Source organism: Protomyctophum parallelum (genome assembly GCF_964188405.1).
Source record: "Protomyctophum parallelum genome assembly, chromosome: 4".
In the NCBI taxonomy this organism is placed as follows: Eukaryota; Metazoa; Chordata; class Actinopteri; order Myctophiformes; family Myctophidae; genus Protomyctophum; species Protomyctophum parallelum.
In genome coordinates, this window is record NC_139700.1 from 42,929,909 (window position 1) to 43,001,997 (window position 72,089).

At 42.5% G+C, this 72,089-nt stretch overlaps 1 protein-coding gene across 1 annotated transcript; it reads right to left on the reverse strand.

Annotated features, from left to right (window-relative positions):
* Window positions 1–18,278: 18,278 nt before the first annotated feature.
* On the reverse strand, window positions 18,279–50,119 carry LOC310857202 (uncharacterized protein). Its single transcript, XM_083762811.1, has 16 exons — window positions 49,767–50,119; window positions 49,298–49,391; window positions 48,562–48,726; window positions 47,724–48,131; window positions 45,582–45,671; window positions 43,391–43,912; window positions 43,173–43,201; window positions 34,138–35,080; window positions 33,134–33,223; window positions 29,620–29,946; window positions 24,576–24,638; window positions 21,790–22,237; window positions 20,267–20,811; window positions 19,714–19,803; window positions 18,969–19,148; window positions 18,279–18,528 (listed from the first exon to the last, which is right to left on the reverse strand). Exons 1-16 carry the CDS (start codon window positions 50,057–50,059, stop codon window positions 18,283–18,285), a joined length of 4,533 nt encoding a protein of 1,510 aa, XP_083618937.1. The 5' UTR covers window positions 50,060–50,119; the 3' UTR covers window positions 18,279–18,282.
* Between the last annotated feature and the right edge of the window lie 21,970 nt (window positions 50,120–72,089).

Here is a 72,089-nt window from a genome sequence, read left to right on the forward strand (position 1 = left end):
CAGTACAGTACAGTACAGTACAGTACAGTACAGTACAGTACAGTACAGTACAGTACAGTACAGTACAGTACAGTACAGTACAGTACAGTACAGTACAGTACAGTACAGTACCACTCACTTCAGAGTGGTCTGATTTTTATCTTTCAATATATATATTTATAATAGCAACAATATATATAATAACAAATATAAGCCAACATTGTGTTGCAATGTGTTGTGAGCTCGCAGATACCTAGTATCACTAATTAAAATACTGATATACTGTAGGGTTTAAGAAAATACCACCCTCCCTCCCTGTTTTATTTTATTTACACAAATCCATGACCGTACATCATAGCCTACATCTATAGGCTCTTGCCGCTCTTCTTATCCAGATCAACTGACTGACACTGACTGAGGAGACATTACGATGAGATGCAAGGCTCCTAATGGTATATGGTTGGGAACAATGTCAAATATCAAATATATTATTAGCACTAACTAAAGGTCCTATAGTGGTTGAATTCCGGGTGACCCAAGGTGCACAGGTTCAATCTTCCAACAACGGCCATTCAGGGAGTGTTACAGTATACAGTATATTGTTAAAACGTCCTTTGAGCTCTCGCTCACTAGCTGTAGTGTATAGGTTCTGGGAAAGGTCTCGGCGTTGGATTAAAAACAGACGAAAAAATGCCATCATCATCATCAACTGCCAGCGCTGTCAGAATAGCATCCCCTCTGGGCACTATGGGCGCTCGTCCTCATGCTGGCACACAGTGAGGGGCACAAACAGACCCTCGCTCTGGGCCCCCCGGTTGTATAATCTGATCTGTCCGATGGAGCGGCGCTTTCGCTCGTCCGCAAAGGATATAAGAGCTTTATTGTGTCTTTACAAACCTTTTGTTGGCGATTGTTACAACATTTCTAGGTCACCGCCTGTGCTTGAACGCTTCAATGAACCAAATGAACGTTTGCACGTTGGGGAGAATCCCCCCCACCCCCCTTTCCTGCGTGAGCATGCTAAGCTAAGGGAGTGAGCGAATCTGTGGCATTAGGGAACACAATTAGACCCCCGCCCCGCCTTCCCCTTTCCCCTTTTCATTCACACACCCCCATCATAACTGGAATGAGGGAACAACAATAGCCTCGTTATAAATATTTGCCTCTTCTCGGAGCAAAACCCTGTTGTTAATGTGTCGTTGTTTGCCAGAGAAGCGCTCATTCAGGGCCATAATAATTGGGCCGGGAGGCTCCTCTGATCTCCAGAAGTCTCTCAGCCCCCATTTCTCTTCTGCCTCATTCACTCGTCCTCACACGATTATGTTTAAAACCTTTATTTGGCCCCGATCGCTCATGGGAGGGAGGGGTTGGGGCGAGTCACACATGTTCAATTGTGACCATTCAATGACTTCTTAAACCACTTAAACCTATATAGTTAAGCTGACCAGGGCCGGGTCTCCATATTTCCATATACATGACCCCCCCCCCCCCCCCCCCTCCTTTTTTCTAGCCTTGTGTGGCCAGACAAGGGCTTAAAAATAATTCCAGGTTCCTGTTTGTCTCCTACGCAAAGGGCCCTATCTTGCAAGGGTCTAATGCCTAAACTTCTTTAGTGTTTTTCGCTATTAAAAAACAGTAAAAAACATTTTTAAATAGCTCAAATAGCCTATCTACAAGCTCACAACATGAGCATGAGTATGACTATTTTCACCTTTTTAAATGTTTTTCAAAACAGTAAAGAATGCCGAAAAAGTTGAGCCAAGATAAGGCCCCAAATCTCTGCCGAAAATAGCCGATCTACACGATCATATAGTGTGAATCATTGTGAGCTTGTAGATCTGCTATTTTTGCCTAATGTCTGCCTATTTTCACCACATGTTTGCCTGAAATGCCCAGATTAGAGACGATTAGAGGGTTGATCTCTAATGGTCTGTGTCATCCCCTGGTGAGCCTCTGGGTTGATAGACAGAGCCATTGTGATGTAAAGAATTCCATAAGAGGGCCCCCAATAGGGGCTGTAAAAGTCGATACCTGTGTGTTTATTGTAACAACCTGCTGGAAATCTAAAGGATTCAGTCACAAATCAGCCGCGGCATGCATGGTCACTGCACTTTGAATCCATTATCCGCGCCAATTACACCTCCATTACATCAGTGATTATTAAAGTGATAGATGACGCAGCCAAGCATGAAGGAAGGGCAAAGATGTACTTTTCTAATCCCTTTCTGTGCCTTAAAGGAGCACTTCAGCCATTTCATTAGTGGGCACTGAACTCAACTGTCCTCAGCCCACCTCTGAGAGAGCAAACATAGACCGATCTGATAATGAGAGTGAATGAGAACCAATTATATGAAGACAGTGATGGAAATGGGTTTCAAAAGTGGTCCTTTAAGACGATGTCTACAATAAAGGTTCTACATAGGTTACATAATTAATACACAACCTTTTAGCTGAGCAAAACGACTAATACACATAACTCGAGAACCGTTTGACCCACCGACTTCATATTCGACACACACATTCCACACCCCTGCAGGGAGTGCAGTGCCCGGACTCGAGTCGGTCGGACCCACGGTTCTCCAGAACCACCACAAAAGGCTCTGGTCAGGCTCTGCCAGTATAGGCCTAATCAGCCTAAATCCCCTCACCTGTGCAATTTCCAGTCTCTGCCTCAGCCAATTGATTGCCATGGCAACCCCACACAAATTGATTAGCCTACTTAACCACAGTCACAGTCAGTCAGTTTGCCTCATATCTCCCTGTGGGACACAGGCAGACAGTTAAAACGGGTGCTATGACAGGTATTTTATTCGCTACTCCTCCCACAGTTTTGACTGTACGCACGAGAAATGTTGAATAGCTTAATTGATAGTAATTTATCTGTGCATTAAATGAATTGACATGAATGGGAAAATGCGAGAATTCACATTCAAGTATTTTTTCCTCTATAGCGCTATAGTTGCAAAACTTGGAGGGTATAGGTTCATAATAATTACTAAAATGAATTAACTTATAATGTTATCGGTCTGCCTCATGGTGGCGCTATAACAGCCCACTCTACGTTTAGGCTTATAACTCTTGAACCATAGGGCCAGATTTGGCGACTTTTTGAATGGCAATCGAAAAATGTGAGATATGACCACAATGTCACGAAATGTCTAATTTTAAAGCCCCAGGTCTATAGTTTACACCGAAAAAAGAATTATGATTCTAGCTTGTTCCATCGTTTACTTATAAGCATTTTAGTACACCTTGGTTTGACTTATCACTGAAACCAAGGTCTACTAAAAAGCTTATAAGTAAACGATGGAACAAGCTATAATCATAATTATTTTTTCATTGTAAACTAGTGACTTGGAGCTTTAAAATGAGACATTTCGTGACATTGTGGTCATATCTCACATTCTTCGATTGCCATTCAAAAAGTCGCCAAATCTGGCCAATGCTGGCCAATGCCCCATTTCTTAATTCGTAATTTTAATGCAAATCGCAGATCAGCGATCTAAATAAAATACATCACGTTTTACTTTCACTTTCAAAGTAATACCCAGAATTGCCACCAGATGGCGGGAACGTACCATTATTCAGATTTTGGCTAAAGTGTCAAATCTGGCTAAATCACTTCCTGTCAAACGGAGGTAAACAACCGAGGCTAGTTTGACCCCAAGCAGATAGCTTGGCTGTCCGGATTGCTAAGCTAACATTAGCTTAGTCAAATTAAGCTTAAAAACGGCCAGGAACATCCCAAAATATCAAATTTTTTCCGCGAATCACATAGAGACGGCGCGCGTCAGGGCAGTACGTCTATTACGTCAATTACGCCATTGGCCACGAGGGATTTGTTGATTTAATACTAGGGCTGACCTTCGATTACGTTTTTGATGATCGACGCTTCGATATAAATTTGTTTCGATCTTCGACGCTTCGAAACCCAACAGGGGGGGGGGGGGGTGCGATACGAGGTGCGAGGTGCGCGATGCGAGGCGCGCACCTTAAACAATAGCGGAGCGAAAGGCATGCTTGGATTGGTCTCATTTATTTAAAACGATAAGCATTGAAACAACTGTTGCAGCCTTCATGAAAGCAGTGGCGCACAAATAATTAGGCTTAATAAAACATTCGACCGTAACAAGTCAACTGCCTGACGCAGGCATTACCTCTCAAAAAAAATAATATATAGCCTATAATCAAAGCTTCTCTTCCGATTGAAACTCAGATGTGAAAACACCAAAAAAAACACCAGTCCTGGAGCTCCAGGCGCGCTAATTTGCGCCATGGTCTACGCCGCTCTCAGACCCTTCCGACGAGGCTCTTTCTTGGGGTAGAAAAGTGTGGATGACCGCGGCTCAAATTAGCGCGCCTGGTATAGGGCTTTTTCCCCTGTCCCATGCGTGAAATCTCGCCGATTTTTCTCCCCATTTGCGCCATCCCGTATGTGATACGCCAATTTCTTGTCACAATGTTGACACTGTACACCACTTGTTCTTTGTTCTCCTTGCATATTCTAAAATGCAACCACACTTTAGATTTATTTTGTGGCGGCATGAGTGCAGGGCAGGCTGCTGTGTGTGTTGACTTCCTTGTTGTTACCACGAGAAGTGAGGGGGAGAGGGGAGGAGGCGTTGCGGTGCTGCGAGGCGCGATCATGGCTCGCGGACCAAATGGGGCCGTCTCGCGGACCAAAAGCGGCCGCTTTTTTTAATGACTATTCGATTCAAAATTAAAAAATCGATTCCCGTGCGTATCGATTGAACATCGATTAATCGATTTTTTTGGGTCAGCCCTATTTAATACGCAGATAACGTCATTGGCCACTAGGGGGTTAAATGCCATTGACAATGAATGGACAATTTTTTATGTTCGTGTGAACACAAACATTGCGTAACACAAACATTGAAAACAAAGGTGAGGGGTGAGGACGCAAATTCTGATTGGCCGGAATGAGATGATGTACGATGATAAGATCGCCCCTCATTTCACACGGGTGTGATTTTTACCAGCAGCTTGTAAAGCGGCTGGTTAATGGCTAGGTGTAAAACTTGCGCCCGAGAGACTGACACCGCAAGTCTTGCTGCTGAGTGGGATGCCAAGTCCGCATATTTCAAAAGCCCACAAAAAATACCTTTCAACACACTACTTACACACACTCCAACTCGCTTACAATTCGCGGACCTGGCAACACTGCATCCCGTCTCTCCATTGGCTCCGTCGCCACCTCACACACACACACACACACGCCTGGAAGCCCACTCCACAAAGTGTGATCTCGACTACTAGCTCTACTCCGGAGAAACCGTGGACTGGAGGAGGGGGAATTGTCGCATCACGATTTAGCTTATTCCTTCTAAATCTCTATATATAAAATATAGCTAACTCATCGAATCTCTTAGTTACATCAATATTGTTCTTCGCCAATAGTTAGTTTGTGCCTAAGTATTATAAAGTTCGCATTGGGCATTTTGACTGCCAGGCACATTCCCAGCCATATCCCATGGTCGCGGTGGTTTGACCCAGAGCCATCTAATAGAAGAGTTACGATATATATGGGGCAGAAACCGAGCACTGTTCATGCAGCCCGGCCTGAACTGAGCCAAGCTAGCTGGAGTTGGAAATACATTGTTTTCAACAAGGGCGGCGCAGACAAGAGCTATTTTAAGCATGTGTGCAACATGACAAGTGTTTTAAAGTATTGTATTGCAGGCAGCCTATGACGTTGGTGTCAAGGTGATGTATGTTTGCTCAGCAGTTGCTGATGTCTGCTCAGAAGGTTTGAGTGTTTACTCAGACCGAAAACAAATTAAAGGGAACATTGCCGCGGACCACCGTGGGGACCCCCCTTATATTAAACACACATAGATACGGAAGCTGCTGGTTATTATTCATAATTTATGAATTCTTGTTTTATTAATCTTCCTCCGCCAGTAGGCTTGCAGCAGTGTTGTTTTTGGCAGCAAATTTCTATTTTAGTCATAGTCTCTTGAATAGTTTTCATTTAGTTTTAGTCACATTTTAGTCACCTGGAATGCTTTAGTGTTAGTCTAGTTGTAGTAAAATGTATTTTGACGGGCCTTGATGCATGCCGTCGCAATGATTGACTTTACACTTGCTGAAAATAGCCGATCTACAAGTTCACAACGTGTCCTGCTGCAACGCGTTGTGAGCTTGTAGATCGTCTATTTCCAGCATGCAACCAAGTGTAAAATGACATATACTGGAACCCTTGTGCACCTAACATTTTAGTCTAGTTTTTATTTGTTTATAAAATTGTCAATATATTTAGTTTTAGTCATCATAGCTTAGTTTTCATTTAGTTTTCGTCTTAGTTTTAGTCGACGAGATCAACACTGGCTTGCAGCATCGACTTATTTTTTCACCTACAAATTGCATGATCTTGCTGATTCAGAATAGCTGACCGCTGCTCAAGCAACATATTTGGCTCTAACTCTCCAGTGTTCTTTATACAAGGCACATTTCTGACATAAGCAGTCATACAGTGATATACTGTGATATGACGTATATGACAACCTGCATAGACATGATATGGCTGGACATGAATCACTTCTGCAATGCAAGCAGCAACCCTGCAGCTCTGCATTCGGCAAACCATGAATCACTTGGATTGACACCGCTCAGCCAGCAAAATACACCAAGGAGCTTTAGAGTCGGCAGCAGGCAGGCGGCATGTGAATAGAACATGACATCCTGTACACTGCTATTCTTTAGAGGACTGCATGGCCCTTAACGGAGATGCAATGTGAAAAGACTGGGAGAAAAGGATGTGTAGCAGACCTTTGGGATAATATATAATCAACAGAGGGCTCTTTCTGACATCATCTTGGCTTCTATTGTTAAAACCAAGCGCCCAGGATATGAGAAGACCGTAAAGACAGTGCGTGATGTGATTCATGGTCAGAAATACCACAGACATGTGACACGACCTTGAAAGGTCTATCTGGACAGTCGTAATAAATAAATAAATCTTTGTCGGAAATGGTGGGAAGCGCTTTAAAGGAATTAATGAACATGGCGTCATGACTAAAATATCTACAAAACCATATTACACACATAGAAAGCCCAGGGAAGTGTTTCTTGTGTCTCAAACATCATTAAAATATGCTCTGGTTGCAAAAGGGGTGAAGTGGCCCTTTCAGTAATTGCCCGACTTTACTTATGGGCCGACTTTACTTATGGGCTAGGGTCCAAAAAGGTTGCCATTTATTATTCCGCCCCGTGTGACGTCATGTGGGTCAATACATCATCATGTACTTAGCGAGCATACTCAAGCCCACCCTGTTTCTTCAGGAAAACAGTGCAACCACACTTGCAATTTCCCAGAATAGTTTTGAGACGTTGTATTGTATTTATCGTTTTCCTTTTATCTCTAGTATATCTCTGTGTTGCAACGTCTTTTTTTTTGTGTTGCTAGTTAGTTACAGTACGTTTCTTTCAGCTGTGCAGGATTTGCCGTCCGTCCCCAAAGAGCTTGGAGGCATGAGATCATAAACAGATGGGTTTGTCTACACCCCAGCCAAAGCTAATGGGGATTCCTGCTTCCTGACAGTTCAACAGAAACAAAGTGTGTGTGTGTGTGTGTGTGTGTGTGTGTGTGTGTGTGTGTGTGTGTGTGTGTGTGTGTGTGTGTGTGTGTGTGTGTGTGTGTGTGTGTGTGTGTGTGTGTGTGTGTGTGTGTGTGTGTGTGTGTGTGTGTGTGTGTGTGTGTGTGTGTGTGTGTGTGTGTGTGTGTGTGTGTGCGTGTCTAACTTACAGTATTTTTTTAGGTCATTTATAAATTGCCATACTATTTTGTGTGCGTGCGTGTGGGACATCTGGGAATACTGCAAACCGCATCTGCAACTCTTTCTCACAGCCCATATAGTGACTGTTTTCTATTAGAGAGTTGCTTCACATATTCCCTGTTCCTGGGTTTCACACCGCTGTGTGGCTCAGGCTGCCTGCACGAGGCTTTGGTTTCACGGGAAACCACTAATTCAGTCACAGAGGGGAGCAATAAGCTCTCATATGGAAGATACCAGGTAATCTAATATTCCCACAGTTAGATGCCCTAAATGCTGCATGCCTTCTGCTTCTACACTCTGTCGCTTATTGCAATGTCTATAGCAAAAGCGAGGCAAGTGTATTTGGAGTTGCACATTTCATTCACAGGGACAATTTCAGTGCTTTACATGAGGCATATAATGCATGTAAAGGCATACTGAGGCATTTTTAAATAAATAAATAATAAAATAAATACAATGCATAGATTAATAATAAGAGGTGTAGCAAAGCTATGCAAGTGATAAACTTGCATAAGATATTATATATTAGTGTGTTTACATGAACACTTTGGGTGTGAGAGAGAGAGACTATTTTCACGCAGACCCCTGAACAGTTTTGCCAAGTTTGGTACGGGTCAAAGCAGAGGCGTGGTCCGCCCCTGTTTTGATCTCTAATCATAATAATAAATCTCTAAATGATATCTGTATGACGGGAATAGATCATTAAATATGACAGGTATTCCAATTCATATCCTTTGATCTACTGAGCGCCCATGCACCGGCCTTGACTTCACACCTTTTGCAACCAGAGCTTATTTTAATGATGTTTAGGACACAAGAAACACTTTCATGTGTTATTTATGTGTGTAATATGTTTTTTATTTTTATATTTTAGTCATGAAAATATGGTCTTCCTGGACTACAAAGTCACACCTCCTCCACACAGCCTCCCGCTCTCGACAAGGAGGGGAAGTGCTGGGCATTGTAGGAATTCAGCAATCCAGTCAAACACACAGACATAATTTTTTTGGCCATAGAGTGCACATTTAAAATTGTGCTACTGTTATCTACTACAAATACTATTAACATTGAGTGACTGACTGCAGTTTCTTCCAGCGGTGAAATGTCCCTTTAAGACCTGCATCAGGCTGATACTACAAATGCCTTCATTTGACTATTTCAGTCAGATAACTCACGGATAGATTTAACCAATATTTATTATAGAATCAGAACATATTATCTTGGCGTTCGGCTCTGCTGCTCAGCACAATTAAACACCATCATTAAACATAAAGAGCAGAGAGATAGATATACAATAACAACCCCCCATGGGGAACAGAAATAACAGAGCCCACCGGTGGTGCTGGGGTGGCGGTGGGAGCAAACAGTGCATAACAACAACCAGGAACCATAATGCAGAGGAAGGCAATAGAATGCATGCAGTGAGCTTAAATACCCCGCCCAATTGGTCAGCTGACTGCCACATCAGCGAATGACGTGTGGGTCTTGCAAACACTGTATACGCCTAGCCTCGGTCCCAGGCTTACTTATCTGTGAAAAGAAAAGCCTGGTCACAACCTAAGGCAGAGAAGCTATCGGCGGTTGTATCCTCCGGAACAGCCGTCAAATGTATTTCCCCCGGATACGATATTTTCCCGACCAATCACAACACTTGTTTCATTCGCGGAGAATGTAAACTGATTTGTAAAGCATCAATGATTTCACTTCCACTAAAATCCCGCAACTTCCGCTGATAGTCTTTTCAGCTTAGGTCTTGCCCAGGGTGGTATACGCCCACGTAGAAATGCAGCATATTAACCCCTTGAATACATTAATGTCCCTTGAGCATAGCATGAACCCGCTCGAGTATATCTGACTGAACTAACTCCGCAAGCTATGTATCATATTATATTGTATAAATTGCATTATTACAGTGGACATAATGTGCACACATGTATATACAAATGAAAATAAACAATAGTTAAAGAGTAAGACGCATACAAAAATCAACACTGCTAAAATGGCACCGATGCTTTTTCCATTTGAAGGGGGAGTTGGGGACTGAGGGCTGTGTCAGATAATATTTAAAGTGTGTCAGATTTCATATCGGTTATTGTTTTCATAACTCACCTATACTGCGGTATAGGTGAGTTATGAGAACAATAAAGCAGATGAAATCTGACGCATGACACTATCACATTCATTAGACTGTGTCTTCCTTTCTACTCCATTCTCTTTCTTTTCCCATTCTAACTGTTCCTATATTCACTACAATTTTATCATGTGACGTGACAAGATTGTTTTGCCGTTTTAAGGAATCTGGGGTGATTGGCAAAAACACATACAGTATATGAACATACAGTATTATTTCATTGCTGTCAGGCAGAAACGCCCTACTTGATCATAAAAGCATCAAAAGGAGATTTAGAAGCTCTCCAAGCCCGGCCTCACACGTTTTGAGCTTGTCGATCTGCCATTTATTTTTTTATTTTCTTAGCCTGAAAGTAACTATTTTGGACGGTTTTCATCCAGCAGACGAAAGGATAAAACGCATAACCATCACTCTCGAATCGAAATCCACGGAAATTCCGGTGCTATCCAGTCCGTTGTTAATGTTACACACACACACACACACACACACACACACACACACACACACACACACACACACACACACACACACACACACACAGTATTCTCTCCTCTAAGCATGTCCCCCTTCCCTTCCCCTCTCTGCTTGAGGCGTTGAGACGTGGAGGGGCCATAATCTCTGGAAGGAAGGAGGACAGTGGTGTGATTCCTTATAAAGGCTACCATAATAACACTGACCACAAGCCATAACAAACTCTGCTTTGTGTCACTCTGAGGAAGCATTTGTCCTGTTTTCAGAGAGAGGGAGAGAGAGAGGAGGGGGTGGTGGTGGGGGGGGGGGGGGTTGTTTAAGCAGAACTGCATTGTGCTAAGATTTGTTGTTTGATTTTAGTTTTTTTTGCCATGTGTGTATTTATTTTAGTGCTCTGATGGATAGCAATAATACTGTCTTAAAAATGTATAGGCCTATAGCTCCTTTTCCTTTTACCACACACAGCAGTATAGCCAACAAAGTAGGCTATAATAGGCCTACTGAATTTTAGTTGGTTTTTAGCAGGACATTGGTGTGGTTGGAGCAGGATATCGATTATCATCTCCCTCTCTCTCATCCCCCCCCCCCTCTCTCTCTCTCTCTCTCTCAGTCGACCCCAGGGTTGACGTCGTTCACATTCAAACGTGCGTGTGCGTGCGTGGGGGGCGGCCGGGCGGGGACCCAAACGTGTTTCATTCAGGCAGGACCGAGGAGTTTTTGCTGAGTTTACGGGGCAGGCTTTCCTGCGTCACTGTGTGAATCGGGGTTGTGACTATAGTCCAGGGAACAATCGCAGGCCTGTGTGCTGCTTTGTGTGGCATGTGGGTGATGGCCAGCGGGTGGGTGGTGTGTGTTGGTCTGTAACCCACAGTGAGGGGCAGCCACGGGATGCTCTTCAATGAGCAGCCATCTGTGAACCGGGGAGGAGGCTGGCTGGGAAATGCCAACGCAGTTCGGAACCAATAGACTAAGATTTACTCTGAGACCAAATACATTTTCGGCTTGAGATGTGGCCTATATACGGAAAATATAGCTTATTGCTATCCGTTATTTTCTTATAGCGTTAGTTCTATACATTACTTTTTTGATAATAATAGAAAAGCACATTTTTTTAAATATTCCTATTTGTATAGATCAGCAGCAAATGTATGCAAATTAGTTATTTTACAGCTATTTTTGAGTGGTGCAACCACTCCTACAACCAGCAATGTCCGTGTACCTGTTTGTGTGAGCACGAGTATGTGACTTATTAATAGCAGTAGGGGGCGCCAGAAACAGAGAGAGGGGTAGTGCACTGCTGTGTCTCTAATGAGAGAGAGAGAGAGAGAGAGGGGGGGGGGGGGGATTGCACCACTCAGTTCACACGTGTGTGATTTTTTGTAAATGAACGCCCAACTTGATCATACTACAGCGTCAAAGGCATCAAAAGTAGCAGCTACTTTAGGTATTTTTTATTCATTTTTTATTATTATTTTATCACCGACAAAGTAAGGACAGGCAGCAATATAATAGAGCAATAACACCTCTGACACCCTGCCTGCTTTTAATTAGCTGGACAAGCAGCACCTGTTATAGGGATGAATTCACACCATCTCAGCCAAATGCACCATGCCCAAACAAGAAATATTACAAAGGATCATTTGCCTGCAGGTTGAGTTGATTGGGAAGGCAAGTATTAACGTTTGTCTTTCTCCCTGCAACAATGTCCTACCCCCACACACATTTCTGTGTGTTGTCACTGCTGTTGCATCCTCATACATACTCCAGTTTTTGGTGATAGGTTATCATCACCGCAACTGACGTAATGTATGAGCCTTAACTCACCTGCCAGTGAGGAGCCCTCACCAGGAGGACATCGTACACCTCCCGCCTAAAGGCCTATTCATAGTCTGGATTTTCGGTGGTGAGGTGACCACCGCTCCGGTGGTGAGCTGATCACCGGAGCTGAAATAACGTTGAGCGGTGGCGAGTAAAAACAGAGAGAAGGCCTGGAGCGGTGGCGGTGGTTTGCTCTTCACCGCGGCCGATCGTGACGTCATGTTGTAGTTCGGTGGTCACCCCACCACCGTAAATCCAGACTATGTATGAGCCTTAACACTCCCTGGTGACGAGTGCCACCCGAGCCCATCTCCTTCCCTCCCTCGAATAGAACATGGGGCAATTGTGTATAGTGTATAGATGCTTGACAAAGCCAGATGCACTACAGTGGATTCAAATCCCACAGACTCTGTGGTGCATGGGCAGCTGTAGCATACTTTACCACAGCGCCACCACGGAGCACCTCATGGGAGCATGTTAACATCTACTCTGGTTTTTGTGTGCACCCCAGTGTGTTGAATTCAGTAGGCCTATATTGATTTCATCATGCATGCAGATTCTGCTAACAGCAGAATTAATAATGATGCATTTTTTTTAACTAAACAAAAATGTCTCTATACTGGATGTAATGAAGTTGGGTCCGTTGACCTATTTCATAAAGTGAAAATGTGATAATTAGGCCATACTCATGACCCATAAATATTTGTCCTGGTATAGCAGACTATATGGTTTGGGAAACGCAATGCTGTAGAAAGGTCATTATTTGTGCCCCTGTAGGCTACTGTAGTTCAAGGGTTCCTAAACTTATCAGGGCATGCGGCTCAAAATAATATAATAAAATAATAGATGAACTGGTCTTCTCCAAGGCCTTAGGGCTATGGATCAGAGCTATAGGACCCACCCACCCTGGCAAGTATTTGGAATTGTAGTTGTAGTTCGCATTACATTTAGTTTGACTCGGTTCCAGAATATTATAAAAAAAAATGTTTGCCTCATTCTTTACATAATATTTGACAGTTTGGCTCAATTTGTTTTAAAACATGTTTTAAAAGGCATTCAATTGTAACTTTAGAAATAAACTTGTATGATGGTTTGTTTATACTGCTGAATGAGAAAACATAATTTGAGGACCCCCAGTTTGTGAACCACTGCAGTGATGCATAAAGTGATAAATGCCTTCATAATGAGCAACAGACATTGTTGCTCTAAGCCTTGGGCCAAGTTATTCACAATATTTAATTAAGTTATAGGCTCAGGAACATGAGGGGGGAAGGCGGGGCTGTCTTGCTGGTGATGTAATCCTAATATAATTTCCCGTCAGGTAAATCTGTTGATGTCATTGTCTACTGCCGGTAATGACAGTAATGACGTGGTCTATAGGGGTACAAAGGTTAATCAAACTAATCAATTTAATGCACTTTTTTCTTTCCTCCATGTTTTCGAGGGTCCTATATACAGCTTTTAGTCACAAATCATGTGATTACACTTTTTGAGCTTGCCTTGCTTGTAGACCTGCTAGTTTCACACCAAAAAAACTAGGCTACTAGAATTATTTTGTATTTGGTGATAGTGTTTTATGATAGAAGGAAACGTGCTTCTTAATTATTGTATTAAAAAAACCAAATTGTTAGAATAATATAGCCCTAATCTAAAGCAGTTTATCTGTGGGTGCATCCAAATAATCTCTCATGCTTTAATAGTCATGAAAAACATAGGGCAGAGGTCAGATTTGACTATTCAGATGTGTCTAAATGTCTCGCCAGCACCATTATTATTATACTCTGACTATATAGAATAACGATATAATAATTAGTGAAATAAATAAATAACACTGTTTATGTCAATACGTATTTGTAGTTACAAATTACTAATGTGTACAAATGTAACACCCGATGCTCAGCCCTGGGTTAATCAGACTCAAAGACATGAAGAATTCAGAATGTCTAAAAACATATTGACAGGAAAGAAGTAGAGGAGAAAATGATGAAGTCAGCTGGGACACCGGGACAGTGTGGCCTCAGGAGAGTCAGAACATATGTTGGAGATAGGCTCTTGATAACAACAAACACATTTGTGCAGTGAGATACTTTAGTTTAGAAAACCCTCTTGGAGCACGCTATCTCTGCGCGTCCTTTAATTGGTGAAGTTAAGAACGGACAAAGGTATTAAGGATTTAACCAAATTGTATAAAGTTAAAAGTATTACAGATTGAATAATAGAATGAATATGAAATGTATTACATGAGATCTCATGGGCGTCAGAATTCTATCCCTTGCTGATTTAAGTACAATCACCAAGTGACAGTTCGTGAAGTCTGCGCACTGGTCAAATGCTTTCCCTGCCCATTTTACACTTCAGCATAAAGCCAAATAGGTGGATTCCAGATGACGATTTCTGTATGTTCCCCTCGATACTTCTGCTTTTTCCTCTGGGTTATGCGATGGTCAGTTTAGTCAGAGAGTTGGCCTGCAGGACAAAGCATAAGACGAACCATACAACATATAGAAAATATGGAACTGCGTGATGCCGAGAGGCCTCTTGACCTCTCCTCTGATACTTCCGTTTTCCTTGCTTAACATCTGAGTGTAATTTTTTTATTTTTATCAACCAGCTCATATCAGAGGAGCGTTTGATTTACGGAAATATGGGCATACAGTGTATTTGTCATCCTTTGGTCATATAGATTAAACATTTTAAATAAAACAATAGAAACAATAGAAAATCAATAGAAAACAAAAATGTTAACTATTAAAAAATGACGTTTTTATGTGCACTCGTGTATTAACTTTGTATTTAGGGTTTCTTCCTGGAGGATGAACCCTTGACAGTCAAACGGGCCAATGAAATAAACAGTAATATAGAGCGTCGAAGTCCCTCCCCCTTTCAGAACGACGAGTGGCCCAGGAAATGAAATGCAATGCATTTCTCCCATAGGATTTTCTTTAAGTATTTATTTAAAGACGGTTACGCCGCGGACGAAGCCAACTCGGATCGTGACAAATCATGACAATGAACACAATGTTTTGGGCCGATCAAATAATTTATAAGAAGAAAAACAAAACAAATAGTGTTGTCTCCTGCCTTTATTTTCTTCTTTCTAATGATTTGATCGGCCCAAAATATTGTGTTCATTGTCATGATTTGTCACAATCCGAGTTGGCTTTGTCCGCGGCGTAACCGTCTTTAAATAAATACTTAAAGAAAATCCTATGGGAGAAATGCATTGCATTTCATTTCCTGGGCCACTCGTCGTTCTGAAAGGGGGAGGGAGTGCGACGCTCTATAGTGACATCACATTATCAGCCCCTCACCTAACCCCTCCCCCTTTATCATACAACTACAGCTGTGGGTGCGGCTTCAGTTCAGGTGTTCAGTTCAGATCACCATCCATCACCACCCACCAGGCAAACCAGGCATACTTAATGAACTGGTGGGCGTGTCCACATAAAAGCATGATTTTAACAAATACTGTACACTTTTTGGAAAAAGTTCTTCCTCCTTATATTAAAATAATACCTGATGATCATGTTTTAGGGTGGGAAAAAATCGTGGCACTCCATCTTTAAGTATAACTGGTTTAAATCTGTTGAATGCTATTAACCAAGTTGCCCACGCGCAAGTAAAAATGCCCAATCCTCATTTCTGTAATCGCCATGGCAACATCACATTTTTAATATTTTATTGAAGCTAATGAAAAAGCACAGAGACATGAAAACATTAATAAAAAATTGGCAGCCTCAAAGTTCCAGACCGACATGAAACTTGAATCTTCTGTGGCTGCCACGTAACGACCCACAATCCTTCATGGGATATGTCTTCATTTAGTGCAACCATCCTTTCATTTGACACCACAAGCTGAGCACACATGAGATAAGAAGCTGTCGTGTTCACACTTTGAGCTCCCAAGATACTTTATTAATATTCCAACTGGAACGCTGTGATTTCAAGTGCTTAAAGCAAGAACTTTTATGTTCAGCATGATACCACCGAGAATAGTATAGGTTTGGCATGCCAGTGAGGTTTAAATAATTGATTAATTCATTGAAGTTGTGCGACGATGGGGCTTAGGCCTACAGTACAGTACAGTACAGGTACCATTATATTATTTTACTAATATTAATGTGTTGTTTGTGTGGCCTGGGAGCAGGGCAGCTCAGTAGATGTGTGATTGTGCTCCATTGGGTCACCTTATTGCATTAAAATGGGACTGCTCTGCCAGAGGTATGGTCACCTTATTGTTGCATAACATAATGGGACTGCTCTGCAAGAGGGAGTATGTCTGTGTGTCGGTCACAGCTTGTTTTGATTTCTCTGCTATGCACAGAGCCTCTGTGCTTCTACCAGGGTGTGTCGCTCTGATTGCTGACATTACCCTGACATTAAAATGACATTTATATGCCTTCTCTCTCAAATGAGGTGTGTGTGTGTGTGTGTGTGTGTGTGTGTGTGTGTGTGTGTGTGTGTGTGTGTGTACTGTAGCCTACATGCACCCAAACAAAGCAGAGATAAGGAGGAGCAGGTTCTGATGGGAGTTTAAGTCATGGTTTATAGATTAAAATGTTAAATGAATTAAACCTACAGATCTGCAGATTCTCTTTAATTATTCCTATACATCTAACTTGAAGACTCAAAGTGACCCCCAGGACTTCTTGAGGGGTCCCCAGCTAAATGAGGAACAAATGAAACACCAGAAATGTTGGAGTCAAAGGCACAATGTTTGTCTTTGAAATGTAGTAAAGGGCAGACTGTACTATAAGTACAGTAAATGTACTTACATACTGTCTCTGCTGTTTATAATAGTCAACATCTATGGTCCTTCCCATACAGATGGTCTTAAAGCCACAAGTAAAAAAACCAAAAGACCACTGATGCCACCTACAGGATAATTTATATATTGCATAAGAAATAAAACAACTGAGTGATGAGATTCAGTTTTCCAAGTCAGTTATTATGACACAGCTTGTACTAGTCATACATTTCCAAAACTGAAACCTAAACTCGAAAAAAATAGTATTTATTCAAAGTAAAAGCTACCTTAAAGCGAAATCCTTGAAGCCTGACGACAACTAGGATATTCCATAATCTTCAAATGCTACAGAGCAGGGGTTTTAAACGTTTTTCAGGGCAAGGCCCCGTTCACTGAGAGAGAAAAAACCTTCCATGATACTTGACTTTCAAAGCTAGCTTCGTCATATTTAGCTGATTGTCAATGTCTGAAGAGATTTGAAACTCGAAGTTGGCTCCAATGACCCATATATACAGTAGAATTGCTAAATTGAGCTCCTTTTATTGAAATGGAAGGATGGCTGATTTAAACCTTGAATGGTTAAATAAAGCAACTACAAAGAGAAAATTAAAATAGCTACTTTTTAAAATATATTGCATTTTTCCACATTTTTCATTAAAGGCCCAATCAATCATACATATGTAAACAAATGGGAAGAAAAACAGTTCAATAAATAAAGGATATAGCCGATGTACAAGCTCACAACGCAATGCATTGTGACGTGTTGTAAGCATGTAGATCTGCTTTATTCACTGTTTTTACACTATTTCGAAAGTATAATATTAAATGTCAGCCATATGTCAGCCTTCAGATATTTGTCATATCTGCCCAGTGCAATCTTTTTGTTTACAAAGCAAACAGACATGTACGTCCAATGTAAAAAGAAACACAATTAAATCATGAATTGCAATTATTTGTATGACAATTAATTGTCAAGACGAGAGTAAAAATGTAACGTTCATGACAGCCCTCAAAACAATGCCCACTTTAATGTCAATACAGCATACTCCATCCATATTATTTGGACCAGGCAGGCAGGCAGATGAAGCAGGGACCCGATGTCCCTGCTTCAAAACATTTAACATGATTCATGTTAAATGTTTTCAGACATTTAACCACTCGACCACCCCTGATACTTTGTAAACTTGACCTTTGTCTCGGTACTTGGTCAGTCTCTACACCAAACCTCTTGACCGATAATAGCTGATCTACAAGCTCAACGTTTGTAGATCGTAAGTCTCTACCCCCCCCCACCCCACCCACCCCCTTCACACAAAGATTTGGCGGTAATCTCAGAGGTTTTAGATGACAAAATACATCCACAATAAAAGGACCAGCAGTTGTGTCTGATGGGGAGTGAAGGTCAACTGTCCCCCCGCAGAGCGGCTCCAGGCGAAGTTGACGTCCTGCTCAGGGATGAGGTTCAGAGTGAGGGCCGAGCGACACGGCGTCTCGCCGTAGCACAGACAGTCGAACCTCCGGTCGAACCAGTCCACGTCCTCCTGGGTCAGGTCGCCCTTCACTGCCAGGAGGCCGCTCCTGTATCTCTTGATGAGGAACAGGTGGTCATCGTTATGGTCAATTACAAAACTATAGAAAATAACGGAAACGTGAAGAAAATGTCCTTTTAGTTTTAGGCCTCAATGTTTCACACAAAAGCGTATTATTGTGAGTCTGCTTTGTCGGTACCACACAACAATCCACTGATTCACTTTTCTTTTTTGGTTTGCATATTTTACTTAAGTTGATCCATTAAAGTGCATTGACACAAACGGCTTCACCATTCTTCATGGCCTTCAAACCGTCTGTTCACCCAGGTGCATGCCCTCCCCCCCCCCCCCCTCACCTGTCCATAAACCCTGGCCTAGAGAGGCGTGCCTTTGGTGCCCAAATAATCCAATAATCTATCAACTAATGCTAAATAATAACTACAATCATCATAATAATAATAATCAGAACATACAGTTACAGTGTCAACTCCACTAACCTCAATGTAGAAGCGTCTGGAGTCTAGGTGGAGGTAGTCGTCACTGTCCCAGTGCTTCCTCACACATCTGCCCTGGGACTGACACAGAGCCCTGCTGCACATCTGGGTGGCTGTGGACACGTTGACTATGTAACGGTTCATCACCCTCTCCAGGTGCAACTTGGCGTCAATGCACGAGTCCTGGTGTGCAGTCAGTAGGGATCAGGGCGTTTTAGTTGTGTATGTTATTGGTGGTGCAACAGTTTAGCAAACTAATTGATTTAATTGATTATTACAACTTAATTGATTAACTTAAACCCCTACGTATGGTGGGAAAAGCTGCGACGTGTTGTGAGCTTAGCGATCAGCTATTTTCAGCGAAAGCTTTCCACACTATCCGAGAGAACGGAAAGGACACTAGTAGAGTGTCCCTGAGGGACTCCGGTCAACAATATTTGTTTTTACCCCAACAATTCTATGAAAATAGCTAGTTTGTACTGTAGGCCGAATATTTTCTACAAGCCCATAGCGTGTGCTACGAGGCGTCACTTCGTGACTTGTAGATCTGCTATTTTTTTTAAATCGTGAAAATGTGTGCAAATCTTTGAATGTATTTTAAAAGTAAACAATCTTTTTGCTTCTGGGGCTCCCTGGAACAAAATATTTTGAGATGGGGGTCAGCGGCCAAATACATATAATTTGGGGGATCCTTGAAATGAAAACATTTGAGCACCACTGATATAGAAACAGGTATTCCGGATCTTACCTCTGTGTCGGTGACTTGCATGTCTCCCCAGGAGACAACACCAGAGGCACCCAGTGCTGCAGCTTCTCCAATGGTGTTCACCAGGTCATACTAGAAAACAACTGTTATTCAGAAAATACTGTAGTGGAATATCAATTTTCATTGCTATCGTGCTACTCATAACCGGTCCATATAGAGTCCATATTGTGAGCTTGTAGATCTGCTATTTTTCACATCCTTTTCCGGTCAATATTTAGCTTGATCCCCCACATTACAACATTAGTTCAAAACTGTACTTAAGCATGCAACTATGAAAACTTGTTTAATATCACCTGTGGAAGAGTGACTCTGATTGATTGATTATTTATTGATTTGCCCCATGTGTTTTCTGTTAAAGTTTAAAATCAAGTGTTGAAAATCATGTCCTTAAAAATCATGTTTTGCTGAATCTAAAAGAAGACAAACAAAGTAGGTCATTAATAAAATAAAAACAACATTTTACTTTCCAACTTTCCATGTCACGATTCTTGTACTCCCCTATAGACAGGATCATAACAACAACCATGAAACGCACCTCTGACATGTAGTCTTCGACGCTGTCTTTGTAGACGGGGCGGATGTAAGCGTAGACGGGCGTGGAGAACTTGCCGTCGGAGGCGAGTGTGGACACCCTCATGGCCTCGCGCATGCGATGGCGGACGTACAGACGGGCCTGCCGGGAGTCCCGGAGCACCTCGTCCAGGTAGATGGACGGGTAGAGGGCGGTTACCTCGTCCCAGAGCCACCGGAGCTCGTCGTTGCGCTCCCGCTCGATCTCGGGACACTCTCCGGAGTAGTGCTCCATGTCCTGGTGGTAGTCGTAGTTGTAGCAGTCGGGGAACAGGTAGTAGCCCCAGAGCCTCGCGGGCCTCAGCCTCCTCCCGATGCGGACGGAGCGGGTGAAGTACCGCCGGGCCGCGCGGTCAAACAGCACCTTGGCCCGGGCCTCCGCTGCGTCGTCCGACAGGCTGGCGTTTCTCTCCTTGACCGCCTCGATGGACAACTGCCGGTAGATGTCTTTGCTGCCCCAGTTTCTAACCCACTGTGGCCTCCAATCTTCAAAGTCGAGGATGGCCAGGCCTAAGAATATATATAGGGGGACCCACAGTTAAGCATTCCCTGCCAAGTGCCAAGGATGAGTATACTCGCCTTTTTTTATTTATTTTATCCCATGATTTTGTAACCCATTTTTCACCCCTGTGTCAATTATCTAATGCGATCCTGGACTCACTCTACACACCCTCCGCCAACCTAGTCCCCATATATGGGGGACAAGGGGAGAGCAACGGACTTGAACTCATGCTTCCTTCATGCCTGAGTGTCCAAGTTGTTCCTTGCTCCTACACCTGACAGGGGGGAGTTTCGCTGGTTGGACGTAGCGCGTGGAAGGAACACGTTATTCCAGCCAGGGGGAGGCAGTTTAGAGACCAGGATTACTGCATGTTTTTGGTGAGGGTACCTACCCTAGGGGACACGGGAGAACATGCAAACTCCACACAGAGGGGCCCTTTCGCCTCGGAAACAAGAAAGTGAGTGTTGATGAAATGGAATCAATTTACTACATTGTCAGTTAAATGACATTGTGTGTTTACATGGCTGATGGCCCGCTGTCATGTTGAGTACAGCATCCAAACAGCGCAGCAAGTGATCCAAGCCTTTGATTAGTCTGTTATAGAGCGGAGCCGTCTGTTAACAAGAAATAACACACGGCTGAATTTGGCGATTGACCAATCTGAATCAAGCATTCAACCAAGCCATGTAATAATTGAAGGTAATTGATTTGATCGATTAAATAAGAAATAATCGATCATGTAGGGCCTAATACTTTTTTTAAATAGGTTTTAAAATGGATAGTCATTTCGTGGATGAATTAAACTTGATACTTTTGCGTGACGCTATTGTATGATCAAGTAGGGCGTTAATTTACAGAAAAACATAAAAGGTTTAAATACGGAGATAAGAGTTTTCTGCCGACTAGTCACTAAATGACCTGAATCGAAAGAGTTAATCGAATAACTGCTAAGAAAAACAAATCGACAGCCAACAGCCTTTCTTTACCTGCTTGGCCTAATTCCGGGATGTAGTTCTCGATGTCGTCCTCGGCCTCCTCGCGGTGATCGTCCAAATCGACTTCCTGCGGGAGGGCGGGGAGGCCCTCCTCGACAGTATCCCCGGTGTCTTCATCCACGTACGGGAAGATGCCGAAGCGGTCGGTGTAGAAGATGGAGATCGTCTGGTTGGTGGCCGTCTTCAGGGTGCTGCTGACGAAGTGGAAGTTGGACAGGTCCAGGCGGACCTCGAAGCGCTCCTGGCACAGCTCCGTGGGAGCGTTCCACATGAAGAGGAAGGGGTGGTCGGGATCCACGGGCGGGTCGGTCCGGACCGTCCGGCAGCCAGCCCGGCTGCTGTGAAGTAACGCGGCCGAGATGAGGAGATGGAGCAAGACGTGGAGCTGGACTTCACAGGGCTGGTGGGCCCATTTCATACTGAAACCGGGTTTATAGTTCTGAAGGAAGACGAGATGGAAAAATACATTATGAAGACATTTTACATAAAACAACTGGACTTGCACTTCATATGCACTTAATGTACTAATTAAAAGTGCTATAAGTGATTAGTTCTGTGTAGTGTAAAATAGCTCTGATAGTAATCAGGGGCCTCACTGACTCTCCAGCTCCTTATAGAAAATAAATTTTCAGATTGGGATACCAATTTGACCCATGATGAGGAGAGAAGTCATGTAGATGCAGGATAAACAAGTGCAATTGGAAGTGATCAAACAAATATGGAACTGGAATACAAGCACTGATAAATGATTGTCTCCACCAGGCCGAAGGCATGGGGAGAGAGTATGTTTTGCACTCCGTCCGTCCGTCCGTGGACAGCTAATCTCTGGCACCGTTTGCTCAATGGCAGCCAAACTCTGCACACACACTCCTTGGATGCCAGAGTAGAACCTCTGCCCCAAAGCGACACCCGGTGGCCGACATAATTATGTAAAACACATTTTCTTAATATTATTTTTCAATTCTGCCTTTTCGAGCGCCACCAGGAGGCCCATTTGTGTGCAACACTTGTTGACTTAATGTATTAGTCCAAGGGGCACTTCTTCTAGTTTGTGATGTTTGGCAACCAACCTGGAAAGGTATTTTGCTTATTAAAGAGTTGGAGAGACAGGGATACCCTTCTTACTGAACTAACTAGTTAGTTACTAACTAACCAACTACTATCTTACTGAAGAAACAATGATTAGGCCTATACTATCAGAATATAAAGATTTTACTTTAAATTCAATATTTTTTGCAAAAGGCCTAGATTTTATCATTACATTTCATTTTAAAAGTCAACATAATTCTGCATTTTATTAAATGACATCTGCTTGGCATGTGGTACAATACTATAGAAGGATGATTTGTGGTTTTTAATTTCCCTGAAGATGGGTATCTGCAAAAGCTATTGTTTTCTCCCTGTGTGATGAAAAGGACCGTAATAGGGTTAATCTCAGCTGCAATCTGCTGCTTGCACAATATGAACCGTGAAATGAAATACTATGTACTGAGAGGCAGACTGAAATTAGTGAAATATATTCACCTTTATTCAATATTGACTTTTCGGGCTTCCATTTTCACAGGAAAGAGTTGACAATCTTGTAAAAGGCAACCATTTGAACCCTAGCATACCTATTCTGAGCATAATAAAAGTCGTATAACTCTGCAAAAATAGGGAAACATTCACCATCAACAGCAGATCTACAAGCTCGTAATGCTTGTAAGGCAAAGCAAGGCAGTTTTATTTGTATAGCACATTTCAACAAGCCAATTCAATGTGCTTTACACAAAGGAAACACAATATACAATGAATGACATTAGGGTGCATAAAGTATAGTTTTACTACTTTAGCAGATACAGTTACAGTGCAGAAGAGAAGGAAAAAAGAAGGTTGACTAAATCAAAGCAGCGACAAACAGAAAGGTCTTTAGTTGTGTTTTAAAAGAAATGAGGGTGGCAATAGTCTGTATTTTTGGGAACAGAGTGGTATTCCAGTCTGACTACATGGCTTCAGCGTGCGGTTATAGGGTTAGGGACAGGGTTAGTAATGCTGCATGAGTGCATCGGAATGTCAGTGCGTCGGGCTTCGGAATGCCGGTGTGTAAGCATCATAGCAAAACGTATACCACTTAAACCCGGCCTATAGTATACTTCATTGGCCAGAGTCCCCCAGGGGTTATCTTGGTCCCCCCCCCTTCTCTCTCTACAATACATCTCTTTGCTGAAAATACCGCTTACACACCGGCATTCCGAAGCCCGCTATGTGGTAGAAGTTATTTAATCCAAGTTTTGCTATGATCACAAAATGTATGTTGAAATTATATTAACCACTTATACCGGTAGTTGATACTCAACAAATTGCCAAAATAGCTGATCTACAAGCTCTATATAAAAAAAGGCAAAACAAATTAAAGAAATTGTGAAATGTTCTCATATTAGGGAATAGGAACGCAGGGGGATAATGTGGTTAACACCTGAGGCAGGGTCTGGGAAGTCACACGTTAACGGTCTATTATCATAAGATCTTTAACATGTTAACATGGTTATTAAGTCACTCTTCTCAATTAATCATCACGACAGTTACAGTTAACCTGTCAACCTTGACCCCTTAACACGCTCTTTGGTTTACAACAGCTTTCCAATGGTGAAGGAAAAGGTGAGGGAAAGACTGGTCAACCTTTGAACCCCATAACAAATACTTCAAAGACATTTAACATATCCAATCAGGCAAAACAATTCTAGAAAAGTGGTAAAAAGAAAGAAGAAAAACTATAAAATATATATCAATGTACAAACCTGTTCCAGAGACTGGTAAAATTCCTGCAGTGTACAGCATACACCTGACAGTGCACGCTCTTTCTTTCGAGATGATTAACTTGTCGCCATAAACGTCACCCTCGTGTGTGGAGGAGGAACTCAAATAGAATGTCTTTAAATAAGTTCTTCTGAGATATGCTTTGAGGCTAGTTTAAGTTACATGGATGGAAGACACTTGTGGAAACTTGTCTTGGAAGCGAGGAACCTGATTCGTCCCCTCTTGCCCCGAGGCAGTATACTTATGCTTGATTTTTGGGATTTTCACGGACATTTTAACAGGCTGAAAAGATTTGTAGAACAGTCTGTATCAGGACAATGTGTTACCCACTAGCTACTACTCATATCCTCAGAATGTGTGGGGGCACGCAAGGAATGTGTTATATCCTTTTTCTGCTCGCTTAGCTCCAGTTGTAAAACTACAGCAGATCGGTTTACTGAGCTTCATGACAAACCTTTTGGTGTGGTTTGCATCATGAGCCATGACCAACAGGAATATTGATCAATCTGAGGATTATCTTGGTTATAGAGGGGTTAACTGTTTTATTCCCTCTCTCTGACATGCTTATCTGATTCACATTCCGGGTAGCAAGCACATTCTCAAGCACATTCTCACACATGTGTACGCACACGCACTAACCTGTCTGTAAAGCACTTTGTAACTTTATGTTTGGAATAAAATGCATTCATTCATTCGGTGCATCTCTCATTTCAAGTTGGGATACCAATTTCAGACAAATTTACTATAAAATTGAAGTTGATAAATGGGTTGTCTCTCCTGATTGCATTCCACTTAAATGTATTTTACGAATGACCGTTGTGTTCATCCAATGCACCCTCGCATTTTAAGTAACAGCTGTAACGGCACTATGCATTTCTTAGCGGCACTATGTAAAACGTTTTTAATGGATAAAATGTATGTTAATACAATATAACTTTACAATTGGGATGGTTGTATTTAGTCTCCCTGCTCTTGAGACATTTAGATCATGTCAAAGGGCATGCCCCACCTTGACTTGACTGAATGATGAAGCTAATTATTGAAGAATTCGTTTTTAGACATGATGACCCCTGTTGCACATGAAAGCCGTGAGGTAAGCCAATCAAACGGTAACTTTAAAGAACAGGAGAAGCATGATTTAAGGTTTTTAGTTGACGGGCAGCATTTTTCTGATGAATAAGTGACTATGATCTGGTCTAGTCCCAGACTGTCTGCCTCTCTTACCTGTGCTTATAAGTGTTGTTTTTTTTCCCTTCATTTTTCATTTAGACTTGCAACAATTTATGATGGATTCATCAGGCTCAGTTTTCACAAAATAAAACAAAAAAACAATTTAGCTTATAGACCGTTTCACACTTTGACAACATTCTAAATGGGTTTTCCTCTTGCAGTGTTTGAAATGAACTCGGCCCCAAGCCGTTACCAAGCAACGCAATTCCACTGCCAAGGTCTTTGGTCAAACTAAAACAAATAGTTATGTTGATAGCAAAGTGGTTAACGTGCACTTACATTAAGTCGTAGCAATATGCTCTGGAAGGAACAGCAATAATGTCATGTTCCACCTGTTAAGCCATGGGTTCCACCTGTTAGCCATTCATCCTGGCACACAACATGTCCTCAGTGTCGATTAAAACACACAGAGAGAATGCCACATAGGCTACATTATGTGATTGGATATGTGAGTCATGATTGATAGGGCCGACAGGATATGAATAAGAATAGATAGAAAACATGATGTTCTAGGAGTTGTGTTTCAGCATAGTGACATCCTGTATCCTTGGGCCTGCAGTGTGGTCATAACTTTAGAAGAGCACGTACGTGGGGACATAAACACATGCTTACATCGCTTTTATAATACGTATGTACACATACTGGATTGTGGGTCAATGTGTATAGGCCTATCACAGCAATGTAATTTATTTTGTTGAGCAAATATAAAACTACAAAGAGTATAAAAGCTTCATTGCCCGGTTTTAGGTTTCCACCACCACCAGTCAGACACTTGATTTTAATCACTATGACAGTATAGCAGACCGTATGGTCCTTAATTTATGACTGGAAAGTCAGTCACATTTGATGGTTGTTCCAAGTCTGAGACACCCTCTCCTTATGACATTAGCTACCATACTATACTATTGTTAAACACTTAAAACCTTGTATAAAAACCAAAAAACTGTAGCACCAGAAATAAAAAATATATATTTTTTAATATATATTTTACTGTTATTAAACTATTAACCTTGCCTACCTATTAGTATTAACCGGTTAACAATATTGGTTAATGGATAGGTAAATGCTAGCCTACATGGCAAAACGATGAATGAGGAATGAGGAAGTCTCCGTTTATAAAACAGAAATATTCATCATACACTGAAATGTAGATTGCAACTCTAGATTTCTGTTATAATGGGATGAATCTATAGAAGCACTCGTCGAAGTCACTGAACTGTTTTTCTGTTTCGAATTTGCACATAAGGAAAAGAGGCAGCATGGCGACCCGTTAATAAAAACGAGTGCTTCCAAACTCCAACACTTAGAGCAAATTTATTTATATCCTATAGGCAGCGCCAAATCACAACAGAATGACCCTATTAAGTCACGCCAACTCGATCGGTGTTCATTGACAATTAAGTTATGTACACTGAATGATAGCAGCACTGCAGAACAAGCAAGAAGAGAGTGACTGAAGAAACTGCAAATTGTCCAAGAGGTAACAAAACTTACAGTGTGAGTGTGAGGGGACTCCGGATCGAGCTGTCATCATTCAAGCTGGTTGAGCCAGAAGCCATCCAGAGTAAGTGAAAACACCTGCGTGAACTTCCTGTTGATGCTTTGTGCCGTCATTGTATGCAATGCAAGATGTATGCTATGTGCTCTGGCGCCTCACACACACACACACACACACACACACACACACACACACACAACTTGCACAATAATAGTAATTGTTAACTTATTTCACCAGCCAAAAACACGAGTGGAAAAACACGAGTGGAATTGTTTTTGTGAGAAAATGGTGACACTTGCAGTCTAATAGAATGATTGTACAATGTGTATAAGTGGAAGCAGATGTGTATATTATATTGGTGATGCAATAGCATGCAGTTAGCAACAAAAACGATTAGGTAGATGCCTCAAGTCAATATAGTTCAACAAACATGGGAAAATTCTTTCTACTCCACTGCCAGCTTTCAGGAGACCAAAAGGGGAGGTATTAAAGGTAAATATTTCCAGACGTAGATAGGCACTACTGTATTTGTCCATTCATTCTCAATGGGAATTTTCTGTAATGTTTGTGTAGGACAAAGTTTGTGCCAGGGGCTAGCAGTAGCACCCCTCAAAAATAGAAGATGCAGATCTGCCATCTTGGAAAAATAGTGAAAACGTGAGCAAAATTAAAATATATATATATATATATGTGTGTGTGTGTGTGTGTGTGCGTGTTGTGTGTGTGTGTAGCATATATATATATATATATATATATATATATATATTATTTGCTTCTGCAGGGGTCCCTGCCTGGAACAAAAATATTTTGAGATGGGGGTCTATGGCCATTCTGGCCAAATACATAGGCCACATCATATTCTGTATAAAAAAAGTCTCCAGAAAACGTAATTGGATTTAGAAGACATTAGTATAATCAGGATTTAATGGGATAAATGCTCTGTATGCACTATGCGGTGTAAAGATTTCACAGAGGCATCCACCATTGCCTGAGGTTGGTTATTTTGCCTGAGGTTTGCTTATGAAGTCCACAAAGACGATGAGAAAATAACAATTGAAATTATCATCATTACCCAGCTAAATACCCAGGTGACCTTGGTCCTTCGGCCGCCAAACCCCATGCCGAGGAGGGTGTAAAATAAAGAGGGTGAGTTGTCTTAACTTGCTTACTTTATTTGCACAAAAGTTTAAATAGGCTACAAAACCAAACTTGTGCAGGCAGCACAGCTAACAGACACGGTTGGCACGCATTTAAGCCTCCAAAACAAACAATAATTAGTTTTATTGACTACTGTACAACAGGGGTTCTCAACGTTTTTGGCTGGGGACCCCCGGAAATGCTTTGGCCATGTCTCGTGACCCCCTCCCCACCACCAATACAAACTGACTGTAAAAAACAAAGGCATACTGAAACCAGATATAATCATTAAGGAAAGTTTATGCATGCACCACGTACTATGTAAACTCTTAATTTCCATTTTCCAGCCATTCAGTTGCAAAAATAATAATAAAATAAATAATTTGGGGACCCCCCAAAATAATTTGGCGACCCCCGGGTTAAGAACCCCTACACTACAACACTTCTCAAAGTGGGGTCCAGGGACCCCCAGGAGTCCTTGAGGGTGTTCCGGTGATTCCAGGAAAATGAGGAAACAGTTTAAACGCTTTCAAAATAGATGATTGATCTACAAAGCTCACAGGTACACATGTGACACACAGGCCGTTAGCACAGGCTATTGTAGCTTAAGGGTTCCTGGCACACAATCTTTCAAAAGGGTGCCATGACTATATCAATCTGATCAGTATTGCCATATTCACTTAAAAGCTAATTGTTTTTCTGTAAAGTCGCTTATATTGATAGTTGCAGGTAACTTATTTCTCAAGTGTTTATTTGTGCATTTTATGTCAAGGACCCACACATTTAAAATGTATTATTTGTCCACTGACCCAGTTTGTTCCAGGCAACCCATGTATTGCAGATATGTAATTTTTTTTTTTTTTATATATATTTATTTCAAAATAGCAGATCTACAAGTTGACAACATGTCCTTGTGAGCCTGTAGATTGGCTATTTACAAAAATACAAATAGTTGAACTGTGTGTGCGTGCGTGCGTGCGTGCGTGTACTCATATGGCCCGTAGTTGTTTGGCCTTTTGGCCTTCTTTTTGGGCTTGTTTTCACAGACCTGATTGCTCGGAAAATTCACGCAAAAAAACACTGTTGCTCACATGTAACCACTGAATGTAACAAACAAACTAAACAATTTTTTCTTCTTTTTTTCTCCTAACAGACTAAACGTGAATGAACATGACACGGTCCGTCGCAGGGGACAGCTTGGCCGAGCATCTCCGGCCCGCGTAGCACTGACACGTGAACCTCTGCTCCAGCGCGCGGCGGTCAGCGGAGGACGGCGTGCCCACGGCCAGGTACGTGCCCTCCATCTTCATGATGTCAAAGTGGTCGTGGTTGAGGTGGAGGTAGTCCCTGGACTCGTAGTCCTTCCGCACGCAGCGGCCGTTGGACTGGCACAGGACGTGGCTGCATAGTCTGGCGGCCACCGTCACGTTGGCCACGTAGCGGTTGAGATTGGCCATCAGGTATCCCGACAGAGCCTCGCATGTAGCCTATAATAGGATGGAGACATGTATAGGTTGGATTCTCATGTTAGATTCATTCATCATATCGTTGCTGTCGGGCAGAAACCTCTTGTCTCCATATTTGACAGGCTGGAGCCAATAACTCAATAGCAATAACTCCAAGCAAGAGTTCCCACCAAGCAGTTACTCTCTTATAAGAGTGGTACTGCTCTCCAACACAGGAGACCTGACTTTGAATCCAGGATAGGAAATTAAATATAAGGATTATCGATGCTTGCAATGTTAAGCTTGAAATGTTGAAAGTGCGTCTGGGGGGACTGATAATTCTTGCAGTCATTTTGTTTTTGTCTGTTTTGCCTGTGGCCCTTTAAGGTTTGGAGTAGAGCGAGCCAGCGAGGTCAGTGTCACACAAGGGGCAGTGAGGACACACTTTACTCCTCCCCTGTTTTTGTGTGTGTGAGAATGTGCCACAAGGCTGATGGATTATTTGAGAAGCACACAAAAGAATGTCATGTCAGTTATGCCCGAGGTATACTGACTTATGCGCGTGTTAGTTAGTTAGTTAGTTAGTTAGATTTATTGTCTATAATGTGGAAATTTGTCTTCGGTCTCACACACAAATAGCCCATCTATCATGCTCACGACACGTTGCAGAGCATATACTGTACATCAGGCTTCTTCTGTCCGTTAGCAGGACCAGTTTTGCATGTTTACGATTCAGACATGGAGAGAGAGGCCTATGGACAATGAGGATATCGGCATACCCTGTGCGGTATGTGTCGTGTTTCTTCCGCCGTACAACTGCCACATCATATTTATAATGTTCATGACTATCTCCCTCAGCCTTTTTAATCGCACGACAGGTGCAAATGCCCAGCAAAGATTGTAAAGGCCTCCATGAAATGGCTGGCAGAATGTGTCATGGAGAACTTGTAATGGATATTGATTGGAACCAAAAGCACTGAATGTACTGTATCAGCTCAACCTTTTTGGTAGCTGTAGCCTGTCATAAGTTCAAAAATAGTTTTTATGTGACACAGTACTCTCATGCATCTGAGTGGTGGTGTGTACAGCCTGTGTGCAAAGGCATAGTTGCATCTATACAACCTTTATTAATACCTTTAACATTTGACACCTGCATAACAAGCCTGGTAACATTTTTGTTTAAGCACGAACCACACCAAAGGGTCGGGTTGCGACAAGACGTCTTTCAAGGTAAACCACACCAATGCAACTCATTGAGTTGCAAGGAGTTCCATTGTTGTGGTAGACAGACAGTTTTGTCCCGACCCGACCCGTTGGTACAGTGTTGTTTTTGGCAGCACATTTTGATTTTAGTTTTAGTCATAGTCTCTTGAATATTTTTCATTTCGTTTTTAGTCACATTTTAGTCACCTGGAATGTTTTAGTGTTAGTCTAGTTTTAGTCGACTAAATATCATACGATTTTAGTCGACTAAATCTAAAGTTGATTTAGTTGACTAAAATGCATTTTGGCGGACATTGATGCAGTCATAATGACTGTTTTTTTCACTGGATGAAAATTGCCGATCTACAAGCCCACAATGCGTCGCGCTGTGACATGTTGCGGGCTTGTAGATCGGCTATTTTCAGCATGCAACTAGACTTATAGTGGATTTCTTGTCCACTAGTCCCTTCCTAACATTTTAGTCTAGTTTTTATTTCTTGATGAAATTGTCAGTAGCCTATATTTAGTCTTGGTTTTAGTCATCATACAATAGCTTAGTTTTTATTTAATAATAATAATACAACTTTATTTGTATAGCACCTTTCATGACATGAAATGCAGCTCAAAGTGCTTTACAGAACAATGGAGAATAAAAAAGAAAAGCAAGGCAACGACATTAAAAAACAAGCGGTAATGCAATACAGTGAGGACATGAATAACAAAAAATAAAAGATCAATTAAAAGCAATGTTGTAGAAGTGGGTCTTGAGCTGTGCTTTAAAAATGTCTACAGAGGCTGCCTGACGAAGGTACGGTGGGAGCTTGTTCCATGCTGACAGCCCGTAGAAGCAAAAAGCTGCTTCCCCGTATTTTTTAGTTGCCATTTTTTTAGGCAAAGCGAGCAGGCCAGCAGTGAAGACCTTAGGGGGGCGGTTTGGGACATATTTAGACAGGCTGTCATGTAGGTAGGAAGGTGCGAGACCATTGAGAGCTTTATACACAAGTCAAATAATTTTAAAATCAATCCTAAAAACAACCGGAAGCCAGTGCAGTGAAGCCAAAACTGGAGTAATATGTTCTCTCATCTTAGTTCTAGTTAAAACTCTGGCTGCTGCATTTTGGACAAGTTGTAATCTGTCAGTTGTTTTTTTTCCATTTAGTTTTCGTCAGTGGAAAAAAGTAGTCGACGAAGATTTTTCGTCTTAGTTTTAGTCGACAAAATCAACACTGCTTTGGTGTGGTTTGGGCTTTATGCTTCGTTCCCACGGGCAGATGCAAAGCCACTACCATTCATTGTCAATGGACGCCAGAAATGCAAAGATGCATCCGACGTTTGTAGCTGCTGCAAAAGCTACAACAGCTACAAATACCTTGTGTAGCTTTGCATTCATTAGTATAATTTGCATCTGCCTTTGTGTGTGAACGCAGCATCATTGTCGTCCGTGGTCTAATGCAGGGGTTCTCAAAGTGGGTTCCGGGGACCCCCATGGCCCTATCGGCTATCAAAAAAACACATCTTGACATTCTTTGAACATGTTTTCATATTTTTGACATATTCAACAACATACTCTTGTATTAGGTGTCCCTGACCCTGGCACAAAATATTTTTTAGATTGGTCGTCCGTGTAACCTGACTCCGCTAGATGGAAGAGACAATCACATTTGTCAGAATGTCAGGTTTGGGTCCATGGCCAGATACAGATTAAATGTTTAAATGTGTGTTTCATGTCAATACGGGTCATTGACGTGAAAAGGTTTGAGAACCACTGCACTATAATGGGTTCATGTGGTGAATTAATCATCGGCCTGCTGGACATGCCTACTCTATAATATCTTTTGTCAGTACAGTAAGATCACATTGTTCTATTATTGGCCTCTGAGCAGCTCCAGTGTTGCAATGTAGAAAAAAAAGGAACAACAGCACTGGGCTGCTGATGCGTCTACATGTATGTGTAATCACACAATGATGCTGCAGGAAGCTGAGGAGCTGTTATCTCTTTTAACGTCAAAGGAAGTGAGGAAAGTACCGTGTCATTGAAGTCAGCACTGGCCCCCCACAAGACTGTCCCTGAAGCTCCCAGCGCTGCACTCTCCCCAATGGTGTGGACCAGGTCCTCCTGCATGATGTACAAGGAGAGACATTAACCATTCTGACCTGAGATCAGATTCTAAAAATGTCTTCTACATCCTGACAGTTTTCATTCTGACCTGAGATCAGATTCTAAAAATGTCTTCTATGTCAGTCGCTCTTCGATTTTTCAAAAATAACAGACCTACAAGCTCGTAGCGCGCTATGAGCTTGTAGATCTGCTATTTTTCAATAGCTAAAGCACGACATGATGCTAACACCTAAATGGGTTCCCGCCCAAAATGGGTTAAGGCTAGTGTAAAATGTCATTTTACGATGAAGAGAAAATAAATCGAGGAAGAAATTAAATAAAAAATATGTTGAAGCTCTGTGTTCTGATATTAATCATTGCTATTGTGTTTGTTCAAATAGCCGATACTCACATTTGTTTATAGCTTATATATTTTGAAGAATCTTACAAAATTGTGCATCAGCTCTCAGTAGAAAGGCCTCCATTTGTTTGGGTCAGTGTGCAGGGCAGGCCTTTTCTGTTTATTCTAGTGTTAAAATAAGAATATATATGTTTTTCTTTTCATTGTCTTAGCCCATTTTGGGGCGGGAAGTGAATCCCTCTTGGTGTTTTACGCATTATGTTATACTTTAGCTATTAGGTCTGCTATTTTTGAAAAATCGTGAAAATGTTGTGCAAATCTTTGAATATATTCTTTCACAGTGAACGTTTTTAACTCATATCTTTGCTTCTGGGGGGGGGGTCCCTGGAAAAACATATTTTCAGATGGGGGTCGGCGGCCAATTATTATTATTTTTGGGGGTCCTTGACATAAATGTTTGTGAACCACATAGGGTTTTTCAGAAAACCCTTTAGAAGACATTTTGTAGAATCTGGTCAGTCCTAAATGGGTTAATGTCCATCATTATTTATACTATATGAACAATCCTCACCATGCTTAGATACTTGTTCTGATCACGGTACAGTGGCCGTGCGTAGACGTAGACGGGCACCGTGTACGGCCGCTTGGGCAGCCTGGCCACCCTCAGCGCCTCCTCGACGCGGTTCTGGACGTAGAGCGTCGCTCTGGGGCTGTTCCTGAGCGACGAGTGCAGGTAGACGGAGGGGTAGAGGGCCGTGCTGGCCTCCCACAGCCACCGCATGTCATCGTTGTTCCGTTGGGTCGTCTCCGAGCACCTTCCGGTGTAACCGGCCTCCCTCCAGCCGTGGTTGTAGCAGTCGGGGAACAGATAGAAACCCCAGCGTTTCTTGGGCTTCAGTTCGACTCCTAGACTGATGGTCTTCTCCATGAAGCTCTTACCGGCGGTCTCAAACTGGCTTTTAGCCACTGCGGTTAATTTCTCTGGGTTTGCGTGAGAATAAGCCTGCTTCGTCTGGGCATAGGCGATGGACAGCTTTTGATAGATGTGTTTTGATCCCCAGTTTTGGTCCCATATGGGGCGCCAAGCTTCCCAATCAATGACGGCCAGGCCAGGAAATGAATTGATATAACGAGCAATGTCCCTCAGGGCTGTGTCCAGGTGCTGCGTTAAGTTGCCCCTTTGTGGGATTCCGCCATTGAACTGCCTCTGTGCCGGCGCGCCGCTGACTTTCGGATAGAGGCCGAGGCGTTCCTCGTAGAAGAGGGTGAGGAACTGACCGGGAACGGCTTTCGGCGTGCTAACGGCCTGGAAGGCCGACATGTCCAGCGAGACTCGTAGGTCTCTGCATCTCTCGGTGGGGGCGTTCCAGACGACTATGAAAGGATGGCCGTCAATCAGCGGCGCCTCCGTTGGCGGGAGGGAGGAGAAGCAGCCTAGGATGTAGAGCGCGAGCAGCAGGAGTGCTAGAGCACACTTGCTCACGTGGAGGTGATAGTTCATTGCGACGACTGCTCTGAGGAAATGAGACATGCAAAGCATGAATAATGCTGTTGAGAATTTATTTGATGAACCTATTCTTGATAGAGTTTGATCGCTTGTCATAGACGGGTCCTATATAGTCTGTATAATTATGTTTAAACTAATTTGGTCTTAGATTAACTGACTGTAGAAGTCTAATATCTTTGTTGCAGAAGTATACAGTAACACAACACATTTTCTTCCACAATATTACAATGATATCAAAAGCATTCTAAGTGCTCCACAATGCATCTTTTCACATTTGTATTGCATCTAAATCAGTTATGTAGTTTGAAGACGTTTTCTTCAGGGTGCAAATGGAGTGACTGACCTCCGTTTTGGGTGTGCTATAACTATTTGTATAATCTATGTTGGGTTTTATATGTGTCTGATAAAAAAAAAAAAAACCATTAGCCAAAGATAATAAATATAATTATAAATATATACAAAAAGTTTCCAATCGAAATTAAATATGTACATTATTTTAAAATGTATTTTATAAAAAGTAATAAAAGTCTCACGAGTTAAAGTAGATGGAAAAATATGTCATATTTACCGTAATCACAAGAATGATGATAGAATGACAGCTGATGACTGACGGCCTCCAAAGCTACAGATATCCTCAAAGATTCGTACTTTTATCTGCATGCACATGTATGAGGACTGAGGAGGAGAGTATAATATACTGCATGTAATCGCTGCAAATTTTTGCATCTCTGTATTTTTGTTCCGTACCCAAATGTGTGTCCTGGTATAATGATCTTCACACGACCAACTGAGAATCGATGATAGTACCCCCGCTTCCGCTTTCTTCTGCTTGTTTTCTTTTGCTTCATCATGCCTGAAAGGAAACCAGTTTCTGGTGCATTATCTAATCTGTTTTTCTTATGTCTCAACCATTCAAGTTTTACTCTATTGTTTTGGTGAATACATTTTTAGAAATGTTGGTTCACTGTCAAGGTCTCTCTCTACTCTACTCTCTATACTCTAAAGTATAATATTGTACAGTTTAATGAACATTGAGCATTTGCCACTCATACAGTATATTTGTGTCTCTCTGAGACACACTTACAGGCGTCTTTCTCTTAGGACTCAAGAGAGATGTACACATTGGCTTTGTGACAACCAAATCAATTCAAAAATGGTCTCTAACATCTCCAGTACAATCTCACACACTCAGAAGGCCAGGGGTCGGCAACCCAAGATGTTGACCAATGACAAAAAACTCCCATATCTGCTGGGCGAAGTACAACAATGTGCAAGATTTGTGAGTTGCTGTGATAGGAGAAGGATATCAAATGGAACACAACCACCCTAAAGACTAATCATTGTGTATATTCCTGCACTATACCTGCATCGAGTGATCTTGGTACATAGAAGTTGATCTATTGAAGATTCTGACCTTCAAAGTACATAATCTTTGTTTTGATTGTATTGCTGTATTGTTGTATTGTTCTTTCTGCTTTGGCAATGTAAACGTATGTTTTCTCATGCCAATAAAGCCCTTTGATTTGAATTGAATGAGCCATTTTCGACAAAAAATAATAATTCAAAATCTATCTGGAGCCACAAAAAAATGTAAGCCTTAAAATTCTTATATAATGAAGACAACCGGGCTGCAAGTGGATATTAGCCTATCTATCAAAATATTATTATTATTATGCCATGTTTTTTAGCATTGCTGCATCCCGCATTGTTTTTATTAAACAACGCGGGATGCAGCAATGCTAATCGCTGTACCAGCAACTTTTTAACACCCGTGGCACGTGACTTTATATTTGAAATCGGAATGTTTATATACATGTTTGGACTGTAAATGTACCGATTGCGTAAAACAGGCTGCAGTTGCGCCATGACTGTCATGATAATCATGACAGTCATGTTTCAGGGCTACTACGTTACTAAATTAAGCGCCTATGAAAGGACTGTGTTCTTACCCGTTTAATGTGATTTCTGTGTGTGGACATCGCTGGAGAGCTTCTCAATATTGGGCACGTAAGATGTCACTTTAATCTTCACACACGACTGCAGGCTCTCATCGGTGAGTCGTGTGCGGTATTTGGATTTAATGTAGTTCATGTTTGAGAATATCTGCTCACAAAAGTACGTTGATCCAAAGATGGATAATACTCCAAATGCGAGTTTCTTCATGTTCACATAATTGTCTGGAAGAGCATTCCATGTTTTCCACACAAGTGTGTCGTGTTTTTGGAGGTTTACAATCTTGGTCCATTTACCTGTATGCTTAGTCTGCAGTGATAAACTATCAAACAATAAAAAAGTTACGTTGAAAGACATTTCCAGGGAAAGCATGCTAAGTTTGCAGCTGACCACCCGGCTGGGAATGAGAGTTCAAATCCGGGGTAGAAGATGATGGTTACATAGTGCAGCTTTACGTCCTTTGTGTATTTAAAGCAGTTCTCTCCCTCAGTTCTGGGTCAGTTCCAACCTTGGGTTGAGTTGTTTGCCCTTTTGAATCTTAGTGTCTCGTGTTTGTCTACATTTGTATTACCCTTGTCTGCCATAATATAACCCTCATATGAGCTCTTGTCATTTGGTTTGACCACTTAAGCCCTATACTTAGTTGACCGGAGTCGCCTAGGGCTCTGTACTAGTCCCTCTCCTGTGACACGTGACAATAAGGGGGAGACCTGTACTGTAGGGAGTTTATGCCTAAAAGCCACTGGTAGACAACAGTTATTCATTATTCAAGGTCATGTGTTCAAGTGTGTGTGTTTGAGCCCCATTTCCTCCCAAATGATCACTCCCCAGACATGCATATGCTGTACAGTACAGTGTATGTATTGCCTCCACCTGGAGTGCATAGGTAGTGCCTCTGTTCTACTCCTCAGTATCGCCCTCCACACCCAGTTTCAACAGATGTGTCATCTTGTGAGACAGAAGAAAGATAATCTCTGTCCAGACCTCTTCCTCTTTCATGACTCCTACAGTCAACAATTATTCAGACAGTGATACGTGTGTGTGTGTGCGTGTGCGTGTGCGTGTGTGCGTGCGTGTGCGTGTGTGCGTGTGCTGTCAGTGTCTATTCTATCTTATATGGAGACAAAGCGACCGGCGCGTTTATAACTGTGTCTGGGAGTGTCTTAAGTTGTGATGATTTTGCACAGAGTGACAAACCAACCAGAAGCACACTGTGCTCTGAAGTAGGCATGGAGTACTTTACTTCACAGCACTACTGTAAGGAAGTAGTATTCATAAAGTTTTTAAAGGGATATATATTTTTTAACTTAAGTTGTATGAAATACTTGCCATTAATATAGTGGTTGCAACTGTATTAATTGATTGCCCGAGACCCGTGGTGGGAGTTCTGCTCTGGTTTTAGTGAATATTAAGTAGTTCCGGTCATTTTGTGGGGGGCACTGGGGCCACGCAGTAAAAGTAAATTAATCCACAAAACGAACGTAATTTGTATTGTTGACCTATTTCTAAAATATTAGCGCGACTTTCGTTCAACTTTGACCCCTCCATCACATGGAACTATTTTTTGGGCGTAGTGATATGGACACAAAAAACATAGTTCTGTGTGATAGAGGGATACAAAAAGAACGAAAGTTGCACTACTATTTTAGAAATAGGTCAACAATACAAATTACGTTAGTTTTGTGGATTAATTTACTTTTACTGCGTGGCCCCCAGTACCCCCCACAAAATGACCGGAACTACTTGATATTTCACCAAAGCCAGAGCAGAACTCCCACCACAGGACTCTGGCAATCAATTAATACAGTTGCAACCACTATATTAATGGCAAATATTTCATACAGCTTAAGTTAAAAAAATCTGAACTATCCCTTTAAAGCAGTTTTTAGCAGTTTGGGGTATGAAATGAAGTCCCCTGCAGGACTTATTATCATTTTAGCTTGAAGCCCTATAAACCACACCAACGGGTCAAGGCGGTTTTAGCGTTAACTCCTTGCAACCGCTTGGACCCAAGGAGTTGCATGGTGACCCTTTGGTGTAATGTCTGACTGTACCTCGGACTGTTTTCATACTAATAACGTATTAAATCAATCGATAATATAAAATAAATAAAAACTACATGGCCTATTGTTTGCCTAAAATGTGTATACATCAGCTGCCAGAGATGAGCATCGTGTGGCTGTGAGGTCCCCAGCCAGGTGTACCTTCCTTGGCTTTTTATCTGCTCAGACCACCGGTCTATATGTGTATATATATGTGATATGTATATGTATATGTATATATATATATATATATCTATATATGTGATATTATATATGTGATATTAGAACCCCTTAGTACTTGTAATTGTTGCCATTACATTTAGTTTGACTCAGTTCCACAGATACATATTGTGAAAATAGCCAAACTACTCTGTCCAGCCAGAAGAGCTGATGGATAGGCACAGAGGAGAGAAGTACAGACATACAACTTGTTTGTAAATTATTTAGACAGTAAATGGGTCATGTATAGTCCCTCAGAATAGAATAATAATAATATCTAGAGCGGCTCATTTAAATTTTCATTTCAATACTGTCTGCTTTGGGGGCAACACCCGCTGGCCTAGTGGTCCAGGCACATACCACAAAGGCTCTAATGCAGCCTGACGGTGTGCCCGTCACCGGTTCGAATCCCAATCCCGATGACCTTTTGCTGCGTGTCACTTACCGTCTTGCTCCCTGTTTCCTGTCAACTACTGTCTATCAATATAGTCAGAAAATCCCCCCAGAATATCTTTAAAAAAAAAATATATATATATATATATATATATATATATATATATATTGGCCGCTTCCATACAGTCTATTTTTAACCTTGGTGTAGCTGACACGGTGACAGGCTGTCACAATAAGTCATATCTCCGGACACACCTAACTCATTGCATTTAGCAAATGTCTGCACTGAACATTTTGCTTGCAGCTGCTGGTTTGACTTCAGCGTTTTTGTATAGTAGCCTATAGTATTGTTATAGGTTTACGATTGGGTAAAGATTCAGGTTAGGATCAGACATTTAGAGGTTATAGGTTCAAGGGTTGGCTTGATTTATACTTAGTTATGCATCAGTGTCGCACAGCAAAGAGCAGATCTACAAGCTCTCAATGTGTCGATGAGTATCACGGTGAGTTTGAAGATATTGTCGTTGCACGAAACTGGAGCGCAAAATAAGTAGTGTGCGTGTGCATGCCACTCTGGAATTCAACAAAAATAGTTTACAAAACAACAATGTGTCTTTATTTGCAGTCCTTCTACATTCAGACATCATATTTCTGTTGTTGCATAGTCCTTATTGCATAACATTTGCTTTTACAATCTCAATATGAAAAAATATAAGTGCACTGTGCTGTATTATACACATAAAATTAATCATACAGCACAGTACTGTTGATACTGTGGCTGAGATGAAAACAGTACTGAAACTCTCTGCATGGTGTTCAGCTGCCCTGAACTAATGCTGACTGGATTAGGGCAACACACTCTCACTCCCCAAACGGCCTATAATCACTTCTTTTAGGACAAAATGTGAAACAACATTTGACGGGACGGGACGGACGCAAAAAAACGAAACGGTTAAAACGATGGAGGCGCACCATCTAAAGCGGACTGGAGCCACGTGAGGCACCTCCAGCGAGCAATTGCCGAAGTCCACGACGGCGACTCAGTGCAGTTCGAAATATGTCCCAATAGAGACAGACTCCTTACGCTTATCCCCCTAGTCAACATGGCAACCCGCGGGGTCACATGTTGACGTTTGGTCAACTTTGTCCCAAGGGTTAAGGGTTAGGGTCCCATCACCCGTTTGCCGTCTTGGGAGTGATTAGGTTTATCAAGGCAGCACTGAGATTACTATTCTGAGGTACACAGTTGGTGTAATGTACTACAAGTACAGTATACGATGTGATACGGCTGGGCAATTTACCCAAAATACATCAAAACCCACATTTAGAACCAACTATTGCTATAGCTACTTGCCCATGTAGGTACTGTACAGTACACTGTAAATGATATGATCAAGAAACATTTTTTCCTCCTTGCAGCAGTGGTTCTCAAAGTGGGGTCTGGAGAACACCAGGTGTACTAACGGGTCCCCAGCTGCCAAATTAGTTAATATAGCATCACAATCGTTTTAAACACTTTAACCATATGTTTTATACTTTCAATTACTATTCAAAAATGGCAGATATACAAGCTCATATGGTCTGCTGTTTTTGGAAAATCGTGAAAATGTTTGCACGTCTTTGAATGTTTTTATTTTTTATTTTTAAGCAAACATTTTTAACTCAAATCTTTGCTTCTGTGGTCCCTGGCACAAAACATTTTCAGAATGCTGTAGCCTACATATCATTCTGGGGGTTCTTGACATGAAAACTTTTGAGAACCACTGCCTTACATATACTGTACATCAATGAATCGTCACCAAACAATTGATAGGTTTCTGATCGCATTCTAATAGGTTTTTAGTCTGTATTATACTCTGTTGCACAATGGTGTCGTACACGCCGTATGATCAAGTATGTTGCTAATTACGAATCGCGATATCTGGTAATGTACCTTTTTGAATTTGATGGTTAGCTCAAGTTGTCAAGGTAGTTTTCTCCTGTCCAATGACAGCAACACAGTTCAGTTCCCAGACAAACCATGAGATAAAAGGTTCCACAGCATGAGCCAACATCATTCTTTAGACAGTTACTTGCAGCAGAAAAGGAAAAAAAATAACATTTTACAGTTGCATAATTTGCTCTTTGGCATTTAAGTTCATAGGTAGTATTGTCGAAGTGCCATCTTTACATGGTCTCCGACTGTATTATGTGTCTCTATGCAGAGAGAAATAGAAATAATACAATATACAGTACGAGATATGGTAGATATTATCTATAATGATCATCTACTATATCTACTGCTGTATATATTATATAATACACCGTTCTAGATCGGATATACAGTACTAGATGGTAGATATTATCTCATCTCTGTTGGGCGGAAACCTCATTATGTCTCAAACGTGTCGCTTATCTGCTACCTTTAATGCGTTTGTGTGACACCGTAGCCCAAGTTGGGCATTAACTTACGAAAAAACACAAAAATGGGGAGATAGGAGGTTTCTGAGCAACGGCAACGATCAACTCCACTATACAGTATATGAGCCTCCGGGATTTGGTCCGTTTTAGGTGTATTGAACAATGTGACATGAGTACAGTCACCATAAAGACAGGCTTGTGTCTGTTGTAGAAGGCAAATGTTTACTACACTACAATGTACATGCTCTGCATGCTTAGAAGTTAGAACGTGACATGTAATATAGTATTATGCTGATTCTAATTAGTTATTCCATGTTAGTGTACGTACCAACCTGTACAAACGATAAAGCCTTCATGTAAAATGCCATATAAAATCGAATGACTACATCATTGCAATCGTACAGTATGTGACTTTATGGAAAATATAACCCGAAAGGGTTGTTGTTTTTGTTGTGTTTTATCAGAATAATGAGCCTTTAGGCTTTATCAGGCTCGAACAGACACTGTGCTACCATAGTCATATTTCATAGTTAAGATCTACAGTCTCTATGTTTACTGAATGTGTCATTGTCTGTCTGGTTACTATAAATAAAGCACATTAGGGATTTCATGATACATTTTAACGATATGCTTAATTTGTGTCTTTGGGAGGTACAGTAATATTCTAGTTCTTACTTGTTTTTTAGGGAGGATTTGCCTTCAGGGATAATCCTGAATACTAACAAAGATATCTTTGTTATTCTTTCTTCTTGTTGTTATAACCTGCACTAAACCAGCCTGCCAATAGGCTAACTTAGATCCTTTTGATGTGGAATATGAACCAATTACATTTTATATTACGTGCAGCAGTACATTTATACATAATCAGGGTACAATTTGTTTACGAGAAAAAAAGGGAGGGGTAATTTTCTTAAACACTTAAGCCCTATATAGTTTGTCATATGTTCCCAACTTATGGGGATGCCAGGGTTAATGTGGTTAACGTAAATGTTTAATAGAATTGTTATATTGTGATCCCATCAAACTATCAAACGTGGTCTAGACAGTCGTACCATACCCAAAAGGAAATGGATGTATTTAATTCAGTCTGACCGGAAGCAGGCATACAACACAAAAAAGGACTATAGAGAGGGGTGGATATAAAAAAAGAGTCATAGATTTATGACACATACAGTAACAGTATACACTCCCCAACCCTGTGGACGAACCACCAACTTACAACCTTGTGCGGTTTGTTTTACCCCAAAAAGTGACAACCATGAAAAGTCCATGATTGTCGTCGTGTAAAGTGCCGTAGGCCTACATCAAACCACTATCCTGACGAATGACAAGTTCAGCATGAGCAGCAGCAACAACAACGTTGCACACGGCGGGCTGCCAACGGCCGGCGCCGCTCCCTTCCCTTCATCGTTGTTCCATTGCTCATCGTCCTCCAGCTGCTGCTCATCGTCCCATTGGTCCGGCGGGCTCCACTTGCCCTCCTTGTCCTTCTCCGCCTCCTCCTCCTCCACCACCTCCACCACCTCGTTCAGGCTGTCACACTTGTCCCCGACGTGGCCCTCGTAGCAGTGGCAGCGGAACCTCTGCGTCAGCAGCTGCAGCTCGTGCTGCGAGTGCCACCCCGTGACGGAGAACTCGCCGTCGCCGGAGGGCTGGATGCGGTAGCTGTCGGCGCTCAGGTGGAGATAGTGCGGCGCCCGCGGGTTGCGGCGCACGCAGCGCCCGTTGCTCTGGCACAGGGAGTCGCTGCACACCTCGGCGGCGCGGGTCACGTTGGTGATGTACTGGCCCAGCCGGAGGTTGAGGAAGGACTTCACCTTGGTGCAGTTGAACTGTATGTGTGGACAGAGCAAGTTTTTAGAGGTGCGACAGCTAATCGAAAGTTTTAACTATTCGATGTAATGGCTACTTTTCTGTCAATTAGATAGACCATGAAGCCAATGATGTAATTGACTGGGTCATGGGTCAATAAGAGACTCAGAAGGAGACTCTTTGAGTCCGCCGGTCATTCAATTATTGGCTTAGGAATGTGAAAATACAGACCAAAAGAACAACAAAAACAAACTCATCAGTCCGCAAGTACCTATAATGATGGTAGATATTATCTCATCTCTGTTGGGCATTTCAAAACATTTAAAAATAGCAAAGATAGCAGATCTACAAACTGCATTTGTGATGATGTATAACATATGGCTTAAGTGGTTAAGTGATTTAGTTGATTTGTTTTCATTAGTTTGATATATTTTGATTCATTGAAAACATAATTGATAGTGAAATAATCGATAATTGCTGTTGCTGCCCTAGGCATTTTTTGACAATTGAGAACTAAAGAGTAAAGAATAGCATTTAGAAAGATCCTTTTTTTTATGAATGGTATTCACTATTCACATACTTTAGTAGACCACATGATTGCCTACAGACAAATGCAATGCAGTATGTACTGTACATTTCCAAATGTCAGGGTGAAAATGGCAATATATCATACACGATGGGACCGCAGGATGTCAGTCAGTGGCCCTGCTCTAAACCACCTATTGTCTTGCTTCTCTATATTTATAGTGTTGGCTTGTATCGAGCCGTTCCAGAAACAAAAGATTGTGTCTGTGAATGTACACAAGAAGAACACTTGAACAGTTGGCAGCCATGCACACTGTCTCTCTTTTACTGTCTCTCTGTTGTGAATGGCAGTCGTTCTGTCAACACTACAGTCATGTCAAAACACTAGTGAAGGGCAGATCATCACTGGGTCCAAGAGCAGAGAAAATATAATCGGATATCTCTTGTGTTCTGATTCTGTCCCCTTAGTCCTATTAGGGCTATTTTAGGGAGGGAAGTTACCCCTTTTGGTGTTTTTAAGCATTGTGTTATACTTCAGATATTGAAAAATAGCAGATCTACAAGCTCGTAGAGCACCACAGAGTGCCGCGCTAGGAGCTTGTAGATCTGCTTTTTTTATCGTGAAAATGTGGCACACATCTCTGAATATATATTCTTTCAGAGAGAACGTTTTTAACTAAAATCTTTGCTTCTGGGGGGGGGGTCCCTGGAACAACATATTTTCAGACGGGGGTCGGCGGCCAAATACATATCGTTAAATACAATTTTTGGGGGTCCTTGACATGAAATATTGAGCACCACTGATATAAAAACATAGGTATTTCAGAAAACTGTCAGGATTTAGAAGGCATTTTTTACATTTCGACGTCGAAAGGAAATATAAATAATTCACTCTGGGACTAAATTGTAAAGGCCTATTCATAGTCTGGATTTTCAGTGGTGAGGTGACCACCGCTCCGGTGGTGAGCTGACCACCGGAGCTGAAATAACGTTGAGCGGTGGTGAGTAAAAACAGAGAGAAGGGCTGGAGCGGTGGCGGTGGTTTGCTCTTCACCGCGGCTCGTGACGTCATGTTGTAGTTCGGTGGTCACCTAACCACCGAAAATCCAGACTATGTATGAGCCTTAAGATGTTTTATTATTACAGTGGTTGAGTCCGACTTACCCTGGACGAGGTGAGGTTGAGGTCTCCCCAGATCACAAAGCCAGCAGCCCCCAAAGCAGCACTCTCACCAATGGTGTGGATCAAGTCTCTCTGTAAAATATGTCATGAATATAACATATCTTTTTTTACACAAATAAGTCATGGCGATTTGTGCAACATGTTTGCTACCGTCGTTGATAACAAATGCTGGATTGAGAGATGGATTTTGGAAAGTATATGGCAGAAGAAGAGAAATATGCGAACAAAATGATGCTAGTGACAAATTCTGTGGTTAAGTGAATTGTATACTGAGAGATTATTTTTCAGTGTGTCCACCTTTCTGAAACCAGCTCCTCGCCACTCGCCCTACACACTTGCCCTCGATATGCGCGTTCACGCGAGGCTGCGCCATATTAAGTGTCGTCCGAAACCAAGCAGCCTTGAGTGGAAGTGGCTTATAAAGCCCTCAAGAGCGAGTCTGTGCCGATCTAGACTCGATTGCCTTGTGCAGCCCTGCTCTCTGTCCGCATGGAAACCGCAACCTACAAATGGAAGTACCACTACAAATAAATGATAAATAAACTCCTCCTAAACAATCTTCATCTGATGCAGAATAGACAACGCTCCAACTGATGTTCACAAGGGCTCTTTATTTACCCCACCGTGAAAAACTATAAATGAAACCACACAAACAAAACAACTTTTAACACAATGATTTATAAATACCATGGATGTATACTGTATGTCATTTTTGACAGTCATGCTGTATTTCCTTTTTCCATATTAATGAAATCCACATGTCACACAAACATACACGATGCAATATAACTGTACAAACAAAATAACAGGTAACACAATTGCATGATGGTTAACCATGGCAACGAATGGTGTCTGTTTCCTGTTTCTTCACAAGGAGGGCAAGTGTATCTCCAAACTGTTTTTTATACCCAGCACCCTAATCAAGGGAACTTGATTCAGCTGGAGGGGCACTTCCTGACGAGGGAACCTCCCGAGAGCACTTCAAGTCAAGGGACTGGTTTCAGAAAGGGCCTGTGGATGTTTCTCCTTTTTGTTATTTCAACCTGACCAGCACCTGATATCAGTTCCATTGGATGCACACACTCTCCACACGATGGTGCTAAAGAGTAGATACTACTATATTATATAGTGCCACTGACCAATTGCTGTCTGTTTCAGTCTCCACACTGCTGTCATTCTCAGTCTGACAGTGGAAGTTAATTGTCTCCACCAGGCCGAAGGCATGGGGAGAGAATTGCACTCCGTCCGTGCGTGTGTGTGTGTGTGTGTCTGTCCGTCCGTCCGTCTGTGTACAGCTAATCTCCGGCACCGTTGACCCGGTCGATGCCAAACTGTGCGCACGCACTCCATGGATGCCAACGACAAACCTCTGCCCCAAATTTTCCACAATGGCCTGTTATAGCGCCACCATGAGGTCGATTTTAGCAAAACACATTTCTTTACATTACTCATACACATTTTATCCTTATATCACGCAAATCTCTATACGCTATCTCTACAGTCATGTGATCAATACGGACCTTTCCACTTCCCCGTTATTCCTTCCCCAATCGCTAAGATTGCCTTCCAAAGTTTGCAGGATTTGGCCATTTCCAACAAAATGCCTGAAATCATTATCAGGGGTCTCTCAGAGTCAGAGATACTGCATGGGGGGGTCACCAAACTTTTGTGTGACTTTATTTATTTTTATTTTTACATTAACCACTTGAACCCTCACATTCCTATTCTGGTGGGGAACATTGACAATTGCTCACAATGGTCTGAGACACATTTGGGCTTGTAGATTTCCGGCGAAGAGGTATGGTGTATACAGCCAGGGAAGAAAAGTACAGAGCCAAAGGTGAGGTTTACAAATAATTGTAAACACACATTTATCATGAATCCGATATAGAGGCTTGAAAAGTGGTCCTTGGCCTGAAAAAAAGTGTGAAGACCCCTGGTCTACGTACATTGTAGAATGCTTTCAACTAACAAACATGTTGCTCTTTATTCAACGTTCCGGTTGTTTGACCTTCATCAGGAGTCCTACGCACCTGTCACCAATCTTTTGAGGTGTGCATCGGCATTCAAAAAACCAAAAAAAACAATGCCAAACCGTGTTGATGAAACGTTTTGCTCCCTTACCTGTGTGAGGAAGGCCATGGCCTCGTCCCTGTAGCCCAGCCTCAGGTACACGTAGGTGGGGAGGTCGTACTCCCGGGAGGTGAGCGAGGCGGTCCTCAGCGACTCGCGGATCCTGTGCTGGGAGAAGTGGCGGTTGCTGGCGCTGTTGGAGTGGCTCTTCCGGATGGCCACCGAGGGGAAGAGCGCCGTGCTGCTGTTCCACAGCCACAGCAGGTCGTCGTTCCTCAGGCTCTCCAGCAGGGGGCAGAAGCCCGTGTAGTTGCCGTCATGCAGGTTGTAGTTGTGGCAGTCGGGGTAGAGGTAGTAGCCCCAGAGGCCGTTGGGGCGAAGGCGCGCCCCCAGCTGAACGGTCCTCTGCATGAACAGCCGCGCGCTCTTCTCGAAGCGCCTCCGAGCCAGCTCCTCCACCTGCAGTGGAACAGCGTCGGCCGTTATGTATAGAGGCAAACGAGGTCTATGAAAACAAGCCCAAAAAAAGTGACTATATAGACCACATGAGGCACTTTACATGCACATCTACAAGCTCACAACACACACAACAACAAAAAATAAAGTAAATTGCAACCCGCATTTCTGGGGGTCCCCAGCCAAAAACGTTGAGAACCCCTGGCTTATAACAACAAGTAAGATGCGCGGACGCGGGAAGCGAACGCAGCTCGTAAATTGCATTAACAACAATTAGAATAAATTACGTAGTGTGTTTGTGTGTGTGTGTGTTACAGCTGCGCCCTCTGGTGGCGGGCGGGTGGTGTCACAGCGTGACACAGACATGTTCTGCTGGGTTACATAGTAAATGGCTCATTGATGTTCGCAATTAAGCGACCATGGCAACACTGACCTGCGGTGCAGTCACGTTGATGTAGGCCTTGGCGATCAACTCGCGGGACTTGCGGCGGTATATGTCCTTCTTGTGCCAGTTGCGGCTCCACTGGGGGCGCCAGTACTCCCAGTCGATGACGGCCAGGCCCCGGAAGTCCTCCGAGGGGATGAAATGTGTGATGTCCTGTAGTGTTTATAATTTCATTCGTTTTTTTGTTTTTTAAGCTTTGCTAGATGACGGTACGGTCACGCCAAACTTTTGCCATATGCAGTGGATTCTGCAAATGCTTTACAAATGGAACGGATTGTTGCCATTCCAAGTATTTTGGCCCCCCCCCAAAAAGCTCTTTTCTCACTGAAAAGCAGAATCTGCCCATATAGGCAAATTAACGTTTGTTGTGAACACACCCTTAGTATAGAAAATGCTTAGTTTTAGGTTAGTTTTTTTTTGTTTAGTGGTAGTTTATTTTTTATCACATTATGGGATATTTGGCAGAGGCGAGATTCCAAAACGTCAGAAAACGTATTGTGAAGTAAAAAAAACAAAAAAACATAGACTATATTCACAAATTACCAACAATACTTGGTAATACCTTTCTTTATGGAATAAATAAAGGCTAAAACTAAGATGATTTTAGTTAGTTTTCTAACACACAATACAGTTTCAGTTTTCATTTGTTTTAGTATTAGCCTATTTTTTTTAACTTAAATTCTAGTTTTATTGTGTTAGTTTTAGTGCAGTATAATAACCTTGCCTGGTAGGCCTTGAACAGGTGGAAGTCCAGGCTGCAGTTCTGGGGAAGGCCTCCGTGCACAGGCTCACCTTGCTCTGTGTAGTAGGGGTAGTACCTAGAGTTGGACCATCACAACATGTTAACTGTCAAATTATTGCCTTTTAAGACTTTGTAAACAACAATTTCACAGGGTAGATTTGTACAAATAACTTATAGAAAGAATGGCTGACAGTGACCGGTAACAATAATCAAAACAAATGGATACTTTTATACTTTGAAAAAAAGATTTTACCCAACACACTCTCACTCCACAAACGGCCTATCGTGAATTCTTGGGACAAAATATGACCAAACGTGTGGTGCTGTTCCGGCCACTTTCGCACTCCAATAAAACTCAGCGTTGTTTGAGTTATGTCCCAATATAATAGGGACAGAATTGTAACTCATATCCCCCCCCCCCCCCCAGTCAACATGTTTTAGTAAGTAGTACCCCAGTCGGTTGGCGTAGAAGATGGTGACGTTCTGCCCCGTGCGGACGGCCCGCGGGCTGCCATGGATGTGGAACAGGTGGTCCAGGTTGGCCGTGACGTTGTACTTGAGGGTGCACATGTCCAGCGGGGCGTTCCAGGCGGCCACGAAGGGCCGGCGTCCCACCAGGGGCAGCTTGGCGGGCTTCTGTCCGAAGGCGGCGTGGACGAGGAGCAGGAGCCAGGAGCAGGTGAGGGCGCAGGCCACTGGCACCGCATGGTGGGGGGAGGCACTGCCCACTGGCACTGTGGGCATCCTGGGGGGGAGGGGCGCTCTGGGGATCTGGGTCAGGGAGAGGTTCTTCTGTCAGTCATCATCCTGGACGGAAAGACGGAGATGAAGGAAAGGAATCGTTAAAGGAGAACATTGTTCACACTTTGCCCGTTAAAACCAGGAATGCATCGGCTTCATGCTGTGTTTCCAGCTTGCACATCTGTTATTTTTTATACTTTTGTTGATACTTTTGTGTGACACTGTAGGTATGATCAAAAAATATATATTTAGGAGAAACTTGTAGAATTAACCTCAGGTCTTGATGCAGCTCTCCTTCTATCCCATATTTAGACCCAGTTTCCTCTTAAGTGCTGAAATGCTAATAGACTATTAGCTCAATGGTAGCCTGCCTGCTTGCTCCTATTCATTCTACCATCATTGTGTACCTGATTCCATCCTTAAAAAACATATTTTCTGCTACAGACTGTTACTCGGTCATTCCCAAGACGATATTTGCAGATGTTTTACAATGGGATAGAAAACTCCATCAATTGCAACAGAGCAACAGCATCCTTATTTTGGACAAAGATTTTCAAAAATGTGATGCATTGTGAGCTTGTAAATAGATAGGCTATTTTTGCACAATGCTCGTGCAACAAACTCTAAGACAGGGCTCAAATATATATAAATAGGTCTAGGACTTGGCCCTCTTCCCACAGTACACTTGGGTCAAAGGGTCACAGACACGGAGTGACAGTTGACACCCATGGGACCAGGAAGCTGTCCTCAGGACAGCTGGTACATGGGAAGCAGTCCCTGCTTCACAACTAGCCACACCGTGACCAACACGTTTGCCACCACATGCCCATAATCACAGCCTCTTATGCCAAACATCTCTGCACGAAATACCAGTGTCTGTGGACTGGCTTTATATTTTCTGTCTCCATCTACAAATGCCACTCTAACTAACCCAAATGTGACTTCTGCTTTTGGATGATTTTTAAATTGTAACATTCTTTGTAAGTAGTTTAAATCCGAGCTCCAAATTAGCTGGACCTTGGTGCTAATTGCCCTCTGTATCTGGTACTTCATGTTCCATATTGTTACTGTCGGACAGAAATATAGCGAAAACTAATTTTGCTATATATTTTTTTATTTGAATCCAGGAAAGTAACAGTTTTCCACCCGTCAAAGACCATATATCGGTCTTGAACGCAAATATTGTACTTTTACTCGTATTTAGGCCATTGACACAGGCCATTTGAGATTGTTATACATTTGAAAACTTGTAAAATGGGACATTGTGCATATTGAGTATACTTTCTACTTTTTTCATTCCAATACTTTTGTACTTTTACTCAAGTACATTTTTAATTCCGGACTTCTACTTGTAATGGGGTATTTCTATATTGCAGTATTGATATTTTTACTAGTATAAAATATGAGTACTTTTTCCACCACTGGTCTTCAATGAATAGTACATTATTCACCAATCACCAGTGTTCTAGCTTTGATTCAAAATTCTAGTTTGTTTCAAAGCCATAATTTCTCTCCACATTAGATGCATGTGATGTGGTATAGATCAAAAACCTTTTCTCCAGTGTTTAACTGACGGTATCAGTTTTCCAAAGTCTTAACCACTGCTGTAACTGCGTGTGTGCTGTAAATGTTTGCATTTTAATGGATTTCCCTTTTCAGCTGATGAGGGAAAACCACTCCTGAGTCCTGAAACCTTGGCAGAATGAGTCCGTACAATCTCTTTCCTTTGGGGAGAGATGGGGGGGTTATAGGTGTGTGTGTGTGTGTGTGTGTTGGAGGGGAGGGGAGGGGAGGGGAGGGGGACGCATAGCATGGCATTAGACTGACCGGCTCTTGAGGGAACACCGCACTCATGGAACTAATCACCAGTAACCATGGTGATAATAACAGTACATGTGCACTTTATTAGCCCCTTAATTATGAGGTTGAGAGATTCTATGTGTTCCTATATTTGATATCTTGTAAAGGCGGCAAACGGTCGAAAAAGAGTTACTGAAATAAATCAAATAAATCTGTTAACAAAGGCATCCCTCGATAGCTGTGTGTGATCGAGTGGAAAACGGGCCTCTGCTGTGATCTGAAAGTCTCTTTTCTTTTCCAGTTTTTCTGAGGTTTTTCTGGCATCATGATCCATAGAGCCAAGAAGGGGGAATGTTGAAGCCACATCCTGTAACAATCAAAGACATGCATGCATGGCTCTGTTAACTGTACCGGACTGGACTACAGTCTCATTCAACTGACATGATGACTGACTGCTGTTATGTTCGGCTGAATGTCGTCTCTGTCGGGTGGATAAAGGTGGACCTTTGTTCTCTTGAGTGAAAAGACTATCTCCACACCATTTCATATGTCTGGGGTCATTCCCCACGCATGAAATATGTCGGGTGGAGAGATAGTCTCGATATGATAGAGAACTTGGACGTCCAAAACTGTTACCTTTCAGGATTCAAATTCAAACTCGAAACGTGCCGTATTGTGCATCTGATACTTTTGACGCTGTTGTGTGACGCTGTAGTATGATCAAGTAGGGAGTAAAGCTCTACAAGCTGTCATCAAATCTGCTTATTTCAATTTGTATAGCCTACATGGGTCAAAGTAGTTCACTTCATTTTGATGCTATAAATGAGCTAATTTTGTACCCCTGAGAACCACTGTACAGTACAGTCAAAAACATGTACTGTATGACTGTACACGGCACTGGCTGGACCACAGTCACTGCATGATAACTACTGTATGGTATTATTTCACAGGATGGGGCACTGTTGTAAACTAGAATGAAGATATGACGTATGGTGTCATTGTCAGTGGTTACTTTCAATTGCTTTATTTAATTGCTTTATTTTTGCCAGTATTGGGATTACACCAGTACCAATAGTAGTTTTTTTTGTTAAACAAAGTGTTAAATTGCTCTAGTCATCACCTCTTTGTTCAGTAACTGTGGTCTCCCTTTCTCTCCAGCTCTTTGGTACAACAGAAAATTCAATTTTCAGACCAGGATACCAATTTAATCCAATCAGGAGACATAACTCATACAGGATCTATAGGTCAGGATATACAAGTGACATTGGAAGTAATGACACAAATAATTGAGCAGATAACATTGGAACTGGAACACTATATAATTTTAAGCTGATAAATGGCTAGGCCTACTCTCTCCCGATTGGCTGAAATTGGCAACCCACCTGAAAAAAAAATCAGTTTATTTAATAAAGAGCCGGAGAGACGGGGATACTCTTGTTATCGAAAAAAATATTCTGATAGCAAGTATTATCAAAATATGGAGCTTCATCCTTTTAACAAGTTCCTTTAATTTTAACCAAAAAAAGATCACTTTTATTGCACTTTCGTGGCCTATAGGAATAAGATGAAAATAGATGCTAGATATACTTTGCAGTGTTTTGGTTACTTGCTTACTTGTATGTCATTTAGATGGACAACTATGCTGTTTGCTTGCCCACATGTTTGGAATGTCGTTTAGATAGCATCTTTTTTAGACAGATGCAAGGTTCGATGGTTTCCTGGCATCCTACATACTTTGAGGAACTTATTTGTTTTCTTTACACCATATATGTCAAACTCAAGGCCCGGGGGCCAAATCAGGCCCGTGAATGAATTATCTTTGGCCCGCGGGATGATATTTAATTAGTATTAGAACTGGCCCTCTGGTATATTGCACGGACCACCACAATACTACAAGTCCCACAATGCACTGCGAGTGCATTGTCACGTATCGAGGGCCCGCAAGCGCAAGCATGCGTCTTCTCTTCACTATTGATCAGCAGTGAAAGTATATCACTTGTGGTCGACTTTCAGCTACCCCTCTACACAAAAATGGCCCGTGTGTTGAAACACAGTCCGGCCCTCGACTTGTACCAATTTCTTTATTTTGGCCCACTGTGTATTTGAGTTTGACATCCCTGCTTTACACTCTAGTTATCTGACCATTTAGCCTGTCGTCTGTTGATTGTAGTTCATGCTACTCTCGTACTTTCAAGCAATTAAGGATTACTAAGAGCTTCTGCCAAAATTGGTTGGGAGTCGCGACCAATCAATTGCTGTGGTTTAAATTAGGGTCAGGATGGAGAGTGTTCGCTCCTCGGACGTGGGTTTGAAATTTGTCTGCTTTGCACCACCGGGGGATTATGGATCAATCAAGACTTCCTGGACTTTGTGTTAAATGTATCCTATTTCATTTGATTTGGTTGCTAAAGTGCCTTTTAGTAGCAATGATGAGTGTAAACATTTCCAGTGCTCCAGTGGAAATTCTACCCGAATAGATCTTTCCATTAACCACTTCAGCCCCTTTTTGAAAATGTCTGCCCATGACATGATGCAACATGCGTCCAATCCTGTCCGGTGGAAAACATCATACATCCAAATATTGATTCAAATGCAAATAGGCAAAACACGTTAGAGCTTGCGGCTCTGCTACTTGAGTGACTTGATGAGTTTATGTGACACTGTAGTACGATCAAGTAGGGCGTTAATTTACGAAAAAAACACAAAAGGTTAACATATGGACCTAAGATGTCTCGCCTTGCAGCAATGATATGCATGCATTATGCAATTTCCCACCAAGGACCAAGTTTATACCCCTCTTCTTCCTTATTGATCCTCCTAATTGATTGCTCTGCCTGGACCAATCAAATGCCATAGAGTAGAGGGTACCTACCTAGGCTTCATCATTATTGCTAAAAGAGAAATCAGGACAGGAATAATCTGTTTGTGGTATTAATGCCATGTTCTACATTGAGCTTTTCATGGCATGCTGATTCCTATAAAGCGGCGCAGTCCCGCCCCCTCGAGAGACCCGGAAAATAATTCACTGACCTTTCGAAAAGTATTTATTTAAAGACGTTTACGCCGTGGACAAAGCCAGCTCTTGTCGTGACAAATTATGACAATAAACACAATGTTTTGGGCCGAACAAATTAATAGAAGAAAGAAATGGCAGATTACAACACTTTTGTTGTTGTTTTTCTTCTTTGTAATTTTTTGTTTGGTCCAAAATATTGTGTGTGTTGTCATGATTTGTCACGACACGAGTTGGCTTCGTACGACGCTTGAAAGGTCTTTAAATAAATACTTTTTGAAATGTCTATGGGGAAAATGCTTTGGGAATTATTTCCTGGGCCTGGCGTCGTCATGAAAGGGGGCGGGACTGCGACGCTCTATGCCTCTGGCAGGGTTGGAGACGGGCTCCAATCCAATGCATCGACACAGAGAATGACAGTTCAATCTGTCGGCCATGTTTGTTGCCATGTTCTTCCCATTTATGTTTTCAACAGGGAATAGAAGTCGTAACCCAAGCCATAGTGTCAGTCAGTGCCATGTTCAGCCCATTAAGTTATACAGCTTGGAAAGGGACAATTGTGGCTGAGCTAAAGGGATAAATATGATCTGGGAACAGGCTGCCAAGCAGACGGTGGAATGCCAAGAACTGGGGGAGACATCCTGACTGTACTGTATGTGCCAATGGGATCTAGGCCTAACTAAAGCGACATCTATTGTATAAGTCATTGTTGCTGGTGATACCAGCTTATATACACTTAACCTTTATATTGTTACTGTCAGGCAGAAACCTCGTGTCTCCGTTATCTAACTGTGTTTTTTGTTTGTTTTTGTTCTTCATAAAATAATGCCCTACTTGATCATACTACAGTGTCACACAAAAGTAGAAGAAGTAGCAGATAATATCTGCTCAAAATGTTGCTTCACGACACGTTTAGAGTGTAGATCTGCCTTGTTTTCCTTTCTTGAACATTAATTTAGTTTAGAAGCTTAGAAGTTGTTAACCTTTATATTAAACTTTCAAACAAACAGACAAGATTGGGTATTTGCATTTTCCGCAGATTAAGCATGAGGGCAAAATTTATTAAAGAATGGATTACACAGATGTTAATCAAACTCAACTGCTACAAACAACAGTCACAGAATGCGGTCAAAAATAGACATTGCATGATTCACATGAGTGGGGGGGGGGGGGGGAAAGAACCATGATATTAAAGTCTACACAACTCCACAAACTGTGGGGTCAAACGTCATAACTCTTCTTTTGCCAGGATGATTGGCTCCAAACTAAGTTGGTTTGCCACCCAGACACAAGGGCACAATGTGGAAGATAAATAGTGAGCCAGAGTTGGTTTGTGTTGGATTGTTCCCTCACTGGATGGTTAAAACAGCTGGATGACCTCACATGAATGATGAGGAAGACCATACTTTTGGGGATTTGTTGCCCTGGTTTTTGCCACATAATTTTTTTTTCCAGAGACAGAGAAAACTAAATACTAAGATGGAAGAAAGGGGTGTCGGATTGCAGTACAAGCGAAATTAAACAAATTAAAACAGATCACTTTCCCATACTTGAAACGAGAGTTCAATGGGACTTTTCATGGGTAATTAGCTAGCCCCTAGGGCTAGTTACCCAACGTAGGTATTACATTTAGTTTGTCTTGGTTCCACAGATACATGTGAAAATAGCCGAACAGGAAATAATATATAAAATAACGGTAAGGGGAAAAGATTCCGTTTAGAATTGCAGCCGACCTTTGAGAGTGGTTTTGAAGGAGTCAAGGGATTCACATGTCTTAATGGCTGTTGGTAGGGCGTTCCACATTTTGGTGGCATATGAAGCGAAATACATTTTGTCTCCGAATCTGTTTGTGCCGAATCTGGGTTGCACATTTGTTGAACTACCTCTGGTGTTGTGGGTGTGGACTTCGTTGACATTAAGAAAGTATTTTAGACAGGTACATGGGTATCTTGGTGGTGTAGCGAATCTTGTGGACCAGACCCATTGCAAGATGCTGTACTTCGTCGTCAACCCTAAATCATTCCAGCCTGTCAAAATGGGCAGGGGTGAGGTGGGTTCGGGGAGTGAGGCCAAGTAGTAGCCTGACCAGTTTGTTTTGGGAAGTCTGGAGCCTTGTTTAAGGGCCTTTGAGGTGCTGTGGTACCAAGAGGTGCATGCATAGTCAAATAAACCTTGTCCAGGTGTTTCTGTTGACCAGTGAGGAATATTGTTCTTTGGTTGACTTTTCTTTTATTACGTTGGTGGTCATTTTATCACCGGAAAGATTTGCCTCCAGGATGGAACCTAGGTATAGGTAATTTCATCTTTTTGTGTGGTAATATTGTCACCCACTCTAACCAAGAAGCCATCTGCCTTGCTGAGATTACTATTTGATCCAAAGAGAATGGATTCAGTTTTTACCAAGTGTAAAGATAGTTTATCAGCGAGCTGAGTGCAGATTCTACCTAGGGCCTACCGTAGGATCTGAGGCTAGCAAAGTCAGTGTGTCTCTCAAATCACTTCTGGAAACAGTGTTCATTTTATTGCCTCTCATTTATCCATGCTGCTCATCTATCTTTTATAGCTTTTTTTATGTCTTCTATTTGTTTATTTTATCTTCAGATTTCTTTGTCATGCCCAGTTGTTTTTGTAAAGCACTTTGTAACCTTGCTTCGAAAAGTGCTATGCAAATGACGTTTATTGTTATTATTGTTTTTCTATTCTGCTGAGTTATATATTCCATTCCAGCAGGATTATATACTGTAGGAATGTATGTTGAATATGTTAGTAAACTAAACACAGTCACAGGGAGGAGGACAATGATTCTTACAGTAGCGTCTTGGCGCTGTGCCAACACCTTTACCCCCGGTGAACTGGCTTCCCTCTAGGGAAGCAACCAGTGTTGCCATGTCTGCTTATTCTAAGCGACTGTGGGCTTGTTATTTTCTGTAAAGTTGCATGTAAATATTGGTCGTTGCGGGGACCGCACATAATTCCGACGGAGCATTAGGCCGACATGCGTCCCGCATGTAGGACATGCGCTGCTCCCGAGTCCCGTGCTTGTGGTTATGGTTAGATTAGGGTTTGAGGTAATTTCTTTCTTGTTTCTAAAGTGTAGTTAGTGCTCATTTGGGCTTGCTTCCTGATGTTTAAACCAGTGGTTCTCAAACATTTTCATGTCAGGATAACCCCCCAAATTATTATGTATTCCCCCCCCCCAATCAAAATAATAATAAATTGCGCCCCCAGGGACACCGTACCATATTTGTGTTTTTCCCTTTTTTCCCCCAAGATTTTGTTTCTGAGTGGTGCACACCGCTCCTTTAACAGCTGTGTCCCTATGTCTGTCTGTCCCTATGTCCGTCTAGAGTACGACCTATTGACCCTGCTGTTTAAGTATGACCTATTCACACTGAGCAGTCAGCTACACACACACACACACACACACACACACACACACACACACACACTATATAACAAGTTAACAACAAAAGTATAGTTGCACCGCTCAGTTCGCACGGGTGCAATTTAAATGTTTTAAGCTGTGAGCTTGTAGATCAGCTATTTACAAATATCCAATGGATAGGTAGGTTGTAGGTTTAAAATGTTGATGTGACCTATAGTCACAGTTGCTTTCATAAACCCAGTTGCTTATTTCCCTCGCAAACTCTGGCAACACTGGGAGCGCCTCCAACATTGTAAACACAATCTGTCACTCTGGCCCACAGTGTGTTTGGTCTGGCCTCATCCTCTCCTATCCTCTGATCTCACTGCAATCCTGACCTGGAATCCTCCTGTCACATACTGTACTTACACTTACAACCTGTGGTTGGAAGTAACTAGGTACATTTACTCGAATGCTGTAGGCTACTTGAGTGCAATTTTGAGCTAATTTTACTTCACTTGAGTAGGTCCATTTATCAACTTTATACTTCTCTTCATCTCGGAGGCAAATATTGTACTTTTTACTCCACTTTTTTATTATTTAGTTATTAGTTAATTTCTAGATTTAGGTTAAATAAAATACATTAACCAATTAAATTTACTAGACCAGTGCCCGCTGTAGAGCACAGAGTTGGTAACGATGGAAATTGAAGATCCATGCCCCACCCGGCACTGCAATACCTGTGTCAGAGTAGCCGTTCCACCCATCTGTCTGTGTCCCTTTTATGCCCATATATGGAGATTTCTGTATCTGTCTCTTTGTGTCCCTTTATTCCTATATATGGAGTTCTGTGTCAGGCATGCCCAAATATGGAGTGTTGTGATGTCAGAACAGGCCAGTGCCATATATGGAGCATGGGCAGGAGCCCTGTCCAGAGCCCGGGCAGAGGCCTTTTGTGGAGGTCCTGGACAACCGTGGGTCCGACCGACTCAACACCGGGCACTGGGGGGTGTGGAACGCGTGTGTCGAATTTGAAGTCGGTGGGGCTAACGGTTCTCGAGTTACGTGTATTACAGCCGTACACACGTGCGTACGTACGTACAGACAGACTTACAGAGACATGGTGCATTTATAGATAGATAGGGTAAGTGATTTTCTTTGGTTAAAATAAGTGTTACAGAAAATTGGTCTATATTGTGATAGTAATCATTGCTTCAATGAGTGTTCATTAGGATACCAATTTTATCCAATCAGGATAGAGAACTCAGACAGGATACAAGTGAAATTGGAAGTGAAGACAAAAATAAATGAGCAGGGAAAAAAAGACAATTTGAAAGAAATGAAGTACAGTAGGCTATGCATATTTTGATGGCAATAAGTTTTGGACTTTTACTCGAGTTCAACTTTGACTATACAGGCCGCCCTAATACGCCCTATACTTGCGACAGAGTATTTCTTACATTGTGGAATACTTCCTCCCCCACATGTTTACAAACCTAGATCTTTCTAAAACAAACATGTTGAACCCGTGTGGAGGTCTTGTCATACCATGCTACTGTAACGCTTGCCCCCTCCTGTACTTGTACTCTTGCATTTGTTTTTACGAGGTTAGGTTTAGGCATTTTTTTACTGAGGTTACGTTTTAAGAATAGGGTTCAGAATTTGCTCAGAATTTTATTGAACGGATAGCCCCTTGAGATGCAGCATCTCATTTTAGAGGGGGTCCCAAAGGGGGTTAGGTTTAGGAATAGTTTTACTTAGGTTACGTTTAGGAATAAAGGTTAGTTTTAGGCATAGTTTTACTGAGGTTACGTTTAGGCTTAGTTTTATGAGGTTTTGGAATACCTTGTGGTGACCGTTGTGAGGTCACTGGATCTAACCTGGGGTAACAGCACTCTTGTGTTCTGCTATACTGTACTATGACACTATATCACTCTCTCTGTATAGTGTGGGGGAGATGTAAGCAAAAGTTCCCCAATAAACAGAAATTAGAATTTTATTGGAGGATGTAATGCAAGTTAATTCATGCTATTAAACATACTCGTCTCACCACCAGCACTGCATTATATGCTTCCAGTCCCAGCCCAACCTTGCATGTTCTCGGGCCCTTTGAAAAGGACTTAAAGGAATCAAAATAAGATGTTCTGAACATCTGCGCAACAGATACTGTATATATAGACACTATACAGTAGAATATTTTACTGTTCAGTACAACACAAACAAACATCAGACCTGTCTGAAGTGAGTGGTACTGTACTGTACTGTACTGTACTGTACTGTACTGTACTGTACTGTACTGTACTGTACTGTACTGTACTGTACTGTACTGTACTGTACTGTACTGTACTGTACTGTACTGTACTGTACAAGCCCTCCTCCCTGGCCTGTGTATGTCTGTGTGTTAGGCTGTGCAACAGTGACACTTGGTGGTGAACAGACGCTATATTGGCTATAACGCTATTTTCGTGCTTGGACAGACAGACAGACAGACCCAGGGACAGACATACCCAGGGACACACATAGCTGTCTATAGGAGTGGTTGCACCACTCAAAAAAAAATAAACATGTGGCGATTATATATATATATATATATATATATATATATATATATATACACACACAGTATGCAAAAGAAACCTTTAAGCTTTTCAGTGCTATACAGTTTTCTTTTTGTCAATGAGCAAAACGTTTGAGAGCTTGCACAGGGCATTGTTTCGGGGCTTGAATTACAGTGTGTGTGTGTGTGTGTGTGTGTGTGTGTGTGTGTGTGTGTGTGTGTACATTCCATGCGCGACACGCCCCCCCCCCCCCCCCCCCCCCCCCCCCCCCCCCCTCTCGCTGCGTGCCGCTGCGCCCTAAGGAGAAGGTTTGGTGCTACAACCACCTCCTCCCACTGTCGGGCCTCGAGGGTTTAAAAATACATGTTATCTACAAACTCTGTGACTTCCTAGACTCTAGTATAGTCAGTCATGCCAGGATGATGTCCTGTTAGAAAAACATAATTTTCCTGTTGTTGTTTATACTGAAAAATGTTGGCAATGGCATTAATTCACTTCCAAAAGTTGTCACTGCAACATCTAACTGCAGTGGTTCTAAAACAGGGGCGCATGCCCACACTTTTTTGACTTGAGAGCCACTTTCAAAATGACCAGCGCAACAAGATTACCCACCAAAAAATATAATCAGATCCCATTGCTGAAATTTGGGATGTACCTTAGGGTTTTTTAGAATAGCAGCGCTGGCGTTACAGTAAGACATAAGACAAACACACTTGGAATGGGAAATACTGGGAAAAATGGAATTGGTAGGGTTTTTTCTTTTGACGTTGTGCTCAACAATCTTGAAAACAAAGTAATACATTGTGGGTTTGAGCTGACAGGCTCCTTCTAAATGTCAATCAATCAAGACACCTTCATTCAAGTGGCAGATGTCAAAAAGTTATCTACCTGCACAGCCTTTGGGCACCCCTGTTCTAAAACCTTTTATTTGCTTTCGACTCCCCTCTGCGGGGGGGCCCCTGGACCACCACCTTGACAACCACTTAACTTTTATATACTACTGTATGTTGGAATTGAACCAATAACTGAAGAAAGACTCACCTGTAGTAGACGCCACACACATTGTCCGACACAGCAGGCAGTCCTAAGTGGGGAAGGGGCCACAGAGAGGTCGTGGTGGGGGGCATGCCCCCTCCTCACCATGATATGTCCCGCACACTAGCAGCATTCCCTCCTCTCCTCTCTGACTGAAACGCAAGCCCAGCCATCCACCACTTATATATACAGCCAAGTGAGAGAGAGCGAGAGAGAGAGTGAGAGAGAGAGAGAGAGTGTGTGTGTGCGTGTGTGTGTGTGTGTGTGTGTGTGTGTGTGTGTGTGTGTTTCCTGCGAGGGAGGAGGAACCGCCACCACGCCAAGGCTAACGCCACAACAGGGCGATTAGAGCGCAGTCAGGGAGGGGGGGGGGGAGAGGCGAGAAGGAGGGAAACAAGGCGCGCGCGCGAGAGAGAGACACAGAGAGAGACTGAGAGAGAGAGAGTGGATTATAGTCCCGCTGAAGGTGCCTGATCCTCTGTTTGAAGCAGCAGGGGCAGTCTCATGTGCTTATCCACTTCAATCAGTATTAGGCTGGGTGATGTTTAGAGACTACTTTAGAGTGTGTGTTTGGGGGGGGGGGGTCTGCCCATGCATGGAGCACACGTGCTTACATTACTGTCACCACCAGGCCGAAGGCATGGGGAGAGCGTATGTTTGGCACTCCGTCCGTGTGTGTGTGCGTGCGTGCGTGCGTCCGTCCGTCCGTCTGTGTACAGCTAATCTCCGGCACTGTTAACCTGGTCGACGCCAAATTTTGCACGCACACTCCCTGGATGCCAACGATGAACCTCTACCCCAAACCTTCCAGAACGGCCTGTTATAGCGCCACCAGGCCAACTTTTGAAAAACTTTTTTTTGGATATTACTCCTCCAGATTCTGGTCAAAAATCCCGCAAATCGTTACTCTCTATCTCTATAGTCATGTGTTCAAGCTGGATCTGTCCGATATTTCATATTCCATCCTAATTGGCTAACATTGGCTTTCAAAGCTGGCAGGATTGGCCCGTTCTCAAAAGTCTCAAAGTCTCAAAACATGAACGCAGCGTGCAATTTAAGTGAAATCTTTCACAGACGTTCCTACTATGATGAGGAATATATTCCACCCTTTTCACATTGGCCTGGTATTAACGCCACCAACAGGTAGATTTTTGCAAAACACAATTTTGGAACAAAATGCTTTAAATCATGAAGAAATGGCACCCTTTTCACATTAGCTTATTATAGCGCCACCTGGAGACCACAACCTGACCTGCCCTGGTGGAGACCTGTGCCCCGAGGGGAACTTTATCAAGTTAGAACAGCAATTGTTGAGGGGTGTCTGAACTTGAGCAAACGTGAGGCACCACCAAGCGAGCTAAAGTGAGCAAGTTGCCATGCCGAACGTCACGAAGATGGATTGAGCCGTCCATCACTGAGGATCTCACCTGGGCAGTGCAGACAGTGCAGGTGGTGAAGAAAGCACAAACAGCGCAATCTATTTTTGGAGTAAGCTCAAGAAAGCTGGGTCCCTAAAGTCCTAAAAGCATTCTACAGAGGAGCACAGACTGGCTGCTGCACATGTGCCTGGTATGGCAGGTGCACCAACCTGTATTTGAAAGTGAATTAATGTTACATTGTTCAAGATATAGGCCTATGCCATATCACTGTAGCTCAATGTAAAAAGGAAAACAATTCTACCACTGCAGTAAGACTGAATAATAGTTTTTAATTGACATTTTTAGAAATCCCACTACTTACATGTAGTGGGATTTCTAGTTTGCCAGATAACTTCTTATTAATTTAACCAACTGCCTGCAAGCCCGCATTTTTGCACAGCTAAGGAAACCAATGCCGGTTAATAGACTCTGTTTCTAGTTACCTCTAAAGTCCATTTTTACACTCAGAGTTAATTTAACGCTCAGTATTTTTGCCTGTGTGCCAACTGACCGCGCCACCAAGCAAGCAGCACCCCAGCTGGTTTCTTTTAAACCTAATTAACATTTGCGTGGCTTACTATAGTATAAATACAGTATGTGAGCTTGTTTTCATCACTGCCCTGTTTCACATTGATTCAGCTGCATTGTGTTAACTCAGTCAACACCTTTCTGGAGTTGAATTAAGACTGTGCACCTCGGAGGAATTAACTCCTACGTAGGTGTTTTTTCCTCTGAACAACGGTTGTGCAGCAGTTGATGGCGGTTACAGCCACCTTTCAAACTAGTTGAGGGTGCTAGTGCCATACTGCTTATGTTTCTTCATGTCTGCATGTGTCATTGGACTCATTGTGCTGATTAAACGGTCTCGTCGGTCTCGCATAGCATAGCTGTCCCGTTGCTTTACGCTGGGCTCACATTCCAGTGGTTAAAAACCACACTTATTTACCATGAGAAGACAAAAACTTGCAGACGCATATGGGCTTGTGTAAATAACCCTCTTGACATACTGTAACAATCAAATGCAGGCTACACAGAGCCGAGGTTGTCGCTTTTTTGAGTTTGAAAGTATCACTCAGCACAATTGCCTGGTTACAGAGTGTCAGCATAATAAATTCAGTGTATCACTGATCATCCGGAGACTAACACTGACTTTATCGACTAAAACTACGACAAAATAAGTTCGTCGTCTACCTTTTTTTCACTGACAAAAACTAAATAAAAACCAAGCTATGATGACTAAATTAAATTTGTATCTATAAATGTGCCATGTCTCTGTACGTATGTCTGTACGTTCGGCTGTAATCCATGTAACGCGAGAACCGTTCGCCCCACAGACTTCAAATATAACACGCATTCCACACCCCCACAGGGAGACAGTGCAGTTGCCCAGTGTCAAGTCGGTCGGACCCACGGTTTGTTCAGAACTGCCACTAAGGGCCTCTGCTTGGGCTCTGTACAGGGCCCCTGCCCAGGCTCCATATATGGAGCTGGCATGTTATCACAACACTCCATATTTGGGCATGCCTGACACAGAACTCCATACATACAAAGGGACACAGAGAGACAGGTCCAGAAATCTCCACATATGGGCATAAAAGGTTGCGCTGTGTTGCGCTTTGAAAAGCAGATCTACAAGCTCACAATGTGTTGCACTGCTAGCTTGTAGATCGGCTATTTTCAGCATGCAAACAAGTGTAAAATCACACATTTACTACGGTATCAAGGCCCACCAAAATAAAATGAGTTTGTCGACAAAATCAACTGTGTCACAGTACGATTGGGAAAACCAATCAGATCACCCCTTTCGAATGCCATCAATGCATTGGAAGGTACAAAATCACGTTTAATCAGAGCATTCAATGCTCCAGTAGATGGTCGGTTTGACCGATGGAGGTGGCTTGGGCCGGTTACTATACTTTGATCCGACGGAGCATTGGTCCGATCGACAACCTACCTCAAACCCTCACCCTAACCCTAACCTCCCCCGGGGCAGACACCTAAACCTAACCCCAACCCTCCCCCGACACCCAGCGCACCTCGGACCATTGCTCCTTCGGATCATAGTATGCCTCCCGCTTTGGCCACGAGAGGCATCACCGAGCGAGTTGCCATACCACCTTCAATCGACTCGTAAATTATCGTCACCGGTACCTCCCAGACGACATTTCTTTTTTGACGGGGGGCCCTGCCCTGTTGCGGGGGATCGCGGGAGGTTAACTCGAAGAAAACAAGCACTTCTGTTTTTTTCAATGGTAGTGTAACATATGTTAAAGTACCATTATATAGTCGTTGGTTGCAGTAATAATGGTGTAGTGAGCAGTGCAGTATTAGGCTGAATACTGTGAATGGATGTAGACTACACAGTAGTGTCAGTATGTGTAATGGTGTGTTATTGTATTGTGTGTTATTGTGATGATGTAAGTGGGTCTTGATTTCCACTGTTTATTGTTCCTTGTAAGGTTTCCAACCTGTAGTCAGTCACAACAAAGCTTGGATATGTTGTCTTTCCTTAATTCTGCTTGGATATCTACTTACACTTGTTGCATTTCACCGCAATCCAGGAGCCCATTCCCCATGTCTTTATACTTCTCCTCTGTAGTTTACCAAAACACAAGTTCCTTTGCAACCTACTACCCAATGCCACCGAATACAGTATGGATGGATTCAAGTTGTGGCTGGGACTTTTTGACAACCGGCGGTAGGGCACTGTATGCTGTACAGCTATGACTGGCATGTGGTAAAATGAGATGCTGAGTTTCATCTGTAGGAGTTTTTTGTTTTGTAAAGAACGAGTGGAAGAATTTGAAACATTGTTTGGGCCATTGTTCAGCACGGCGCACAACATTCTGATTGTGCTTATGATTGCAGACTGCAGGAGGCAAATGAACACATTGGTGTTCGTGTCTACATGATTTAACAGCATAAATACATATATATATATTTTTTCTTTTATCCCACAATTTTGTAACCCATTTTTCACCCCTGTGTCAATCATCTAATGTGATCCTGGGCTCTACACACCCTCCACCAACCTAGTCCCCATATATGGGCGACAAGGGGAGAGCAACGGACTTGAACTCATGCTTCCTTCATGCCTGAGTGTCCAAGTTTCTCCTTTACACCTGACAGGGGGGAGTTTCCCTGGTTGGACGTAGCACGTGGAAGGAACACGTTATTCCAACCAGTTCCTTTCCCCTCCATCAGACGCCCCGGCTGGCCAGGGGGAGGAAAGATTTACATTTTAATGCTTAGCCAACTACACTGCCAGGTTTATCTGCTGTATTTCTTTCCCTATCATTTTTATCCCACGATTTTGCAACCCATTCTTTTCACCCAGTGTCAATTATCTAATGTAATCCTGGGCACTACACTTCCTCTGCCAACCTGGGGGGGCAGCGGACTGGCCTCATGCCTCTTTCTATGCAGGAAGAGTCCAAGCTGCTTCTTTTCACCTGACAGGGGAGAGTTTCCCCGGCCGGACGTAGCACGTGGAGGGAACACGTTATTCCGACCAGTTGCATGTTTTTTGTGAGGGTACCTACCCTAGGGGACACGGGGAGAACATGCAAACTCCACACAGAAAAGCCCTTTCGCCAACCCCGCCTCGGGTATGGGCCCCCAGTCCCCACAGCGTCCCCAGGGGGAATCGAACCCAGGACCTTCTAGCTGCTACATATTAACCACATGAACCAATAGTGTCCCTGGGCATGTCAGGCAAACATTCTACAAGCATCGTGATATTGTGGGTGTCCGGCGAAGAGATGGGCCTTTTCTTGCATGCCACTTTACCCCATATGCCTAAATCCTGTTGCATGTTTTACTATTTAAAAGCCAATCTACAAGCTCACAAAGTGTCGATTTAGATTGTCTATTTTCACTATTTCTAAATGTTTTTCAAAGAAATCCTAAACAGTTAAGCCATTGAGCAGGTTGGTGCCTTCACTGCCTTGCATGGTTTCCTTTGCCGTCTGTGTGTGAAGGATTGAATGCAATGTAAATTGTAAAGCACAGGTTACCCCTGAATGAAGGATATTGATGAAGCAATCTTCTCAGCACACAAGAGCAAGACAATTCCCTTTTCAACAGCTCCAAAGTCATGTTCCAGACAGTGACTAATGAATCATAACAGATGTAGAAACACATTCGTACTTCGTAGCAGTATGAGGATTGTACATTTTTATCGGAACACACACACACACACACACACACACACACACACACACACACACACACACACACACACACACACACACACACAGCAGTATTTTCGATGATGTAGTTCTTCATTCGTTTTCTTTGCCACTTTTTTCCTCAGGTTACAGAATTATCTGAAATTCAGTGCCTATACTTACCACATAACCCTTACCACTTAATTTGTGGGGTCTCCCAGGGGTCTGTACTCGGCCCACTCATAGTTTCCTCCTACACCAATTCCTTGCCTAAAACTGCTGATCTACAAAGATTCTAGATCTGCTATTTTGCGCCGAATCTTCACCCATTTTGTTTCTCAATATTTACCTATTGTCACAGAATGTTTAACCTACTATTTTTGTGTTAACTCCCTGAATCAGGCTCACATAATACATTTATCCACACTCAATTCAAGTACAGCACACAATGCACATACATGCCTTCATATATTGTACAATACATACAATATTTCATACAAGTGTAACGCCCGCAAATTCCGGGGGCTGTGGGAGATATTAAGCTTTTGGTCATCAGGCAGAGGCTCTTAGATATGCAGTAGTATACACAAACACAATCTTGCAGACATGCTGTAAGCCAAGGGTTCCCAAACTTTTCAGGCCGTGACCCCCCCCCCAAAGGTCATTTCTTATTTGAACTGGAGACCCCCCACCCTGACAAGAACAGGCACATGCTCAAGCGGCTCGCAGTGTTTGTGAGGCATTTTGAGCTTGTAGATCAGCAATTTTCATATTTTTGGCCTCTTTCTTTTTGTTTGTACTTCGGATGCAGTCATCGTCTTAATTCATTTCATTTCTTTTTTTTCTTTTTTGTATGCTTACTGCAGTAAGCAACACGCACACGCACACACACACACACATACACACACACACACACACACACACACACACACACACACACACACACACACACACACACACACACACACACACAATGTGTGCTTTCTCCATAGCCACAGACGTCCTCCGCTCTGCGTGTAGCCAGAGTGGAGTCAAGCGTCCCTCATACCAGAAGAGGGAGATGAGAGCCTGAGGAGGGGGGGGGGGGGCTTGTGGTTTGGTAGGAGACTTCTAGGGGAAGGAAACCACGTTCCCACAATCAGAGCGGGGTGGTGGGATGGTTCTTTTGGCCTGGAGGGCATAGTACAGTTACACTGGGATTCATTACCACCACCTAGGATGAAAGGGTCTCCGTCCTGGGACATCGGAGTACCCAGCACACCCACCCACTCCCGGGCCGCTCTCCCTTTTTTTTCCTTTTACTCCCCCAACAACTCTCCCTCCATCCATCCAAAACTGGTCGGAAAATGTTCTCGTCCCTTGGTGTGGTGGTTTGGAGACGGCTCGCCTCGCTGTGTGTGTACACACAGGGAAACATGTGGGATCTGTTATGAATATGTCTTTGGACTATACCTCAAATAATGCCTGAGAGAACAGGCGCCCGTTCTCAGACGTGAGCGCGCAAATGGGATGTATCCTCCTCAGTGCTGGAAGAATACTCACATTTTTGCGTGGTGCAACCACTCCAAGGAACAGCAGTGTCCGTCCTAACCTATTTGACTATGTTTAGAGTACCAGTAGGGGCAAAAGTGGCGCTGTTGTGCCAGAAACAGAGAGAGAGAGAGGTAGTGTTGCACTAATTACACAGAGAGAGAGAGGGGAGTTGCACCACTCTGTTCACACGGGTGTGATTTTTACTTAAATACTATAATTGTAGACATGCACTTTTTACAAAGTAAAAGTCTGCTATTCCACATTCAAAAGTATTTGCATCCAAATATACTCAAAGTACTAAAAGTAAAAGTTCTCATTATGAATGCAATGTCCATTTCACAAGTTCTCAAGTGTATAAAATGTATAGAAATATTTTTAGAATAGCCAATATAGGGCTGAAGTGGTTAATGCACGTTTTGTAGTAGTAATCTAAATATGCAAAGTAACTAGTAACTATTGTGTTTTCAAATAATTGTAGTGGAGTAAAAGTAGCCTATAGTTTAATATTTGCCTCTGAGATGTAGTGGAGTATTGGAATTTGGAAACACTCCAGTAAAGTAAAAAATACAGTACTTAACTAAAATGTACTTATTGTACTCTCCACCCCTGATCCTCCTCGAAGGCGTGTTGCTGTGCATTCGTGTTCAAGTGGGAGGGTAATATGTCTCCCCCCCCCCCCCCTCGAGAGGAAGTGATGATGATGATAATGATGAAGGGCTGGTTCGGTCTGTAAAATGCATCCGCTGAAGAGAGGCGATATACTTAACATCTATGCTAGTTTTTTGTTGTTGTTTTTTAATTCAACTACACTGCAGTGTAAAAAAACAACCTCACAGGTCCTGTTTGGGTCTATTTACACACTCCCCGCGGAGTCTAATTAACAGTATTTTTGCTGTCTTGTCTACTGTTACATAGATACATGGTACTTTTCGGAGGATTATACGTCTTTTGGCACGTCTCAGGTTTACCAAAACAAAAACACTTCTACAATTCAAACTTTCATTTCACATTTAACCACTTAAAACCCTCTATTTCTTAGTCAGTCAAACGGACATGAATTGTTATACGAGCAGGTCTACAAGCTTGTAGATCGGCTCGTTGTAGATCGTGCTGCTTGTTCAAGTGGTTCAAGATTTATTTTCAGATTAAACCAGTCCAAGACATGTGATCACAATCTCCCCACAGCTATTCGGACATGTTACTCCTCTTCAGTACACTGTGATCCTCATACTGTAAACACAGTTCATCATCATCTGAAGTGTGTGTGTGTGTGTGTGTGTGTGTGTGTGTGTGTGTGTGTGTGTGTGTGTGTGTGTGTGTGTGTGTGTGTGTGTGTGTGTGCACGCGCACAAACAAACACAGTTCATCATCATCTGAATTAAGTGTGTGTGTGTGTGTGCGTGCGTGCGTGCGCGCGCTTGCATGCCTGGGGTGGGTGGGTAATCATGGGAGTTAGGGGGGTGCGTAATCATGGAGTATTTTGTCCGTGAGGTTTGGTTTCCCGAACCCTCGATGCCAAAAGCCACTGGACTCCAGCCTTTGGTCGAGAGGTGGTTTTATACAGTATATGTACTGCATGAATAGACCTAATCTTAAAAAAATATGTATTCATTGTACACTGATCGACTCTCTGGGTTTGAGGCAGCATGGAGGAGAGAACATGGACTACCTTTTTTCGACGAAAATTAAATGAAAACTAAGCTATGATGACTAAAACTAACTAAATATACTGAGAGTATTTTTTAACTAGACTAAAATATTAGGAAAGGACTAGTGGACAAGAGATCCAGTATGAGTAATTTTACACAAAAATGAAGTGTAACATCTGTCATTACGACGGCATCAAGGCCCGCCAAAATACATTTTAGTCGACTACATCAACTGTAGATTTAGTCGACTGAAATCGCATGACTAAAACTAGACACTAAACTAGACACTAAAACATTCCAGGTAACTAAATTAAGTTTCAGTCCAAAGACTATGACTAAACTAAAATAGAAATGTGCTTCCAAAAACAACACTGCCTGACTGCAGTGTCAAGTAAATAAAACGTTCACGCACTTGGAGTTTGCTTTCAGGTTCAAGTGAGTGGTGAAGCAACTGCCTTTTAGTTTGGTAACATTTGAGGTTTACACATTTAAGGTTGACACTAAGGTCTCTCAACCCTGGCCCTTTTCCGTACTGAGTGTTGGCGGACTTGAAATGTGCTTTCCACAATTCCCAGCCTTCTCTCCATGGTCGAGGCAGATGGCCGCCCACCCTAGAGTCGGGTTCTGCTTGACATGTCTTTCTAAGGGGCAGTTTTTCGTTACCACTGTCGCAAAATGTCTTGCTCAGGATGGGATCTCTGTCGGTTCTCTGCTCTACATGTAAGTGTCTTGAGACAACTTATTGTGATTTGTCACTTTAATTAAAATGTAATTGATTTGAAAAATGGTAAATGGTAAATGGTGCATTTATATAGCGCCTTTATCCAAGGCGCTTTACATAGATTGTGCATTACATTCACCCATTCATACACCGATTGCAGCGGAAGCCATGCAAGGTACCAACCAGCACATCGGGAGCAATTGGGGGTTCAGTGTCTTGCCCAAGGACACTTCGACATGTAGACAGGAGGAGCCGGGATTCGAACCGCCGACCCATGGATCATTGGACGACCTGCTCTACCTCTTGAGCCACAGTCGCCCCATGAAAACGAGCTCTGTCACAGTGGCGTTGACTGCAGAAGTCCTTGTAAGACCTGAGGCCCATTATACAAATGTCTTCTGAATCCTAGCATCCATCCATCCATCCATCTTCCATCTAATTGGCCGCGGACCCCCATCTCAGTAAATGTGTTGAGATGGGTGGGCCAATGTTAAGATTGTTGATTGCCTTTAGGTGGTGTCCATCCCACAAGTCTTTCAAATGTGGGGTGTCTGGGTGACACAGCGGTAAAGTTCCTGGCTATACCAGCTTGGACACTCTGAGAAATATACTGTACATTAGAGTGAGTTGACCATGTCCTCGCATGGTCCATTTTCTTCTGCTGAAATCACTGGCTTTGGTTCAAGCATCCATGCCTAGTGTTCCATTGACAACACATATAGTGTAGGTTCATATACCTATCTATTTATTACACTGGCCATTCCAAAGAAAGA

Excerpts from the sequence above, each read along its gene's own strand:
- LOC310857202 (XM_083762811.1), bottom strand. The coding sequence starts at position 50,059 with ATGCCCACAGTGCCAGTGGGCAGTGCCTCCCCCCACCATGCGGTGCCA. Across the intron at positions 48,132-48,561 it reads TCAACGTGACTGCACCGCAG|GTGGAGGAGCTGGCTCGGAG; the intron begins GTCAGTGTTGCC and ends GTTCCACTGCAG. Across the intron at positions 45,672-47,723 it reads CCATGGCCTTCCTCACACAG|AGAGACTTGATCCACACCAT; the intron begins GTAAGGGAGCAA and ends CATATTTTACAG.